Source organism: Gastrolobium bilobum, unplaced genomic scaffold (genome assembly GCF_033153095.1).
Source record: "Gastrolobium bilobum isolate Gb01-03AN ecotype WA unplaced genomic scaffold, APGP_CSIRO_Gbil_v1 utg11002, whole genome shotgun sequence".
NCBI lineage: Eukaryota > Viridiplantae > Streptophyta > Magnoliopsida > Fabales > Fabaceae > Gastrolobium > Gastrolobium bilobum.
Window position 1 is genome coordinate 81,572 of NW_026899111.1, and position 71,800 is coordinate 153,371.

At 33.5% G+C, this 71,800-nt stretch overlaps 6 protein-coding genes and 1 long non-coding RNA gene across 8 annotated transcripts; 2 read left to right on the top strand and 5 right to left on the bottom strand.

The window, feature by feature from the left end:
* Positions 1-4,860: 4,860 nt before the first annotated feature.
* Positions 4,861-14,634, top strand: LOC133287297 (1-phosphatidylinositol-3-phosphate 5-kinase FAB1B). Of its 2 annotated transcripts, none has more exons than XM_061484868.1 (11): positions 4,861-6,674; positions 7,039-7,779; positions 8,379-8,532; positions 8,639-8,983; positions 9,304-10,200; positions 10,285-10,616; positions 11,005-11,128; positions 11,200-11,370; positions 11,652-13,202; positions 13,822-14,092; positions 14,234-14,634. In XM_061484868.1, exons 1-11 carry the CDS (start codon positions 6,055-6,057, stop codon positions 14,554-14,556), a joined length of 5,529 nt encoding a protein of 1,842 aa, XP_061340852.1. In that variant the 5' UTR covers positions 4,861-6,054; the 3' UTR covers positions 14,557-14,634. The 2 variants fall into 2 exon arrangements, with proteins under 2 accessions (XP_061340852.1, XP_061340850.1); XM_061484866.1 differs by having other exon boundaries at positions 13,822-14,088; positions 14,230-14,634.
* Positions 14,635-15,573: 939 nt separating this feature from the next.
* On the bottom strand, positions 15,574-16,642 carry LOC133287353 (uncharacterized). The gene is made up of 3 exons (XM_061484944.1): positions 16,383-16,642; positions 16,093-16,214; positions 15,574-15,968 (listed from the first exon to the last, which is right to left on the bottom strand). Exons 1-3 carry the CDS (start codon positions 16,554-16,556, stop codon positions 15,821-15,823), a joined length of 444 nt encoding a protein of 147 aa, XP_061340928.1. The 5' UTR covers positions 16,557-16,642; the 3' UTR covers positions 15,574-15,820.
* Positions 16,643-23,568: 6,926 nt separating this feature from the next.
* Positions 23,569-27,041, top strand: LOC133287359 (uncharacterized). The gene is made up of 5 exons (XM_061484951.1): positions 23,569-23,625; positions 23,733-24,333; positions 24,862-25,324; positions 25,412-25,493; positions 26,817-27,041. The coding sequence occupies exons 1-5, from the start codon at positions 23,569-23,571 to the stop codon at positions 27,039-27,041; spliced, it is 1,428 nt and encodes a 475-aa protein (XP_061340935.1).
* Positions 27,042-32,362: 5,321 nt separating this feature from the next.
* Positions 32,363-33,486, bottom strand: LOC133287294 (uncharacterized). Its single transcript, XR_009748227.1, has 4 exons — positions 33,401-33,486; positions 33,027-33,103; positions 32,861-32,927; positions 32,363-32,428 (listed from the first exon to the last, which is right to left on the bottom strand). It is a non-coding gene; the product is annotated as an uncharacterized LOC133287294 (long non-coding RNA).
* Positions 33,487-35,158: 1,672 nt separating this feature from the next.
* LOC133287293 (alanine aminotransferase 2-like) lies at positions 35,159-41,135 on the bottom strand. The gene is made up of 15 exons (XM_061484863.1): positions 40,781-41,135; positions 39,821-39,871; positions 39,478-39,528; positions 38,740-38,805; positions 38,591-38,652; positions 38,145-38,223; positions 37,958-38,062; positions 37,735-37,845; positions 37,334-37,471; positions 37,153-37,227; positions 36,812-36,932; positions 36,549-36,703; positions 36,276-36,350; positions 35,857-36,060; positions 35,159-35,472 (listed from the first exon to the last, which is right to left on the bottom strand). The coding sequence occupies exons 1-15, from the start codon at positions 41,012-41,014 to the stop codon at positions 35,356-35,358; spliced, it is 1,644 nt and encodes a 547-aa protein (XP_061340847.1). The 5' UTR covers positions 41,015-41,135; the 3' UTR covers positions 35,159-35,355.
* A 2,980-nt stretch (positions 41,136-44,115) lies between these two features.
* On the bottom strand, positions 44,116-46,851 carry LOC133287327 (pectinesterase 3). The gene is made up of 2 exons (XM_061484900.1): positions 45,676-46,851; positions 44,116-44,949 (listed from the first exon to the last, which is right to left on the bottom strand). The coding sequence occupies exons 1-2, from the start codon at positions 46,760-46,762 to the stop codon at positions 44,264-44,266; spliced, it is 1,773 nt and encodes a 590-aa protein (XP_061340884.1). The 5' UTR covers positions 46,763-46,851; the 3' UTR covers positions 44,116-44,263.
* A 4,031-nt stretch (positions 46,852-50,882) lies between these two features.
* Positions 50,883-54,909, bottom strand: LOC133287310 (pectinesterase-like). Its single transcript, XM_061484883.1, has 2 exons — positions 53,850-54,909; positions 50,883-51,574 (listed from the first exon to the last, which is right to left on the bottom strand). Exons 1-2 carry the CDS (start codon positions 54,907-54,909, stop codon positions 50,883-50,885), a joined length of 1,752 nt encoding a protein of 583 aa, XP_061340867.1.
* Between the last annotated feature and the right edge of the window lie 16,891 nt (positions 54,910-71,800).

The following is a 71,800-nucleotide window of genomic DNA, read 5'->3' on the forward strand; positions in this document are numbered from 1 at the left end:
CTATTCATGACTCATAGTACAAGTAGGGTGTACAAAATAGTGGAGAAAAAAATTCAAAGTGGGACCCACTTATGTTATGAGTCACTAACTAGTATGAGAAAAAAATTCTCCTTTAAAAGAAGAAAATATTTTCCCATATATATGTGTGTGTGTGATTTTTTGTTTTCCTGTCACAGGAGATAAAGTTATCTCCTGTAATCCCAAACCTATATCATTTTGAGAGTTATAAGAATTAATGAAGATTATTTTAATAAAATTTATATAATAAATTTACGAACAAAATTATTTTTTCTCTTGTTCTAGGAGATAATGTTATCTCTTACACACATATAAAAAAGTATAAGTCTCGATTATAAAAAAAAAAAAAAAAAAAAAAGTATAAGTCTCATATCAAGTCATGTGAAAAGAAAAAAAAATATGGGCCCACACACTTTTATTTATATATAGAAGATAAAATAATCTTTTACAACATAAGAAACATTAATCCATATATATATAGTTCATGTTTTATAATAATATATTATTATCTTTATTGAAATGAATAACTGCATATAAAATGTAATTATATAAATATATATTCATAGAAAATATACTAAACAGAAAGTAAAGGTAATATATAAAAATAATTTTCGATTCTTTACTTTTATTATCAAAATAATAAAATACCCAATTACCTACAATTGAAGTCCTAAACACCTTTTTATAAGGTGTCAAATAACCATAAGTGTAATTAAAATATGCTTAAAAAAAGAAAATTTAAATATAATTGATTACAAATAAATCAGAATTAAACGCGACTAAGATAAAAAAATTAAAGTTAAATCAACTAAGTAATTAAAAGATTGAGAAAAGGAATCAAATCGTGTTTTAAATCTAACCCTTCATCTTATAAGGCAATTCTATGAGCATCCTCCCTCGCTGTGAAAAGATTTGTACTCAGATCTACTTCATCTTCATTGATGCCTTGATGGTAGCTTAAGTGCGTTGAATCCATGACACAATATTTGCTTAAATGTATCAAATGCTTCCTTATTACAAATTTTTTGCATAATACCAAATATAACAAAAGTCCACGATACCACGTTAGGCTCAACATCATCATCTGCAATCACCAACATGAAGATATCAAGGACTGCCATTGTTGGTTCATCCTTATGTGCAAACCCATTTATCAAAGTGTCAAAATTATCATATTTGAATCCACATTAACGTTCTTAAAATTATATTTGTACCAAACTAAATGATGAATTCAATACCTTATTTGCAAGCCCTGTTTAGCGTGCCCAAAAATAACAATATTCAGAGCCAACAAGTCTTTCTTTCTCTCAATCAAACACCTTGTGTGCATCTTCAACTCCAGCACAGTTGGACAACCGCAAGTTTTGAGTACATATGGAATCATGAATACATTGTTGCACTTTAACCCTTTGGTCATTCAAAGTCTCAATCTTACTTTCCATTGTAATCATTATAGATTGGATCAAGTAATCTCGTTTTTCATTGGAATCATCATAGTTTGGATCACTGTCACAATCTTGTTCTTCACTAGAATCATCTTATTTTGGATCACTGCTACAATCTTGCCCTCTATCAAAGTCATCATATATGGGGCCATCACCATGAACTGAAGTGTTAGGAATCTTGATCGTCATCTCGCTATCATGAAAAAATGGACAGATCTCTAAGTTGTACTTCCCAATTCCATTCTTAGTGTAAAATCTTCAAAGGATTGACGTCTCCCTCTTCATTATTAGATACGTTTATGACTACATTCATTTCTTCAAATAGAATGTCTAACTTTGTCTGCGCAAGTTGTCGCTCCAAATCTTGGATTTTCCTGCTCTGCATCTGCACAAGTTGTCGCTTTAAATCCAGAATCTGTCGTTCTGAGATATTCATTTTCTATGTCTTGATGGTCTATCTAATGCGGTTGTCCTCCTTCTTCAGGAATGGATCTATATCCCTTACCATCATCACGACTCTGTTATTCAAGATCTCTACGATTCTATTCAGTTATTAGTTGAAGGCAACCTATTGATATGATATCAAATAATACCAAAAACTTATAGAAAAAGTGACAAAACAGAAAATTGAGATATTATAAATAAAAACGCTCTAATTTTCAATTTCTATTATCAAAATTAACAAAATATTCAACTATATGCAAATGAAGTCTTAAACACTCTTTTATAAGGTGTCAAATAACACATAATTAAAATATGCCTAAAAATGAAATTTTAAATATAACTATTTACAAATAAATCAATATTAAACACACCTGAAATAAGTAAATAATTAAAATTAAATTAACCTAATATTTTGACAAGAATGGATCTATATCCCTTACTTTCGCCGAAATTTAGATTCTGTAAAGAATTTTGACAGAATATTTTTTCCGTCAAATTTTTTTATCAAAATATTTTTCGTCAAATTTTTTTATGAAAATATTTTCTGTCAAATTTTTTTGACAGAAATGTGTTTTGTTGAAAATTTTGATGGAAATGTGTTTTATCAAAACACTTGATGGAAATATTTTCCGTCGAAAATTCTTGATAAAAATTTTTTTTGTCAAAAAGTTTAACGAAAATGTTTCTGTCAAAAACTTTTGACAAAATTTAAATTATGTAAAGAATTTTGATGAAAATTTTTTCCGTCAAAAACTTTTGAGAAATATGTTTCGTTGAAAATTTTAATGGAAATATTTTTCGTCAAATTTTTTGATGAATATGTTTTTTTGTTAAATATTTCGAGGGAAGTATTTTGACGAAATTTAGACTCCATAAAGAATATTGACAAAACAAATTTTCCGTCAAATTTTTTTGCAGAAATTATTTTTAGTATCAAATTTTGAAGGAAATATTTTTTGTCGAAAATTTTTGCGAAATTTTTTGATATTTTCCTAAAAAAAAATTAATGTAATTTTTTTACGTCGAAACTTTTCGATGGAAATGTGTTTCGTCAAAATTTTGGACAAAAGTATTTTCGTTGAAAGTTTTGACGGAATTTAAATTCTATCAATAATTTTGATTGAATTTTTTTCCGTTAAAAATTGATGTCACTCATTATGGCAAAATCTGGTTCCGTCTCTAATTTCGTCTTTAGTTTTGACGAAAATTTATCGACGTATATGATTTTTATCAAAAATTTCATCATTATTTTTGAGGAAATATTTTTCGTCCATAAATTCTGTCAGTATTTGAGACTTTTCTAATAATGTCACATTTAAAAATGATTCATATTTATGTAGTTTTCACATTTTAATGCTAATAGTAGATAAGTAATTTTTAATATTTTCCCCTTCAAACCCTCCAAATTAGGAGAACTTTAATTTTAAGAAGAAGGAGGGTTTTGGAGGATTTAGTAAAAATCTTCAATTTTTTCCACTCATCTTTTTAAACTCACAAACAAGGTTCTAAAACTCTCTCTTTCTTTTCATTCCCCTCCTAAAACCAACTCTCAAAAAAGTCCAAGATAAATGAGAAACACGAATACCTAAGTAAAAGACAAGAGGAAGCGTTGTTCCTCTTTACGTGTCACACAAAAAAAAAAATTAATTTTTATTTGAAAAAATAAACTAACTTTATTAAATATTATTTTTTATTTCTGTTTCGCAGACTAAAAATTTAAAAATAAAAATAATTTTTTTTTTTGAAAACATTATTATGCACACTCCAATTGATTTGACAAATATTTGTAACCGAAAAAGGTCCTTGTCTGTTATTTTACATAACCACTATCTTTCTAGAAAAAAAATTCATTCACAAAGTAACGTTAGAGAGGCACATACCAAAACGTATTTTTCAGTTGAAAAGTGACTACTTAACCTGGGAGACAGATGTACTTATCTATGGTATTTAATTGGACAAATTAAATTGTCCAAATTTGTTTTTTTTTTTTTTCCCATATCTAATCCAGGAGTAAAATTCAATCTTATAGTTTTTATAGTTGTAACTTTGACCTTGGTGTTCTTAGATACTGCACTCAAGCAATTATTTATTTTGGTTGTTATGGAAAATATATAAAATAATAGGTTGCTTGTTGCCTAAAAAATAGGCTGGATGTTGAATCATTTGTATCCATTGCTTCTTTGGATTCAACCACTGAGCATACGCGGTTTTGTTTTGTGGATAACGTTGGTGATATGTTTATTGCTATGTTCCTTTCTTCGAAGCTCAACTCAACCTCAAATTTATACATGTCACTTTTTTATATATATAAAATTATTAGAAATCAAAATTAAACTTAACCAAATAATATCTTTAATTTAAAATTGATTAAAATTTATAATTATTTGAATATTAAATTTCTCTTAAATATTATATAAAATGTAAGATATAATAGCCTTTATAACCTTTCTTTTTCTTTCCCCTCATAAAAGCAATAATGAGATTTTATTTAGAACAAAAAGACATTCACTGAGTATTAATGTATTTTGTCTTAATTCTTTTGCTTTGACTTTCTTAACCTTTCTTTTATGCACTTTGACAAGTCACGCTGTGACCCGTAACTGCTATTGACTTCATTTAAAAAAAAGCACATAAAAGGAAATATAACTTTAATTTCAAAAAATTTAAGTTATGGTTTTATTATGACATTAATAAATCCATATCAAAATTTAATAATTTTAGACAAATTAATTATCATTTTCCATTTAAAATAACTGTCTTTATAATTATTTTTCAAAGAGGAAAAATAAATTTTAGATCGAATTTTTATTATTAAGTTGCTAATTTTAATTTTGAAATGCACAGGTTAGGTCTCTCTGTCTGTGGTCACAGGGGAAAAACTAATGAGAAAATGATGGAACAAAGAAGCAAAATGAAAAAGTCATCATTCAATTTCCATAACCAAAACCGAATTTTCTAATGATCCTTGCTTTCCCCAAATTCGTGTAAACGAACAGAATTGTTATCACAATTATTATTCTTCCCTTGAATTTCAGATATTACTCATTAATTCTAGATTAATTTTGGGGATGAAGATGGTGTTTTTTTTTTTTTTTTGGGATAATCAAGGTACAATTTTGAAGTCGTAGATGATTCATTCTGCAACGGATCGTTTCTGGGTCGGTGTTTGTTTCCCGGGATATATTCCTCTACCTTACCTTTTTCATCGCTCTCTCTCTCTCTCTCTGTGTGTGTGTGTGTGTGTGCGCGTGTGTGTTGAAGTTTCGGTGTAACACGGTAGTTACGTGGGGCAAATCTGGCTGACACCCCCCTTTTTTGTATTTCTCTGTGGAGGATCTAATTTTGATATTGTGTATCGCTTCAATGGGGGATTTTGATCAGCATTTGATGGAGCTCTCGGGTTGAATTTCCTGTTTGATCAACAGAGGTGCTTTGTTTTGATTGGTTCAAGAATTTTGGTCTTTTGGGGGAAAAGTTTCCATAACCCTCCTTTTTTGTGGGAGATGGGTTTGTTTTGCAATGGGGAGGGAGAAGTGGAGTGATTGAGGAGAGATGGGTTTGACCTTTTGAGTTGGAATTTTTTGCATGGAAGCGTGTTCTTTTCTTGTATGTGATGGTGCATGAAGGTTTTCATCCTGGTATGAGCTTTTTGTCTCTTTTAAATTCGGTGAATTTTGTCAACATTCATTTAATTTGACTTGGTGTTGTTTGGATTGTACTATTAGTTATCCTGTTGTCCTTGTTTAGCAGTAAGAGTGATTTGTGAGAGTTGAATTGGTTGAACGGTTGGGGAAGTAAGGTTCCTTTTTATGAATTTTAGTTCAAGGTTTAATAGAGGTGGCAACTGATCCTTTCCCAAGTGCTGATTCGTTAATGAAGTTGTTTGTTAGACTGGGATGGAGAACGACGAACTGCCTCAACAAGGTTAGGGATTGTTTGTGCATATAGAAGAATTGAATTTCTGATTCTGAGGGTTTGCACCTGAGTTGTAACTTTTAAGTATAGTAGCTTAGGAACTCCGGGATTGATCATGTTCTTGTTGGTGTTCTAATTCTTTATTTTGGATTAGTTTCCTATTCAGAACATGGTCTGTTATGAGTTGCACATGGGCATGTCATAATGAACAGGGAAGCTAGATTGTTTGTCAATGGATGCAATAGACAAGGCTTTTTCTGAGCTTGTCGGCATCATCAAATCATGGATTCCCTGGCACTCCGAGCCAGAAAATGTGTCTAGGGATTTCTGGATGCCCGACCAGAGTTGTAGAGTATGCTACGAGTGTGATTCCCAGTTCACCTTATTTAACCGTAGACACCATTGTCGTCTTTGTGGACGAATTTTCTGTGCCAAGTGTACAACAAACTCAGTTCCTGCCCCATTTAGCAGCCAAAGGAATTCCTGGGATGAGTGGGAAAAGATTCGTGTATGCAATTATTGTTACAAGCAATGGGAGCAGGGCATAGTTTCTGTCGATAACAGTATCCAGGTTTCCAATCTGGATCGTAGTACTTCAATGTCGACTTCAAGCTTGGCTAGTAGTAAAAGCAGTGGCACTGCTAACAGTAGTAATATTACTCTTTGCTCCATGCCTTATTCAGTTGGGTCTTATCAACAAATACAGCAGAGTCCCTGTCTGAACCTGCACCAATCACCTGTGAGGGGAAAAGACACTGATACCGAAGGTTTATCAGCATTAGGAGGGAGGAATGATCTTGTAGCAGACCTAGGGGATCCATTACCCAAGCAATATGGTTTCTCAATAAACAGGTATTATACTATTTCTCCAAGGTTCACCAATAAAGAGAACTGTTGTTTGATTGTTTATATTGATATTTCTTTCCTCAGATATTCTTCATGTAGTTTTGTATTTAAGGTGTTTTTAGTCAATCATAAATTATAACTGAAATTAAGTGGGGAAGTCCGATAAGCGATAACATAAACATTTTAGTTCTAATAGGCTTCAGAGTTTGAATATGTGAATGTTTTTTACTGATTGATCTGTAATTTATTTAACTAGTGCTTGCATTCTCTATCAACCAACAATTTTTGTATTTGAACTGTGTCAAGTCCATGAGTGTTGCTTCTTTTTCTAATATTTTGTCATGGATCATATGCTTTTATCTTGCTTCAGGATTGATGATGATGAGGATGAGTATGTTGCATATCGGTCAGATTCAGATATAAGGCGTTATCCTCAAGTGAATAGCTACTATGGACAAGCTGAGCTTGATGGGATAAGCAACACTGATGGCTCACAGAAGGTGCATCCTGATGGAGAGAACATTAATGCAACACTCTCTTCAAAACAAAAACACACTTTTGACACACAGGATTTGGAAGGAATCCCAGTTACTGCAAAAAATGAAGATGAACCTGATATCTGTGATGAAAATGAAGCACCTTCCTCCCTATATGTTTCAGAGGATGTTAATGCCGAACCTGTTGATTTTGAAAATAATGGACTTCTCTGGCTCCCTCCTGAACCAGAAAATGAAGAAGATGAACGGGAAGCTATTTTGTTTGATGATGATGATGATAATGATGGGAATGCTATTGGAGAATGGGGGTATCTGCAAAATTCAAGCAGTTTTGGAAGTGGGGAGTCTCGACAAAGAGATAGGTCAGGTGAGGAGCAAAAGAACGTAGTGAAGAATGTAGTTGATGGGCATTTTAGGGCATTGGTAGCTCAGCTGTTACAGGTTGAGAACCTACCTGTCGAAGACAATGACAAAAACAGTTGGTTGGAGATAATCACATCCCTGTCATGGGAAGCTGCTACTTTATTGAAACCAGATATGAGCAAAGGTGGGGGTATGGACCCAGGTGGTTATGTGAAAGTCAAATGCATAGCATGTGGGAGCCGTATGGAAAGGTAAATACTATAATTTATATGATTTCCCATATGTAATCTCTATGTTCTATTTAGTTTCGTTTGATGTTCTTCTAGATCAGATGATACAATTTATCAATCTAAATGGCATTTAGCAATGGACTATGAGGCCTTGTTATCCAATTTCTCTCGTGCATAAATTCAAGCAGGCATGAAGTATGATATCAAACTGAAACTGGCATATGATATTATTAGAGAAATATAATATAGTACCATTAATGTGGCCTTCACCTAATAGCTTAAGTTTTTGGGTTAAAATGGATCTTAATAGATATCTAGAAAACACTAAATATTCTCTTTTGATCACTCATGTATCTTTTTCTTTCTTCATCCTATAACATGGAAATGTAGAAATAATAAGAACTTCTACACTAGTAGTCAATTTTCATTGAAATCTACAGCATAGGCTAAATTTGAACTTAATCTCAATTCACATAATTTTATGTTGATCACTAGCTCTTATCTCCTTTTATACTGTGTAATATATTGTTAAACTCTATCATGGGTCAAAGAGCTTTTAATATGTTACAATCCTTGCATTCCTTTTACCTGACTTATTTCTTGGATTTATATTCTTATAGTGTGGTGGTTAAAGGAGTTGTTGGTAAGAAAAATGTGGCTCACAGGCGAATGACAACAAAAGTGGATAAACCTCGCTTGTTGATCCTTGGAGGGGCTCTTGAGTACCAGCGTGTTACAAACCTCTTGTCCAGTGTGGATACCCTATTGCAGCAGGTTGTACTTATGTACCATTTTTTAAGTTTTAGTGTGGCACTTGCTTGGTGCTGGTGCACATGCAAGTATCATGAGTTCATGCTAATGGTTTATATCCTTTATCTAGGAAATGGACCATCTGAAGATGGCAGTGGCAAAGATAGCTGCACACCAGCCAAATATCCTTTTGGTAGAGAAATCAGTTTCTCGATATGCACAGGAATATCTTCTTGCAAAAGACATATCTCTGGTTCTCAATGTCAAGAGACCACTTTTGGAGCGCATAGCACGTTGCACTGGCACTCAAATAGTGCCTTCAATAGATCATCTTTCATCCCAAAAGTTGGGTTACTGTGAAACATTTCATGTTGAAAAGTTTCTTGAAGACCTAAGTAGTGCTGATCAGGGTGGGAAAAAAACAGTGAAAACATTGATGTTTTTGGAAGGCTGCCCAAAACCGTTGGGTTGCACAGTAAGTCTTAATTTATTTTTGTTTTTTTTTTTGAAATTTTTTTAACATAATAAGATAAAAAAAATTACAGGGAAAAGTAACTTCTAAATTACAGATAATCTAGTAATAATAATAATAATAAAGATAATCTGTATGTGCTATGCAACCACATGGATAACTGTCATCTTGTCGTTCTCCTAAATCCTTGATATGTTTTATTCAAAAAAAGGAAAATTCATCTAATATGTCTAGTGATTTTTTAGATGTTTTTTTACTGTGACTTAGTTGTCATTTGGAGATTGTAAGAAGAGTTCATTTATCTTGTGTTTCTAATCGAACAGATTTTACTTAGAGGTGCTGACAAGGATGAATTGAAGAAGGTAAAGCATGTGGTTCAGTATGGAGTTTTTGCAGCTTACCATTTGGCTCTGGAGACATCTTTTCTTGCTGATGAAGGTGTCTCCCTGCCAGAACTTCCATTAAATAGTCTGGCCCTTCCAGATAGTTCATCATCCATTCAGAGGTCCATCTCATTAGTTCCTGGTTTCACTGTTCCTAGCAATGAAAAGTCACAGGGACTTGAACCTGACACTGGACCACGGAGAACCAAAAGTGTCACAGCTGCTGATCTAGCCTCATCGGCCTTCAGTAGAGGACCGTGTGTGTATAATGGTACTTCTGGATCTATGCCACTTGGATCAAGTCAAAATCATTCAACTTCCTTTTACCCCTCCATTGTTGTTTCAGAAAATGCAATTCCAGATTCATACCATAAGCCGCTTCTTTCATGCACTAGTAAAGACAGAAATGAAATAGACTCCAAAGAATCTTTCGTGGAAGAAACTTCTGAAGTGGACAACACTCTGGTAGTCATGGATGATCCTACTGTAAATGGCTGTGGAACTTCAGAGAAATTATATCAAGACATTTTAACTGACCCTCCTCAAAATGGTCATAGCAAATTCTCTACAAACCAATTAAGTGGGTCTGAGTCATTATCTCCAAAAGAGATTCAAAACCAGCTTGAGAAGCTTGAAATCACAAATGAAGACCCAGTTCCTCAAAAAGAAGAATTTCCTCCATCTCCCTCTGACCATCAAAGCATTTTGGTGTCTTTGTCCTCCCGATGCGTTTGGAAGGGAACTGTGTGTGAGAGGTCCCATCTCTTTCGAATTAAATACTATGGCAGCTTTGATAAACCATTAGGTCGCTTTCTTCGGGACCATTTATTTGATCAGGTAATTTTCTGCTCTGGGAGTAAATGTGTCTCTGTTGTTAGAACTATGGCAGTAGTTTTTACAATTAGTGTCTTTAATTTTCAGAGTTATCGATGCCATTCTTGTGAAATGCCATCGGAAGCACATGTGCATTGTTATACTCATCGACAGGGAACACTCACTATATCAGTCAAGAAACTACCAGAAATTCTCCTACCTGGTGAAAGGGAAGGAAAGATTTGGATGTGGCACAGATGCTTACGGTGTCCAAGAATCAATGGCTTTCCTCCTGCTACACAGAGAATAGTAATGTCTGATGCTGCTTGGGGTTTATCATTTGGGAAATTTTTAGAGCTCAGTTTCTCAAACCATGCTGCAGCCAGCAGGGTGGCAAGCTGTGGCCATTCTTTACACAGAGATTGTCTTCGTTTTTATGGGTGATTATAATCTTCCCTTTTTTGTGTTTGAACTAAACAAGCATCTGGTTCAAGTTTTTTAGATGTTGCCCATTTAAAATAGAACTGTGATGTATGTGGTCTCCATCTCCATATTATTTATAATGAACTTCTTAATCAAATTGTTACATTTGAAAACTAAACATTCTTTTTTAAATTTTTTATCAACCTGATTATGTAAGAGAGGGATTCTTATAACCTCCATTTGGAGGGCATATTTGTTTGGCGTCTCATTATGAAAAACCATATAAACCCACTTGTCTTATTATGCCATTTAAGAATATAGATTTATTTATTTTTGTAGCTGATATATGTACTTGTAGCTTTTTTTTGGTGGGATTAATTCACCATACACGTGTTTCTCTTGCAGATTTGGGAAAATGGTTGCTTGTTTTCGGTATGCATCAATTGATGTTCACTCAGTCTACCTTCCCCCCCACAAACTTGTTTTTGACTATGGGAGTCAGGATTGGATACAAAAAGAGTCAGATGAGGTTCAATATTTGCAGACTTGGATCTTAAAATTTGGTTGTATGATAGTGGACCTAATTTCTGGTTGTTACAGGTGGTTAACCGAGCGGAGCTTTTATTCTCAGAGGTACTCAATGGTCTTAGTCAAATTGGAGAGAAAAGATCTAGTGCAGTCCTAATCAGCGGTGGCCTTAAAACTCCTGAATTAAGACGCCAAGTAGCTGAACTAGAGGGGATGTTGCAAAAGGAGAAACTAGAATTTGAGGTGAGGTTTCAGTAAATTGCACTTGAATTTATAGCTTCATTCAGTCAAGTTCTGTGTCTTCTAGTCGCCATATATAGTAATTAATTTTGTTATTAGCAACTATTAGTGAAGTAAAATCATTAATGTATGTTAGAATATGAGAATACTAGAATACTTTGTTTTTGGAGTGTTGTTATGTTAGTAGTCTTGATGGGCTGGAAGTTTTATTAAATTCTATAAATGCAGCAGCATTTAAATAGGAAACTCTTCTGGTTTAATCATTCTCTCTTTTGTTTACGTAGGAAACTCTTCAAAAGATTTTGAAACAAGACAAGATAAAGGGCCAACCTGGGATTGACATTCTGGAAATTAATAGAATGCGGAGGCAGTTACTGTTCCAATCGTATATGTGGGATCACCGCCTTATTTATGCAGCCAACTTAGCCAATTCCAGCAAAGAAACTGATTTAAGCAGTTTAGTTTCAGAGGATAAGGAGAGACCTATTGATGAAAATCAGGTAAGTGTGGTCTCCACGGAAGGAAGGGGCTTCAGCGATGTTAACTCTATTCATAGTGATCCAAAGCTTAACAAAAGTCCTAGCCTTGGAGCAGGAGGAGGAGGTGGAGTGGTTGATGGAAAAATGTCCCAATCTGATGCCTGTCATGAAGAAATTGACATGGCCAAAAGTAAAAATGATGAGAAAGAAGGCCAACCTAATCTTTCAATCAGCAAAAGCATAAGTGATCAGTCTGACCTTTTAGAACCTGAATTGGGTATTCGCAGAGCTCTCTCTGATGGACCATTTCCTGCCATACCTAGTTTGTCTGATACACTTGATGCAAAATGGACCGGTGAAAAGCAATCAGGATTTGGAATCCAAAAGGACAACACTTCCATAAATCCTGATTTATTCACGGCAGATGCTTTGACGACCACTATACCGAAAGAAACATACAATCTAGGGGATCGGGATCGTGCAGAAGACCAGAATGGCCCCAAGAGTATCTATTCTGCTTCTAAAGGTCATGATAATATGGAAGACTCTTTGAGCTGGTTAGGAATGCCCTTCTTAAACTTCTATCGTCAATTTAACAAGAATTTTTTTGCTAGTACACAGAAGTTGGATACACTAGTTGACTACAATCCCATTTTTGTATCATCCTTCCGGAAGCTGGAACTCCAAGGTGGGGCAAGGCTGCTTCTGCCAATTGGTGTTAATGACACTGTAATTCCTGTATATGATGATGAACCCTCAAGTATTATAGCTTATGCCTTAATGTCATCCGATTATCATTCCCAATTGACTGATGAAGGAGAGAGACCAAAGGAAGGAATGGATTTAGCTTCGTCATATTTTTCTGAATCAGGCACCTTCCAGTCATTCACATCTACTGATGAATCAGCTTTTGATTCTCTGAAAAGTTTCGGGTCAACAGAGGACATGATATTGTCCTTGTCTGGGTCTCGTAATGCATCGATGCTGGACCCAATGTCATATACAAAGGCTATGCATGCCAGAGTTTCCTTTGGAGAAGATGGTCCCCTTGGCAAGGTAAAATATTCTGTTACTTGTTACTATGCCAAGCGATTTGAAGCCTTAAGAAGGGTCTGTTGTCCTTCAGAGCTTGACTATGTAAGATCTCTGAGTCGCTGTAAGAAATGGCGAGCTCAAGGTGGTAAGAGCAATGTATTCTTTGCAAAAACCTTGGATGATCGATTTATCATCAAACAAGTTACCAAAACTGAGCTTGAATCATTCATTAAATTTGGTCCTGAATACTTCAAGTACCTTTCTGAATCCATAGGCTCAGGAAGTCCAACATGCCTGGCAAAGATTCTTGGCATATATCAGGTACTTATCTTTGGGCCTTACATTTTTATTTTATTAATTTTTTTTTTTAGAGCCACTCAAGGGTTCTGCTAAATTATCATATTTTTTGATGAAGATGAAAACTTGATGAATCTAGTCGTGATATGAAAATTTTATTAGGAGTCAAGCATTCAACATGCCTAACTATATTGTCCAAGGAAGTTTAAATGGTCATTTATCTTTTGAAAGGTATCTCTGGTAATTATGAGGTAACAGAATGCTCCAACAACCATATATCTTTTGTTATAGCATCTCCTGTGGACATATTCATCTTGTACAACCTTCTAGAAATATTTTTTTTTTTTAAAAAAAAGGTGGCCTGTTCAGCCCAAAAAAAGGAAGATAGAGAAAAGAAAGAAGAATAATAGCTTTGGTGCTCATCCAATTTTCCTGGGTGCTTTATACTGGTTGCTGAAAATTGAAATGATTTTAAATGTGTTAAATGCATGATGACTAAAAGAAAAGATGGAAGGACCGTGCAATAAACCATCTCGTTAAGTGTATTGGTAATTGGATTGATAATGTGTAATTCTGTATTTTGCTTCACTTACTTACATACCATCTTAACCTCTTAATTTTTGGATGACTTTCTATTGGAAAGGTTACGTCAAAGCATCTTAAAGGAGGAAAAGAGTCAAGGATTGATGTTTTGGTTATGGAGAATCTTCTATTTAGGAGGACTGTGACACGACTGTATGATCTTAAAGGATCTTCCAGGTCTCGGTATAATCCGGATAGTAGCGGGAAAAACAAAGTACTGCTGGACCAGAATTTGATTGAAGCAATGCCAACTTCTCCTATTTTTGTGGGAAACAAAGCAAAACGATTGTTGGAGAGAGCTGTCTGGAACGATACTGGTTTTCTTGCAGTAAGTTCCAAAACTTTAACTGTCTTCTTTTCTTGTTTCTTGCTTAGAAGTTAGAAGGGGTCTGTGTGTGCAACTTTTCTTGTAAATTGTACATCATCTTTTGTCCTCCTTCTCACATGCATCTGTTTTCTTCTTGTGCAGTCAGTTGATGTAATGGACTACTCTTTACTAGTTGGGGTGGATGAAGAGAAGCATGAGTTAGTTCTTGGAATCATTGATTTCATGAGGCAATATACATGGGACAAGCATCTTGAAACATGGGTAAAAGCTTCAGGCATCCTTGGAGGGCCAAAGAACACATCTCCAACAGTTATATCACCAAAGCAATACAAGAAGAGGTTCAGGAAAGCAATGACCACTTATTTTCTCATGCTTCCAGATCAGTGGTCTCCTCCATCTATTATTCCTAGTCATTCCCAGTCTGATTTTGGTGAAGACAACACACATTCTAGGAATTCAGCTGAATGATTCTTTGGCTTTGTGTTTCTGTAAATTTTTACTTTGGGGAATTAAATCCCCCATAATTTTATATTATATTTTCTTTTTCCCTGTTTAAGTATATAGGAATTAATTTTTTGTCATTTGTAATTTCGTCAACTAGATATTCTCAATTATTTGTTAGAAGACACCAAAAGAAGGGCTGTTAGAAGCCATATGATGTTTATCTGGGGTACAAATATTTGATGACCTCTGGATGAAATCTTTGTAAAAAAAAAACCCTATAGTCACTGTTTCTAGCATCAATTTATATACATGTATACCATTTAAATTTATTAGGTGTGCTCTTGAAAATATCTCAAATACCATTGCAATCATCATATCGTGCAGTTGTTGTTGGTCATTTTTATTTTTATTGTGGATACAATAGTGGGAATTAAACACATAACTTAATACAAATTATCCAAACTCTCATCACTTGATCAATCTTAGTGGTTTATTGTTGGTCATTCATGTTAAAGCAACGTGCAGAAGAGGAATGAGATTAATTTTAGATTTAAATAAATAAGATGTTGGTTTGTGTATTATTCTTGCATTTGGATTTTGTCCATATAGTTTTGTCATTTGTAACACATCACACTAAAGTCACATCTTCGTAATTGACAGTATAACATCTTTTTTAAAATCGATAAAAATGTTATAAAATATACATAAATATAAAATGGTATACGTGTTTATCACTATTAATTTATGAGAGTTATTAATCTTACGTCATGTAAGATAAGTATCTTATGTGAGTGAAACAAAGTTGTGGACCCAAAGTTTTTAAAAAACTAAAAAAGAAAAGAAAATATGGGCACAAAATTCTATAAGTGTACAACATAAGACAATTATCTTACGTGACATAAGACAACTATTTCCCTTAATTTATCCATTAAAATTTCAGTGTCAAAAGTCTGTGTTCACATAAATGTATGATTTAACAGTGGAAGACATTCTTAAAACTTAAATGTGTCCTTCAGATCACAGTGGCATCCAGACAAATTTTTTGCTGTGTGATAAGAAGTCATCATTATTCCCTTTCTCTTCTATCAGATAATCTAAAATACTAATAAACAACTGTATGAACTGATTGCAAAGGAAAAGCAATTAAGAAAAAGCATTGACATTATTAACTTGTACAAATTGTATGAACGAACCCCCTATACATGTGCTAATTTGATTCACCATTTTGATACATACAACTACAAGCACTGCACATAACTGTTCAGAGCTTTTTCGAGTATGACAAAGGCTAGATAGATTGGCCAATTGAGTTAAAGCCATTTATTGCAGTTAAATCCTCTTGCAGATGAACACTTTCAACTGCATGATTGATTCCTTCCCCTTTAACAATCTGAAGACAACTTAGTTGTAGTAGAAGATTCATTATTTCAGCATCCCTGAACCCAACAAAATTTATGTGGTCAGATAAGTATAAAATCTACAAATTTGAAGTTGAGTACCTTTTTTTATTTTTTATTGTGGGTGAGGGAGTTAAGTACTAAGTTAGGTAAGCTTCTCTACCTTGGATGATGGGTTGGCCTTGAAATTCGTTGATAACGAGGCCCTTCATCATACCCTTCACAAATTATTTCTCCATTCTCATCTTCATAGCAAATTATGCCCTCAGATTGATCTTCATAAACCTGTTTAGAAGAAAAATATACATCAATTAACAGATAGTCCCTAAAGCATAGTCTAATTTCTGTTTATAAATTAATCATATGGGATTGTTCAGTTTGGAAAATAGTAATTACCAAAGAAAGCTTGGCATGGAGTTTTAAAAGTATAGAAGAAAGATATAGGATATTGACCTTGTTCTTGATGGATGCTGAGATCCTTAGTAGTACTGGACCAACTGGTGCCTTTTTCTGTGGGACAGAGCTGCGTTTGTACATCAACTCTTTTTTTGCATATTTTAGAAATGAACCATGTTTCTGAATTGAGATTTGAGCTGAGAAAGTATAGTTAACAGCCATCAATCTCATTCTTCAAGAACATGAAGGAGAAGAAGGAGGATAAGAAGAAGGAAAAGAATAAAATTGTTGATGGGTGGATTATGCATATATAGTAATAATATAATGATATCATGACAAGATTAATTAGTTATTAATGGTAAGCATATATCAGTTTTGTATGCTTTGCTCATCTAATAATCTCAATTATTGATGGTTCATGTCTTGTCATGATACATTGATTAATATATTAGTAGATATATTAAGTCATGTAGGGCCAAAGTTGCTTATCTCTTTGCCTTGTGTTGCCGGTGAATTCCATGGCCATAGTATTGGTTGGTCTTTATAGGAAAAATATTTTTGAATGTTCTATTGTGGGACTCATAATACTGCCAATAAAATTTAGTGGTGGATATCATCTTCCATGAAAATATAAAATAATAAAATCTTCCTCCAAAATTATACTATTATTTCTCTTCTTGATATAGTTTTCTTTCTTCTACCAATTGGTCATTGCTCTTATTCACCATGTCACTATAAGGCGGCATTAATGAATTTGATATTGTTTCGTTTATGATAATGTTTAAAAGCAGTTTACTAATTATTTCCATTTCATATATGGAGCTTTGATAGTGGGATGAATCATCATATAAGTGAGACAATCTAAGAAATAATATAATTAGACAAGGTTTACCTAACAAACATAACTAGACAAGGTATAAAAAATTTAAACATTACCTAAACAAAAAAAACCAAGTCAATTTAATACATATACTTGATAAGTTATCACTTGTCTGAATTCTACTAAAAAAAGCATGGGATGGGACTAAAAGATAATATTTGGGAGATAATTACCACATGTTTATAAATGATTATTTTGAGAAAATAATTAATTTTAAAAAAAATTATCTCAATTTTTTTAGTAAACATTTTTGTTATTCTAAACTAACATAATCTAAAGGCGTACTTAATTATAAGGGTTTCTCGGATCTCCTTTCACTGCTGATGAGAAAAGTTGCAGCAAATTTTTAACACTAGGATACGGGGTCGTATCCTGGCAAAAAAAAAAAAGCATCAGGATCCGCATGCGTATCTTGATAAAAATAAGTGTTGCTGCACTTTTTTCCATCTACAGTGACATGAGAGCTACATTTTCCTAATTATAAAGTTATTGAAATAATTGATGTGACTCTATATTTTTGTTATAAGATGTGAGGGTACAAGAATAGGAAACCCAATTCGTAAGCAAATGCCGATAAGGCATATATAATTGTCTATTGTGCACTATAGTCGTTGGAAGGGATTTTGTAAACTTAACACAATACTTAGCATTGAATCTGACTCTGTATTAAATATTGTTATTGAAGACGGTGGTGATATTAAATCACTAAGAGATTTGAACTTATATATAGAACAGAAGAGATAAATGATCATAATTATCACTATGCAATTATAAAAAATTAAAACGGACTTACTTGATATCAAATGATGAAATAGACAGATGAAGATATCATAGGAATAAAATATGCAGAATCAGATGAATAAATCCGAGCCCACATAAAGTGTCTCCTTAAGACAATTTTCCCCCTCACTGATGCCTAAGGTTGATGGACACTTGTCTCCCAGGATAGAACGGATTTCTTCTGAAGAGTGGTGGCACTATCAGTCAACAGCCCAAACGAACACAACAGAATGCCAGAGAAAACTACACCGGAGTATGAACAGGAATATGCAAATTGGAAGGAGAAAAATTCCGGCAGAGTTTCAGTGCAGAAAAAATCGATGAATTTCTGAAGGTGTCAGTGTCTATGAACCACCGTGACTGACGGCGGCGAACGGGTGCGACCGGTAACCGTTCCGACAAACAGGTACAACCGGTGACCGGTTCGGCGAGCAGACACAACCGGTGACCGGTTGGCGAAAGAGAAGAACCGGTTCGGTTCAAAATTGCTCAAAAAATCGGAGAGTAGAAACGTTTGGGTTTGAATTTTGGAGGGAAGCAACGGATACATTTTTAGACAAAATTAAAAAATTATTTAATAAAAAATTAATTTTATTACACACCTATGAACTGAGCCGAGCCGGTCGGACCAAAGCCCACCTAGCTCCTCCCCTTTCACAAACAAAATGTATAGTGACCCAAGGGTCAATCTAGGAGAGTGAGGTGAGAGCTTATAAACTCTCTCACTTCCAACTAGGTGTCCAATGTGGGACTTGTTAAAACCCACACACCCCTTCAACTTCTTTTTTCTCTTTTCTTTATCAACTCACTTCTTACTCATAATCAATGGATCATTGTTCATTAATTCCAACAAATACTACTTCTTGATGGGTGGGATGGTGATTGTATATTTTACGTGCAAGAAATAAGGAACCAAGTATTCCTAGACAAAAGAAAACAAAAGATTCTCTCTATTCCTAGAAAAAGGAAAGCAAAAGATTCCCTCTATTACTAGGGTGCAATTTTCTTTTTCTTAATCATTTCTTATGGGAATCATTGCATCTTCCATGGGCGATGACCAAAGTTTTCATGATGACCTCAATTTTCAAATTGTTAATCTCCTCTTGTTATAAGACTTCCCTAAATCTTAATGATTATCTTCTCACTTCATTTTTATCATATGTCAAGAATTTTATTTTATTTTATTTATCATATCTCCTAAGAGATTAGAGTATAAAAAAAAAGGAAAAATATCTAAAAAAACATAATTTTATTGGGACAACAATCAAAATGCCACACTATTCACAAAAAATAACTTGAATGCCACGGATCATAATTTTTTTTTCAAAATATCACGTCACCTAACTCTCTACAACACCTGGTGAGTTAGGTGTGCACATGTGGCAGCAAGTTCATGGCCACGTAAGCTGCTGCATAGTGCAGCGAGATTACGTGGCAGACAACTTCTGCCCTAGCCTGCCACGCGGTCTAAAACACTAGGCAGATTAGCGTGTTACGTGTCTGACACATGGCAAACTCGCTGGGCAGCATAGCATCTTATGTGGCCACCGTAGCACCACGCAATGCATTTGTGACACGTGTCACAACAGTCGCGTAATATGCTATGTAGCATAGCGAATTTGACAAGTGTCAAAAAAGCTGATCGCCATGCTGCCTAGCGTTTTAGGCCGCGTGGCAGGCTGGGACAGAAGTTGTCTGCCACCTAATCTTGTTGTACTGTGTAGCGACTTACATGCTCATTAACCTACTACCACGTGTCCACATCTAATTCGTCAGGTGTTGTAGCGAGTTAGGTGACGTGACATTTTGAAAAAAAAATTCCAATATGTGACTTTCAAGTAATTTTTTGTCAATAGTGTGGCATTTTAATCGTTGTATCAATTTTGTTTGTCAAGAAAGAATGATGGGACATGTCTATTGATCTTTAGATGTTATTTGTAGGTTCATTAGGTTGCCAATCATGTACGCAAGCTATCATGGATTGTAATGTTTAATGTTCTTTCTGTTTCCCAAACTAAAGTTATTCCCAAAAAAATAATGTATTAGAGAAACATAAAATTATTGATGACCTTCATTTATCATATGTGATTATGGGATCATGGGTTTGATTTTCCTCGTCCCTCGTTTCTTAGGGGTGTGTAACTTCAACTTTTAGCATGTATCATAATAATCAGAAACAATATTAAAGTTATTACTGATATTGCAACCAATATAGTCTCATAGCAAGATTCAAATCCCATTTTTCCAAGTTTCAAGTAATTCCTGGCCAATTATGTATATATAGGCCCTTTTTTCTTATTTCACATAGAGAACATCTAAATAGTGGACTCAATTAAATTCAGCATTAAACCCATTTATATAGATTAAAATTTACAGGTAGCCAACATGGAGGGCAATTGAGTATGCATACAGAGTATACCACCATTTTCTGATCTTATGAGTAATTGTATCATCATATACCATCAGAATTTAAATAGAGAATAAAAAAAGTAATTACAAAGATGGGAAGAAGAATATTAAAATCCAGAACATACTCTTAAGATCATATTATCAGACATCAGTAATGAAAGCAGTTTTTACTCTTAGTTTCGCAGGATAAACTGCAGCAATAAAAAAACGTTTACAAAACTGATATTCATTGACAAATTCAAATTCAAATCTTGCATCTTTTCATTTAAATAATTTCCTGTTAATTATGTGACCATAGGATTTGAAAATAACATTCTAGTGCTTTACTAGTTACAGCCAGGTAACCGTTAATTAATGTGCTAATGATTCAAGTTTTAATATATTTGTTCAATCAGGATAAAGAGTATCAGCAAAAAATTTAGGCTATATCTAGATGCGTGAAAGTGAAATGAAAAATTGAACAAAATAAGGAAAGGGTCATAACATTGAAATAAAGACAATTTTCTGGTTCACTATAATTTTACCTGAACAAAGTCTGAGTTTCACTTCTGTCCAAAATAGCCGGATGGTTACAAAAAAGCAAGAACCTAAGCCAGAGATGAGAGAATCATAATAACCATTGCTTATTTTGTATCAAGGTTATTGCATTCAACCACAAAAAACTACAAGAAAAAAATTGTTAGATAAGTATAAAGATCATTAATGTAGCATCACCCAAAAGTTTAAAGTTTTTGGATTGAATTGATTCTTTACATAGTATGAAAGCCTTAGTGTCACGGTTTCGATCCTCACCGTCTTCCATTTATTTAATAAGGGGGCGTGTTAAAGAAGTATAAAAACCATTAATCTAACTTCATCCAACAGTTTAAGCTTTTGAGTTAAATTAGTTCTTTACACAAACCTCTAGGACTAACAAGTATGTAGTTGTTCAAACTTGGAGGCGAGAGATTATCTACAGATAGACTATAACTTCATCAAATGAATGAGGATCTTGATTGGCCTGTAAATCTTGTTGCAATTTCTGCAACATTAAGGCATTCTAAGTTGAAAGTACTAGTATAATACTTGCCTATACAAAATTATGAAGAGATCCATTTCAAAGTTTAAACCGCAAAGGCCTCTTATTTTTTTCAAGCTATACTGCAGTAAACAGCTATTTTAATAATGTAAGGTATAAAATGCTTCTATGTTGGAATGTACCGAGAAAAAAACAGCTTTCTAATGAATTATATGCACATCCAAATCACATTACCATGGCAAGTGCTGCAATCTCTCCTTGTACAGCACACTCACATTTCAGAACCTATAAAATAATTGGAATGAATGATTCAAATTGGAGCCTTAACAAATACTGGAGCAAAAGCAAAAAGATACTTGCTCAAATTATATAAAATATGCGTATAGTTTGGATCCTTCCAAAAAGTTAAAGTGAGATTAAGGTATGATCTAACTGCTTGCATAGAAATTAAATATGTAAATTTATACAAGTATGCAAATGACACTTTTTTGAGTTTGAACTTCGAAGGCTTTCATTGAAGAGCAAATGCCTTAATTAAGATTCGTGGGATTCAATTTTTTTTGCTATCCATATGAGGAATTTCGTTATCAGTTTTTAATGACCACCCATCTGAGGCAAAAAATCTGCCATATCCCAGGCTAACCCTCACTGACTTTTTATAGTCTGAACATAAAATTGATAACTCCTCATCAAACCATAAAAGTAAATTGTTTTGATGGCTATTTACGTTTGCAAAACTCACAGAAATACATCTTTCAAAAGAGCTAAAGTTATAGTGTATCCAAAAACAAAACAAAAAAAGGTAAAGTTAAGGGGTACATTTACATTTTTTCCTTAGTATAATTTACCCTTCATATTTTTATTGTCAGTGAAAGAAACAGTCTTTTGTTCAAACTTCAAACTAAATAAGTTATTTCTTTTCCTAGGCAACCTGACTTTATAACTGCGGGAGAAGGTACCAAAATAAGTAAGGGCATTGAATTAAGTCTAAAGTAGAATGATTTGATTTGATTCAGCCGCAGCAGACTTCTTTGCTTCAAAACAGATTTTCCACCTTGTTCATAAGATCAAAGTGTAAAGACAAATGAATGTTTTATATGGAATACAAAAATAATCACATTTAATAAATATGTTAATGTAGATTGATATTTTAAGTGTAAGTCCACCTTCTATATTAAACAATGGCCATTTTCTTGTGGGGCGAAGCAGAAATGACAGCTAGAAGTGAAATAACATATTACATAAATTATTAGGCATGCCAGCTAGGCCTAGGAGATAGTCCGAGAGGTTAGAAGCTAGAAAGTAGGAATCCAAATTTACAACCAATTCCAACACTAGAAGAACTTCAAAAAAATAAAATAACAACTAGTAATATAATCTAAAGACATAAGAATTATACAATATTATTCACTTGATGTAACGAAGCTGAGTGAGTGAAAAAAGATATCAATTTAATCTCCACCAATGTCATTTTGAAAAAAGGGACATAAAATTTTAATTCTCGACTCGTCTCAAATTCCGAATTAATCTATAGACGACTCAAAGAATTGAATCTATGAGATAATCAGTGGTGAAAAAAAAAAAATATCTATATATATATATATAATACTTGCTTCATTTAGAAATTAGAATATTTAATTCAGAAAATATAGAATTTATAATTCATTGTTTCTATTGGCATATTTCCTGCTGTTTTAATTTTGATGTGTCCTCAGTGTGAGCTATTAGTCTCTGACAGCCACACATTTTGATGTTCTTTCTTAAATTATTTCCAATATACATGTCCTCCCAAAGCTCCCTCTTTTTTTATAATGTATTCTTTTGTCTTCTTCCCCATCCAATCCACATTCTCCTAGAGATGGAAAAGACTAAGGAGGGTTTGTGACACAGTAGCTTGAAGAGAGGGCTGTGTTTTTTTGCCCCTTACATGTGAGTCATTTTGTTAATGTGCCTACTTAAGAGTTAAGACCCTTATTCCAACTAAGTCTAATGCTTTTTTTTTTACACTGTCACTTTCTCTTGACCAAGTGTTTAAACATCGTATGACTAAAGCAGATAACTGAACCAGAGGGCCAGGGTTATTAACACTAGCCAGGCTTCACTAGAGAGAGAGTCCATTTCTCTCACATCACATCAATAAGCTCAAACTCACTGCAATGGACCTCCCCAGCCACAAATTCTTCCAAGCTTCATCTGTGTTGGTGCCACATGGGGTAAAGATCCTACATATCATGTCTTTTATCTTCAATTCACTTGTTCACCATTACAAGTTTTTTCTTTGCTCACTTCTCATCTTTTGGGATCCTTTTTTGTGGTTCAGGAATCACCCTTTGAAGGCAACATGAGCTTGTATGGGAAAAACAAAGACAACCCATTTGTAGATGCCTTCCCTGACCCACTTTGCAAACTCAATCTCAGGGAAACCTCTGAGTTTGTCAAGTCATTTCCAATGCCAAATGGTTATGCAGAAAGCAGAAGCTTTCTTGAGGTTTCAGCACAGAGGAGAGAAGGATTCAACAACAACAACAACAACAACTCTGTCACACAACAAAGGAGACTAGAGGCTCCACCCACACCTGGTAGACCCGTTTTCAGCTTCAGTTCTAGCGTTGGAAGAAACCTTTCAAGAAAGAGCTTCCCTTCTAAATGGGATGATGCAGAGAAATGGCTCATGAGCACCTCATGCCATGACTCACCTGCTCATAACAACATGAAGGTATCATCAGAGTCCTCAAAGATCAGCACCAAACAATGTGATAACTTTAAGCACCAAATGTTGGATTTGTCGGAGAAATCAAGGGTCACACAGGGAAGGGTATCCAAAGCTGTCCCAAACTTCCAAAGGTCTTCATCTTTGGACCACCATAACTCATTCGGCGCATTCAATGTGGTCTCATGCCCAACAGACATAGTACTAAAAGGTGGGGATAACAATCTTAACTTCAAAATTTGACCTTTGCCCTGTTTGCATTGCCTTTTTCATTATTTTCAATCCTACCCTTTTTGCCATCATTATCATCCTGCATCTTTTCTCTTTTGTCTTTATTAATTTCCAAACCTTTTTCTTACACTAAAACTTTTTCATCTTTTATAGTTTAATCAGCTTTAAGACTCATTTGGGTTTTGAAGCTGCAAATTTATGAACTAGTTTGGGAGGTAGTCTCAATTTAGCATAATTTGGTTGTGGGTAGGGTGAAGATTCAAAAATTTTACAGGTTCTTATTTCCTTGTTTACTTAGTTGTTGAGCATGATGATAACTTGCTCTGGTACTGTTGCAACTTACTAACAATAAGATGATGATATATCTCATGTATAAAAATGGGAAGAGAACCCAAACTTCTCATCCTATTGGTATTGGGGGTGTATTTGAAATTGAATGGTATAAATAATGGGGTTCAATTTTTACTAAGATAACAACTCATTTGACATATAGTTAATTGCAATGCAGATAAGTTCACAGACAGCATAGAACCCATTTTGCCTAATTTTGGAAACCAAGCTGGTGAGGCAATGCAAAATGCTTGTACAGAAGTGATTCATGACATTCAACATAGAGATGTTGGGACGGAGATGACTCCTCTGGGAAGTTCCACAACTTCAAGATGCCACACCCCAGTTAAGAGTTCATCCCCAGCTCGCCATAACACTCCTGCAAGTAGGTCAGGACCATTGGCCTTGGCTAACCCCAATAGCACTGCCTGCACTGTTGATGTTATTCAACTGGAGGAGTGCCATTTTTCTAAGCTGAAACTAGGATCACAATATGATTTAGTCACTTCAAATTGGAGCTCAAGTGAAGAGGAAGAAAAGGAAATATCAAAAAGCTTGAGACACAATGCTAGCCAGAAAGCTGATTCAGACTGCATGGCTTCTACATGGGAAGAAGAGGAGAAGACCAAGTGCTGTCTTAGGTAACTAAACCTTAAAAAAGTTTCAGCATATTGTAGTTTCATTTGATATGTATGGCTAGAACTAAATTGTCATTTGAGTTGTTTCAGGTATCAGAGAGAAGAAGCAAGAATCCAAGCCTGGGTAAACCTTCAAAATGCTAAAGCAGAAGCCAGGTCAAGAAAGCTTGAGGTATTTCATTGCCATTCATTTTTCTTATGAAGTATGCTTACTTTGCAATGATTTGTATTCAGCCTATCATTAAAAATTCCAGTTGAAGATATCAATAGTGTGATATAAAATGCCATTCTAAGCCATTGCAGTAATTGTTGACCAAATGACCAGAGCTCAACCCCATCTCTTACTCTCTAAATTAAATTAAATATTAGTACAAGTTGCTCTCTAATCAGGAGATGAAATCCGCTTAGAATTGTTAAATTTTTTAGTTGGTCTTCCTACCCTCCATTTTCTTGGCACATGCTATTGGCATTTAAATCTGAAAATGTGACAATTTGTAAGTACAAGTTATCATTTTGCAAGCAGTTTGAACTGTTTGTAAGAGCAGATCACTGTGTAATGCACATGGTGTAGCCTTGTTGTCCTGAACATATACATACATACCCAAGACAATTTTCACTATGCATACAAGTTTTGTACATTAGCTCCTAGTGTGAACTTTTGACAACAATCGAATGCTTCGCAGGACATGTTTTAGGCCACTTGGCCTATTTCCTCGAGCCCCACCCCCCAACTCATGGACACCATTATTATTATTTTCTTGACCAGTCTTTGTCTTCCTCAATCTAATACATCTATATCTTCATGCTTCTCTCCCTTCATAAAAAAATAAAAAATAAACCAAAAGTAATAATGTTCCTAATATTATATTAGGGAGCACATGTGAACATTACATTTCGAAATTCGCGGGAAACTTGGAGTATCTGAGTTAGCTAGAGTTATAAGTTATAACAACTTAAACATAAAATCACAATGATTATTGCACAGTATAAGATATGTCATATGTATAATATTTTGGAATGATTAAAACAATAAAAGAATTGCAATTGAGTTCAGAATGCTTATGATATATTTTATGTGAGAAATATGTGAAAGAAGACAAGAAGCATTGTTTTTTATTTTCCATGGTTCAAAAATTGGACAGCTGCACAATGGTTTCTAGATGAGGAATCGATCCACTATTCTATGCAGACCATAATAATAATATAATAAAAACAAAATCCAAGTTGAAAACTACTTGACATGTTGTCTTTTCAATTCTTATTATAAACTGATTAAAAAGTGCTCAAAACCATTCAAAAGCACGATAAAAGTTATATTTATTAATTTTGTATTTATAAACTACATGATGTATTTCGTGAAGTATACTCATTTAAGAATGTAAGAATGTAATTTTCATAATATATAATATAATTTGTAAGAATTTATAAATAAAAAATTTATAAATATATTCTATATAATTGAAACTAAGCTTGTTTTATTGAAAATATTGCTTAGGTGAAAATACAAAAGATGAGGTCAAACCTGGAAGAGAAGTTGATGAAGAAGATGTCAGTTGTTCACAGGAAAGCTGAGGAATGGAGAACAGCAGCTAGACAACAACACTTGGAGCAAATCCAAAAAGCCACTGAACAAGCTCAAAAGATGATTCACAGGCATAACTCACAATTTTCGAGGCACAGTGCTTGTGGTTGCTTTCCTTGTAATAATAACTACAATTAAATATAACAATGATATATTGATCACTTGACACTTGTGACTTGTGAGAATAATTTTTTTTTTCTTTTTCCATTCTAATATTTTTTTTTAAATGAAAATATTTCCACAATTCTAAGAAATGACAGAATTTCAGATCCACTTACGGTACATTACATTTAGGGAAATAATTGTTTTACGTCGTATAAGATAGTTGCTTATATTGCACATTTATAAAATCTTATATATATTTTTTCTTTTTTCTTTTTCTTAAATTATGAGTCTCACAATTTTGTTTCATTATACAATTTTATGTGACATAAGATTAATAACTATCATTCATCTAACTCATGGACAGCACAAAAGTTCTGAAACCTGAAATGGGAAAGTGATACGGTTTTTGTTTTTTGTGTTTTTTTTTTTCTCTTGTTCTCACTCTTGTGTCGTTTTGTATTTGGATTAGGAACTCGAAAAATGCAAAATTGCCAAGTAAACAACAAAGGGTATATCTCACTTTTCAGATTCTCAGTTAACGAGGTTACGTGAACTTAGTTCGCGGATTACACGAGTCGAGCTAAAAATGAATTAGTTTAAATCAGTTGATATTTTTAAACCCAACTTACCTAATTTTAACAAATAAAGGAGTTACCCTGCCTAATACTTGCTATAGTGACCTTCCAGTGAGGCCTTAAAATTTGATCTTAAGATTAGGGCTATTTAATCTGCAAAAAGAGTAATTAATTTGATTCCTAAGAATAAATTAATTGGTAAAGAGGCTCATATCCAAAACCTGGTCCATGTGTACTTCGGATACTATTTGATGTCTAAAACATCACCCTAGTAAATTTGGCTTGTTTTAATCGCCTTCCCGTTTTGACTTTTTGGTATAATATTTTTGAGATTACTTTTCTCATGATGTAGTAAAGAAATTTTATCTCCTACTAATACAATTGAGGTGGGATCCACTAATTTTTTAAAAAAAATTTAAAGAAATAACATGTTATTCAATGTAAGTATAGCATGAAAAAGCAATATATGTAAAATAAGAATATGATTTCCCAATACTTTTACACCATTATTATTAGCACTAACACAACATTTATACCTTAATGTACCAAAAAAATATTAATGACTTACTGAATAATTCACACTCTAAAATATCCACGCACTAACACACCGAATGGTTTTTCCCAGGCCTTGTACTTTTTCTTTTCTTTTTTTAAAGGGGTGTATTGGATTAGGATTTTGAAAGATTTTTTTGAGATAAAAAATCTTATGTATTTTAAAAGACTACTTATAATTGGACGGACTTTAAAGACTTTTTTAAAAGATATTTTTTACAATCAATATTTCATAAGATTGGATTTTAAAGGATTTGAATAGAATTGATAAGATTTGAAAAGACAATATGAATTTACAAGATTTTAAAAAATCATATGAATTTTTAACAAATATTCAAAATTACAAGAATCAATAAAAAAATAAAAAAATGCAATGATATTAATAAAAAAATGTAAAATCTAATATAATTTTCTCAATCAGTGAAGCATAATATAATTTTTAACAAATATTTAAAATTACTTAGCAACAACTCTTTATATATCTAAAGTTATACGAATCCTCCATGCATTAACATTTTCTTGTTCATGTTTTTGGGTTTGACCAATGAATTAAAAATTATCTTCTTCATTTGGTATCAAAGCTATGCTTATATGATTATAAGACCCAATTTTTATTTATTTATTAAAATAATTCTAAATTTGCATATAGAACTCAAAGTTCATGATAAAATTTCGTTTGGAATATTTTGCAATTGATCTTGGAAACCTTGGGGTTTTTGTTCTACGTGATGAGAGTTTTTGTTCTAACCATATATCATATGCATATTTTCATTGAGTATTCTAAGAAAATTTTAAATCTAATTTCTGGGTTTTATTACATGAAAGTTTAGAAAAAATTTCAAATTATTTTCAATCGATACATTAAAACCTTAAATTGCTTTGAGGCTTTTGAAAAATAAATTTTTAGTTTTCTATTGATACAAAAATTGTTTGAAATCGTTTCCTATAGTAAAGAAATTTCGTTCATGAATGTATTGTTACGAAATATACGGTTAATATTATGAAAGTTTCGATTTTTTTTTTAAATTGATCTTGTTTCATTGATGTAAAAGGAAAATTTGGTTGAGGGTTTTATGTGATTTTTAATACAAAAATCATACATTTTTGTACCAAAACAAATCGTGACCTATAGCTTGAAAAATCATTTTTTAAACTTCTAAAAGCTCTCAAAAATATGCTATTTTTTAGATGGATTTTATTAGAATCTTGTTGGTTTTTCTGGGTTGTTTTGTGATAAAAATCGCTTAAAAATTTACTATTTTTGAACTTTGACGAAACTCCCATGACGGAACCCGGTTTTGAATGGGTCAACCCGCCAAAGGAAGAAGAAAACACTGCAACAGAGAAATCTCAAGAAATTCTAGCGGTTGGGGTAAGATTATGAGAGAGGCGTCTTATTTATATTTCTCACTAAAAAGTCTCACGAAATTCACACCAATAGAAAATCCATTAAAATCGTCAGATTTTTGAATTCCACAAGATTGTTTTTCCTTTGTTTAGAATCTGATTGAATACCAACAGATTTGGATGAACTCTAAAATAATATTTTAAAATTCTAATAGAATATCACATGACTTTTTTTTAGTCCTTTAAAATTCTAATTGAATACCAATGAATTTTTTTGTTCAAAAATAATTCATTAAAATCCTTTAAAATCTCAATCCAATGCATCCCCTCTAAATCTTTCTCAATTTTTAATGTAGAGTGTAGGATGATAGAAAATGGATCATCTCATGTGTTATTTAACATGACTATGTCATGTGAGAGAATTCTAACCATACAATGATGAATCAACGTTGATGATTTTGTAACTACATATCCTCATATTTTCTCTCTACCTTCCCTTATCATTATTATTGATTCATCTTTATATGACTATGCTTCTCCCATATGACATAGATAACTCATAAAAGGATCCACTCCCAAACAATGAGGAGTTTATTGCAACATTATAACACCCCTAATAACTACGGAAAATATTTTTCTTATGTTGTAGGAAAAAAAGTTATCTTATATAGAAATAAAATTATAAGTGGGACCCACAGGTAAGAGGAGAGAGAAAAGAGAATGATAGGACTCAATCTATTTTTTTATAATATAACTTTTTAATAAAATAATATTTGTACACAAATATACAAGTGGAAATGTAAATACAATTTTAATATAAATGAAAATTTAGTTATTACTTTTACTAAATTCATTATTAAATAAGGTTATCAAATAAAGATTTTCTCACTAAAAGTCATCACAAAATACTGTATTGGAAAACTAAAAGTAATAATGAAAAAATGATCTTAATACTAGCATTGAATAATTGCTCGCAGTATGCTATATATTTGAAAGTAAAACTATTAATTTTCTTCAACTACTACCCTTACAAAAAACATTTTAGTTATTATTATCCACAAAATTACTAAAATGCATTGTATACAATATGTTTCAATACAAATTTGGATATATAACATGCTTAAATATTAATAGAAAATTTCATTTTTATTGATGCGCGGATTAATTCTCTGTTGAAACATATCACTGCTGAAAATTCATTTTTAGTGTAAAATATTATGGATAAGCTTTCACAAAGTTCATAATATGTGACTTTTTATTTTTCATGATCTTTGATACATTCTATAACTATCACACTAACGGTATGTTGAATTGTAAAATACATTCAAGGGGGAGTGTTGTAAAATTTTATGGCTAACCTTTCACATGAATTATGGATGACCTTTCGTATAGTTCATAACATGTGACTCTTTGTTTTTCATGACATTTGATGTATTTTATAACCATAACACCGTGTTGAATTGTAGAATACATCCAAGGAAGAGTTTTGAAATATTTTGGATGACCTTTTACATGGTTCATAATACGTGACTCATTATTTTTCATGACTTCTATAACCATTGTAACACCCCGTTCTAGAACCGGTTTGTTAACATCGCATTATGATATTAAGCGCAGTTACAATCACATGGGTTCAATTAAAATCCGGATAAATTTTTCATTTTAAAACGTACCGAACTTATAATACCCAATTTCGTGATCATAACCATATTACCTTGCGGAAACAGATAAATTATGCTTAACATCATGTTCATTTCCCATTTTTAAACCATTAATTTACTTCTTGTTTAATTCAATACTTCTACCATATTGTAGGTTTCTTCATTAGCTACCCGTGGCTTCAAACCGTGCTCAAATCGGAGCACTGTAGTCCAAGTTAGGACAATTTGAAGCAACACAAGAGAGTGTTGGTCACAGGCCCCGCGCGCTTCAGCGCGCTACCGGGCGCTCAAGCGCGCGCTATCGGGCGCTAAAGCCTCCATCTGGGCGCTTAAGCGCACGGAGGCAGTAAGCATCAGCGTTTCCAGTGTGGATGGGCGCTTAAGCGCGCAACAGGGCGCGCTAGCCTGGGCGCTCAAGCTCCCACTGGGACGTTTTAGCGCGCAGAGACAGAAGCATTTCCTCCTACAGTGGCTAAGGGCGCTTAAGCGCGGACCAGGGCGCTCAAGCGCGCAACCCTGGGCGCTTAAGCCCCACCCTGGGCGCTAAAACACGAGGGGACAGTAAGCATCCCAACTTTCTGCAGCAAAGGGCGCTTAAGCGCGAGCCAGGGCGCTCCAGCGCGCAATCCTGGGCGCTTAAGCCCCCACTTGGGCGCTCCAGCGCGAGGAGGCAGAATGCATTGGCACTCGCAGGGGCAGCAGGGCGCTTGGGCGCGCTCCTGGGCGCTTAAGCGCGCTGCCAGGGAATTCCAATTCCCACATTTCTCAAGTCCAAGCCTAGGGGAAAATGCATCCCCATTACAAACCCCAATTGTCCATGCCCCAAAACTAAATCCTAGCACTCATCCAACCTCTCCTCATGAGATTTAGCTAGAATTTGGGCAGCATGACCTTTGTTTTCTCATCGTTTACCAGTTTAAACAAAGGGGTACCTAATTGATTTTCAGCCCAACCAATTCAACAACTCAATACATAACAAGCATGCATATATTGAATTTCAAGTAGGCATCATTTACATTACATATCCTTTACAAATCATAGAACTTAGCTTACAAAACACTATGATCATTCCCTTGGCTCCCATCAACAAAAGGTGCAACCAAAGGCATGAGCATAGGCTAAGTTCATCCAATGAATCAAGATATACAAATGACCATGGGCTTTCAAAATAAAATCCTATACATGTCAACTACAAAAGGCATGCATAAACTCAAAAGAAGTGCCACATTTCATGCATAATCCAGATATGGCCACTTGCCACCAGAGGCTCCTGCAGCATCCTTACCTGAAAGGGGGTCCCCACAACACGGGGTGAGATATACGAATATATCCAGTAAACCAGGGGTCCTTGGAGCATCTCTCCACCCCCACAGTTCCATATCAGTATAATAGCAATAACAATAATAATGCAGTAAATACATATCTATGCAAAGTGCAATACATCTCCAGGAGAAATCCCTCGAGCTCTCAAGCTGTCCTAAGGAAACTCAGATGCAAATAGTCCTACTGGCCAGCTAACTACCAAGTATGATTTACGCATCGTCATGCCACATACCAACATAGGGAAACACCATCCTATGCCACACCAAATGCATACACATACGTATAACAAAGCATTACACTATTTTATTGCATTTATATACACTATAATCACCACTACCCTTTCAGGGCTTGGTGGAACAATCAAGGGAATTACACCCAAGGTCCGAAGGCTTACCTCAATGCTTCAGTCAACCTATGTTCTTCACCAACAGTTTCAGCAATCAACTTTTACAAACATACACCTACACATGGTGTAATGCAATCAACACATTGCATCCAAAAGTATTTCACAATCAACCATCAATTACTCAATTCAAAGCACAACACAAGTATGAGCTTACCAATTCCAATGAGCTATTCAAGCTCCATAGCTTGCTCCAATGGTTGATCACTCACGGTTGGTCCAAATGTCTCAATCCTAGACATCACAAGGATCCAATCAATCATTCAACTCACTAATTGTTCAACATGCTAGAATACTAACCAATCCAAGCATGAATTTTCCAATATTATGAACAATTATCAAATGACTATCTAGGCTCATTTCCACCGATTAAATGACATTCCTAGCATTTTCCATAACATGCTCTAAGCTCCATTCTTCCTAGAACATAGCTAATTCAACTACATTTCATAAAAATCCCAATTTACTATTCACAAACCCTAACTCATGCAAATTTCAAGGAATCATGAGGTTCAAGGGTTAGAATCTTACCACCAATGGTCGCACAACCAAGGATTGATGGCTCCTCAAGCTTCAATGGAGGTAGAAACTCTCAAAACCCCAATTTTCACCAAAGGGCCGAATTTTTGAGAGGTAATATCTCTCTCCACAATGCTCCCCACTCAAAACAAAGCTAGGATTATGAAAGAGAGCGAGATTCTAAGCGATTTAGGCTTTTGAATCATCCAAAACCATCAAGGTTTGATCTCTCTCTCTCTCTCTTCCTCCCTTCTTTCCTCTTCTTTCTCCTTCTTCTTCTCCTTCTCTTTGTTTTCTGGCGACGGGACTTGGGGGAAATGGGGGTCATTTGGTAGCTTAAGTCACTTAACATAGGTTAAGTGGCTTTAAGCGGGTATTGGTTCGTCTATCTATTCAACTCCAATAATTACCAAACTTTCCAAAAGTCTGGAATATTATTCTAGGGATGTTACTATTTTTATTTTTATATTTTGGGTACTTTTGCCAGTACCCATTTATACCCCTTAATTTTCACTGAGTACACTTTTTAACTCCAAAGTGATTCAGATTTATTTAATTTAGCATTATACTTAATTTTACTCACTAAAACATGTTTAATTAATTAATTACACTTGATTTCCTAATTAATTAATATGGGCTATTATAACCATTACACAAATAATGTGTTGAATTGTAATTATTCCCCTGATTATGTTTAGAATCCTATATAAGGATATATCTTAGATGGAAAAAATAATACTACGTGAATTCAAAATATAATAATACTTCCTTGTCACTCATACTTAATCTTATCTTATTCTTTTTTTTTTTTTTACACTTCATTTTTCTGTCTTTCATATTTCACTTTATCTTATATTCTTCATCACATTCAGAGTAATTTTTACTTATATTATATTTGTAACTTATTTTATGATTCATTTTTTCTAAATCGTAGATAACTTATCTACATTGAGCCCAAAACAACGTCGTTTAAAAGTAAAAATCAAGATATTTTTGTAATTATAATTTATTTCAGGGTTATAATAATCTTTTTCATTATAATTTTTTAATTTTTCGACTCAAAACAATATCATTTTGAAAGGAAATGTAAATAAGTTATCTACATTCACTGTAGAAACATTAAAATCTTTATTTTATATTTATAAATATTTAAATTTATATTATTTTTAATTTTTTAAATAATAAAAATTTGATTGAAAGGAAAATTTTGATTCGCGAATTAACCCTAACTTAAGCTGCTAAATTATAGAGCTTTGAAAGTTAAGATAAAAAAAAAAAAAAAAAAACCTACCATCAAAAGACTCTTAACAGTTTAAAGCCTAATATAACACTTTCCAGGCTAATATAACACTTTCCAGGCTGAGCCACAAACGTCAACCTATTTTGACACCTCTGGTCAAAATCAATATCAGGGTCACCTACATTTGTATAAGCCGAACCATAAAATAGTAAAACATAATATAAAGCATGTAATAATCTTTGTAGGAGTCGTTACGTCTGTAAACTGATTGATAGTTAAATATATATTTTAATATTTTTACCAAAAAATAAATAAATATATATTTTAATATTATATAATAAATTAAATATAAAATTTTAAATTAGTACAAAAATTTATATATCTTTCAAGAAAAAACTTAATAACAAGAAAACAAATAATAATAATTTGTATGTGAATTATTTATATCTTGATAGTGAATCTTTATTTAGTCAAAAAAAATGTTTTGCTTGAATTAAAAAACAACAATAAAAAAAAATATACATGGCATATCACAATGAAGGAAAAGAATGGAGAAAACCATATCTCCATTCACGTCTTGGATATTCAAAATGCAATTATAAGTTGAACTAACACATTTATTCAGTCAGTAAATAATGAGGGACTAGTTTCTTCAAGCACAAAATCCATCAATGTAAAATATCAGTTGGGTTTTGAAAAAAAAAAAAAAAAATTCAAGCAAGAGTCCTCAACCACGAAACTCATCCATGAATTTTTTATGGAAATCTGTCAAGCGGGTGACAATGGCCGGAATCTTATCTTCTTGAGGCAATATGGTGCACCTAAAATGCCAAGTTCCAGGAACCTGCAAGACACAACAATTTAATAATACAATCAGTTTATATTACTAAATACTTAGTTTATATTACTGAACACTTTTATTTAGTTAAAATGCAACTTAGTTAGAACCAATCATCAATTTTGTTGGCCAATAAAAAGAGACAAATCCCGATACACAAGGCTCCCCAACTTGTGAAAGTAAAGGTGAGGGTCGATTGTACATAGCCTAACTCTTGTATTTTTTACAAAAAAACTATTTTCTAGACTCACTCGTGACCTTCCGGTCACAAGAAGAATGTTATCGCTACTCTAAACTCATCCTCTTTTGTTGGCCAATCAGTAAATAAATTATATCAGATGTAAAATTAAGGAGATAAGGCATTTGCAATATATCAGAATATAAGCTAACCTGTCCAAAACCAGAACCAGGAACAACAACTACCCCAGTGGCATTAAGCAGGCGTTTACAATAGAAGGCATCAGGTGCTGAATTTGCAGCCTCTGCAGCTTTGATAGCCTTTTCAGACAAGCGAATACGGGGAAACAGATACATTGCCCCTTCTGCTTTGTTACATGTTACACCCTCTAAATTGTTAAGTGCTTCTTCCAGTGTCTGTCCGCAACAAATCAAGAAAAAAAAGTTATGCAACAAAACTGGTAAAATATTTTAGTCATAGTGGGAATGCGTCAATGGGATAATAAAAATTGTAAATATTTTAGTAGATACAGGTGATCTTATAGTGTAGGAGAATAAATTACTGCTCCTGAAACAGAAAAATTGTTCTTGGTTGTCTTTACTATCTCAATTTTCTTTTACAGGTAACTAACCTTTGCACGCCTAGCAAGGGAGGATAAAATACTGTCCCTCTCAGCCATGTATGACTCATATGACTCATCTCCAACCTGCAGATATCCATTGAATTCACTGAACGTTAAGTGTGAAGGGAAATTAATATTAAACTAGTAACGGAATGATTGAAATGGTGATTTTTCATACCAACCCCGTATCCTTCACAGTATAATGTTTAATGTTCTTTCTATACTAAAAACTGATGCATTAAACCCGAAATAATATTTGACTTTAAGAGGCAATGAGTTAACCTTAGGCGGACTCATGACCAAGCTTGCAAGAATTTGACCGGAGATATTAGAACAAAGATTGACAGATGACACTTTATATATCTGTTCCCTCACTTCTGCAGAAAACCCAGTCACCTCCATATAACCTCCTCGTTTCCCACACTCCCCATGATAGCCTGAAGCCAAAGACAAAGACAAAGACATCTTCCATCAGCATGCATCAAATACTGGCATAAAAGTCGATTCTCTCTTGCTATTATAAATCTATTGTTATACCAACTTACCTTTGGAGACTGATTGAAAAGATACTAGGGAGATATCATTCTCGCCATATCCCATGGACCGGGATACCTTCTTAAAAGAGTGAAATTTCTTTTCAGGAACATAAACATTTTCTTGATATACCTACAAAATGAATTTCATGCATTTGAATAGTATTATGCCATATAAGCATCAATAAAACAGCGCTTCCAGACATGTATATAGTAAGACTGAAGCATATGCTTTGACATCAGAAAAAGTTCAGATACAATTCAATAACTGTCATTTCCAAGTTTTATGAACTTCAACTGGTTTAAAATCAATTTGAATGAATATCCAGGATTTTCAAAATCAGTCCAGTTACCTCATCAGCCAAAAGAACCAGACCTTCTTGCTTGCAAAATTCTACTATATCCCGCTGATTTTCCTCTGAAAGAACCTGGAAGCATGACAGAAAATCCATGTTATTAAAATTAATCAACCTAACTTCACATTCTAAGCAGTAAGCATCCTCCATATTAACACCACAGTTCTTTGCAGCTCACCTGCCCTGTTGGATTGCCAGGGTTTATAACAACTAAAGCCCTAACACTGATGCCCTTGGACTTGGCATCCTCCAACTGCTTCTTGACTTCAGATATTTCCAATCCCCAACCACTTGCTTCATCTAGATAGTAAGGTACCTTTAGAAACAAAATCAAAGTTAAACTGATATTCCAACCAATATCAAACTATTATAACAAGATAGTACAAATTCAATATTTCAAAGTTTCAAGTGATTGCTATCCAATCATGCACATGAATATGTCAAGATATGTAGACCATTTTTTCTGATTTGTCTAGTCATAGTCATAGATGGACCATAGCCTGCTAAATCTTTACAATGCATCTAAATAGTGATCCAAATTAAACTATGCATCATGCGATTGTATAGAGAAAACATTACTAGGCTGCCACCATGGAGGGTAATCGAAGCTGAGTACAGAGGATACTGAGGGATGGGACACAGAATACCATCATTCTCTGATCTTATGAGTAATTGCATCATCATATGGACCTGAAAATAGAGAAATGATAGTCTTCAAAACTTATTCAGATTTTAAACGAAACAAACTCCATGACAGCTTTAAAACCAAAAAAGAAAATATCAAAAGCAACTAGAAACATACTGCTGGGCTTGCCCCATCTGTCAAGAAAATGTCATTGGGATTGGCAGGAAAACCATCGCGCTCTTCAATTCCAGCGGCTATTGTATCACGAAGGCCCTTAACACCCTGATATGGAAATAAGAACAATTTCACGGCCCACCCCATGTATAGTAAAGATATAAACCAAATTAGATAACCCAATCAATACCTGACTATGACTATAGGCACCAGTTGCTCTCCCAGGAATCTGACCCACAATCTGCCAAGCTCGCTCTATTGCATCAGCACTGCAATAGGTCAAAGGGAAACCATACAGGAAAAAAGATAATTATAAAGAAGAGGAATATTAAAATCTACAACTTAGATATAAGTAACAAAAGCAAATTTTACTCTGTTTCAGATGATAGGTTGCACTATTGCAAAAAGGGATCATAAATCTTAAATTCATCGATACAGTCAACTTCAATTTTTGTCTTAATTCTATACTCACAGGTTTTGTAGAAAGTCAACTATACATTATAATCAAATTGAAGATAATGCTCCTAGACCTTTATTTGTTAGTGTTAGCTACAATGGGTAGATGATTCATGCTTTAATATATTTGTTATGATTCGCTATCTAGATGCTGCAACTTAGTTTTATTTTATCTTTTACCTGAACAAACCCTGTGTCTCGCTTTTGTCCAACATAGCAGGATAGTCACATAATGCAAGAACCTGACAAATATCAGATGATCATACTAAGCATTGCTTAATTTGTGTCAAGTTTGATTCATTCACCACAGAGAATTAGGAGAAACTAACCTCTCGGAAAAAAGTTATTGGCTGCTGACCAAGAGACTGAGGATTTCCAATGTTGCAGTAAATGATCTATTTTCAGATAAAAGAGAAGTGAGGCAAAAAAAAAAAAAAAATAACAAACAAAACAAAAGTAGAAAAACATCTTCACGAAACAGAAGTGCAGTATGTCACATACGAACACATTTATCCAATCTTGGAGGTGCAGGAGAAATCACAGATAGACTTTACCCCTCAACCTTTAGGGGAAAAGATTTTAAAATAAATTTTAAAAAAAAAGTGCCTCTAGTATTTCTCTCGTCATCCTAAAAGTGACTTCCTAAGCCAAAATGATAAAAATATATCCTGCAGAATTAGCTCATTTCATTGGTCAGCTTTCCAAACAAATCCCCTGCGAAGGTTCCCCGTTTACAATGACAAACTATATTATAACTAAAGAGATGTGGAATAGCAGCATGCCAAAGCCAAATTGAAATTGTAATACTAATACCCAACTTATGCAACTGCTGTTATTCCATTTACTTTCCATCATAATATAATATTGCACTAGATCCAAAGAATTAAGGGTAAAAATAAATAATTAATCATAGAAGTGGAGCCCTGGTGCAACAGTCGGAAAGGCCACCATGGACCCCATAATATCAGGAGTTTTATAGCACCAAGTTGCCCTTGAGAAGTAATCCTGAGAATCAAAAACCAAGAGAGTTCTACTCCAGAAGAGATGAAGTTGAAAAAGAAAAGTACCTCATCAAATGGATGAGAGCCTGGATTTGCCTGTAAATCTTGTTGCAAATTCTGCAGCATTAAAGAATTGTAAGGAGAGATATTGTAATAATTTCCTATAGAAAATTATGAAGAGATCCATTTCAAACTTTAAAGTTTAAACAACAAAGACAACTTCATTTTTCAAGCTATATTACAGCAAAAGCAGTGCCCTTAGTTCAGTGTCAGAAGAGCACTTAGCAGTCGTTTAACGGTTAATTTGTCAATGTAAAGGATAAAATGTTTTTATCATGGAATGTGTCAAGACAAGAATAACTTTTCAATGAGTGACCTAATTCTAACATGTACAACCAATTCACAGTACCTGGGCAAGTGTGACAACCTCTCCTCGAACAGCATACTCACACTTCAGAACCTATACAGGAAAAAGACAGTTTCAAATAAGCAACTGAAGAATAAAAATTGGTGACAGCGAAACCAACTTGGCTAAAAAAAAAAAAAGTGGGGCAAATATTCTGGCCTTCAATCATAATTTATGAATAAAATAAATAAACACTTGTTTTTTTAATAAGAAGAATCTACTTGAATAGACAAAACCATCCAACTATTTGTTAAACTTGCCTCAATTGGAACTATAATCCTAATAAGACTCATCAAGTCATCCCTTTTGCTGCAATTTATTTTAGTGATCCCAGTGTTGAACACAATAACAAAGCAAAAAACTACTGAATGGAGTATAATACTAGAGATAAATGAGCTATTTGTTGAAAAAGAAGAATCTACTTCAATAGACAAAAATCATCCAACTATTTGTTAAAACTGCCTCTATTGGAAGTATAATCTTAATAAGACTCATCTCTTTTGCTAATTTATTGTAGTCATCCTAGTGTTGAACACAATAACAAAGCAAAAAATACTGAGTGGAGTATAATACTAGAGAGATTTGAGCTATTAGTCCAACATCAGTCCCGCTACTAGACAGAGATCAACGGAGATAAAAAAGATCAGAGTAAACCCACAGTCACAGATCAATAAAAATAATGAACAATCCTTGTGAACCAAAAAAACAAAGATAATTTAATCAAAGGTTGACCCTTTGACCAATAAACTCATCACACATTCAATCTCAAGGAAATACATGTAGAAATTAAGAAAGCAGACTCTAAAGCAAACCCCATATGTAGGCAGGAACATCAAGTCAATGCCCAGAAAAATAAAACAATCAGAAAGTTCAAAGCTTGCAACTTTAGCACACCTAGAAACTAAAAAACAAATAATAAGAATCCGGGTAGCACTGGAAAGAGAAAATAAAGGCAAGACAAACCTTGGGGTTGATGTTATGGGTGGTTACAGGGAAGGGTGAATCAGAAGGAGAGGAAGCCATTGAAGAAGAAGGAGTAATAGAAGAGAAGAGACGAAAGGGGGATAATTGGGAGAAGGCAGAGAGAAAAGAAGAAGAAGAAGGGGTGTGATGTTGATGTTGATTGTCAAGAAGATGACGAAGAACAAGTGAACGGTTGAAAAGATGGCTGAATCTGTGAGCAGCGGATTTCCGCATTGGATGGGTTATATATGTTTGAGATGTGATGATAGAGAATAGAATAGATGAGGTTGTGATTTTGATGGCACAAAGTTGAAAGACACAAGCGCGTGCGTGTATCTAGAAACAACACCACCTTGTCCACGACATCAATTTGCAGGCGGCGCCAACCGTTAGTGAAATTTCATCGGTCTATGTGCAAGACTATATATAATACCTGTGTTGTGTTTACTCATCCAACCAATAAAGCACTTTCCTTTCTATCCTTTTTCTTTTCTTTATTTCTCGATTATTTTTATTTTTTTTAAGATTGTTAAGATTTAGGTTTAGATTTGTGCAGCGGCCGACCCACATAGGGGCACATGTCCGGACATGAAATTTAGATTTTAGGTTTTTATTTTTTTGTTATATGTCCTTACGTGTCTCTTGTTCAATATCTATATTAGTCAATGATAATTTTGCAATACAGATGTTAAATACTTTTTGTGTTGAGATTAAATGTCACTAACTTTAATAGCATAATACTATTTTTCATGTAGTAACTGAAGAGATAGGATGACTTGATTTTCTGAGTTTGCACACTTCAATTGCTCAACTCAACAATCATTGGACATAGCTTCACTGTCATACTTGCTTCACTAGTAACATTTAATTTATGGAAAAAGTGTTTGTCCATTTAAATGACACAATTTGTGAATTTGTGTCATTTCACTCTCACAAAAAGGTGGAACTCACATTTTTTTTGTCCACTTTCTCCTCCTTGATCTATCTCTTTCTCTCACTTAAAATGATACAATTTTATATCCTTTAAAATGACACATACTTTTCCCTTAATTTATACATCATTTTTTACTAATTTATATTTCTATTTGTCTAGAATTGCTATTTATCCTATATGTTTTTCCTACATTGAATAAGTCAATTCCTCCACGTGAAAATTATATCAAAAAAAATCTCAGGAGCGCTGCCCCCGAACCCCGGCCACTTAATGTGCGAACATAAACTTTTTTTCCTGGGTCCGCCACTGGATTTGTGGGTAAATAATTTATTTCCCTGAGAAAGAAATTTCGAGTTTGATGACTTTGATCTCGAATAAAAATAATATATTCATTCCTAAAATATTATATATAGCATAATTTAAGGAAGGAGAATATAATTGAGGTAGAATAATGTTAGATATTTATTTAGATTGATATCAATTAGTCATTTTTTGTATCAATTAGAATTAGGGTTAATTATGTGTATAGATACCCAAATTTGTATAATGATTTATTTTCATACTTAATGATTTCCTATTTATACTGAATAGGAATTATTGCTTTATCTTTTTATGCATCTCATTATATCAGTTTATAATATTTTTATTTCTATTATCCATCTCCTTCCTCCGTCAATAACCTAACCTTTTATAACTTTAACATGAGCCTCTGACTAAATAGTTCAGAATTTGATCATTGTCTCTCCATTCTCCTAATAAATATTGTTAAATTTCTTAACACGAATATTCGATTTTATGCATTGTCTACCCTTCTAACTAATGAGTTCTTATGTGGGAAACATATTAGAAATATAATATAAAAATATAAAATCATTCAATTGTCTTCACTAAATAATTTAAAGTTTTGAGAGAATTGGTTGCTTAACATGTTATCAGAGCATAATCATATCTCATGACTTGTTTATCATTATTTTGCTATCATGTTTTCTTTTATTGTAATGATAGCATCTCCATTGTGCTTTATTACTTATTGTGTTCACTACCCAACTGCAAACATTTTCGTATATGTCATACCTCAATATTGGTAAGTTCCATAAAATATAGACCTACATCAATAAAAATTTTGTCAACTTTCTCTAAAGTATTTCCTTGTATGGTTAACATTGCATTATTTTTCTCCCTTTCTCTTCATAATTAATTATTTGCCCATTTTTCTGATATTGTGTGTCAATTCCCTTTATTAATCAAGTCAATCAACATCCATTGCTCACATACTGTAATCCATCGATGGTAGAGGAAGTGTGGAACCAATGCGCTCTAATGAAGAATATAAAGATATAAGAATTTTGATGATAACAAACAAGCATGAAAAGAAGACTTCAAATATTACAACTTGCAACAATCAAAAAGAAATCTAAAGAATCAACCAACCAATCTGAAGTACATCAACATAATGCGCAAGACTATATATAATACAAGGTTTTATACTTGATATAAGCTTCCTTATCCTGTAAAGATAAAATTTATATATGACCCAAATGTTAAAAAAAAAAAAATTATGTATGAGATTCATATCAATACGGAAATCGAATGGTGTGTAACAAAAATTCTCTTCTTGTGTTACATGAGAAGCATAAAACCCTATAATATATGTGTAATATGTTTACTCATTGAACCAATAAACCCCTTTCCTTTCTATCCTTTTTCTTTTCTTTATTTCTCGAGTATTTTTTTTAATTAGTGTTAAGATTTAGGTTTGTGGGTAAATAATTTATTTCCCTTTAAGATTTAGGTTTGTGGGTAAATAATTTATTTCCCTTTGTCAAAAATTTCGAGCTTGAGCTTTAATAGTAAATGAATTGATGGATATATCAAAAAATATATATTCATTCCTAAAATATTATATTTAGCATAATTTAAAGAAGGAAGATATAATTGAGGTAGAGATAATGTTAGGTATTTATTAGTATTTAAAATTGGGTTTTATAAGAGTTATGTTGTTGGAGAAGTGATTGTGTAATGTTATAGAGATTTGTTTTGCATGTCTTAGTTTTGTTTTTTTTTGCTTCAAAAAGTGCAGACCCCACAAAATATTGTGTGTGTAGAAAAAAAAATTTTGTCATGTTAAATGATGAATGCAAACCCCTTTAAAATTAACTCCCTAATTTGTCCATGCGTCTTTGAGTCATGTTAAAAATTCATTTATTTTACCCAAGTTGATTGTTTTGAGTCATGTTAAAAATTCATTTATTTTACCCAAGTTGATTGTTGAATAAAATATTTAACATAAGATTATTTGTGTATATGGCAGCAAATTCAGACAGTAGCTTTCCCTTGGTAGTCAATAACTCAATATGTTTAGCTTGCATTTGAAAATTTGAAATATCTTTTCAAACTGACATTAACCGGAAGAATTTTACAAACCATTCAAAATGAGGTCAAAAAAAATACGTGTTATACAATACAAGTTACAAGAGTGTGCTAATACAAGAAAAATATGATTAGCAGTTGATGCTAATCTAGTAATCTCTATGAGGCCCATATTAAAATCACAAGGAAGATTCAAACTTCACAGCAGCATCTGGCAACCATTCAGGGCCCTGGATAAAGGACTCCACAGTAAACTTCCCTGCCTCAGAGTCCGTGAGAGTGGGCTTATAACCAGCCCATTTGACCCTCTGGGTCACGTCTGCTCCTGACCCAGAGTTCTGGTATTCAGCATACAAGATGGTATTTGCAGGTTCCACATTGGTAACCCAACTCACCCACCCAACAGGTTTCAAGAATGACCCAATATCAGATTGCATGATAACAGTAGTGGAGTAATCTTTCCAAGGCCTACCAAGGTATGTGTCAGCTGTGAGATTGTCATTCTCTAAGGTAGTGATGCTAGATTTCTGGATTATAATTCCAGTGTTTTGGTTAGGATCCTTCTTGCCCTGAGCTGTGATTGTGTTGAACTGGTTTAATAGAGGCTGCCTAGGCATGATTTTGCAACTTTGGAACACAACAGCAGCATTTCCAAATATGAAGTCAATGGTACCTGTAATGTCACACTCACGGTAGAATTGGCGGTTAGAATGTGCATAGAGAGTATCCTGAAACCCATCAAATGAGCACCTGTAGAACACAGAACGATCCGAGCCAGATCTTAAAGCCACAGCTTGGTGTTTAGCTGCACCTGCAGTGTTAACGAATCCGATGTCTTTGGCAATGAATCCCTTTCCTTTAACAGCTGCAAAAAATAACATGCTTCCCCTTAATATCAATATCTTAAGAATTCAATATTGAACTGTTGTATCATATGTCATAGTCTGCAATAAAGGGAACATGTCCTATCAATATCCTCCTACTCATAAAACAACATGATTTTTGGTGGGTCAGAAAATATGAAAGAGGGCGTAGGCAACCAATTTTGTGAGACCTAAAGAGCAGATCAGGTTCACATGATGAAAAATTGAAACCATGTGTCTCGCCAGACACACAAGATATTTCCCACTAAAGCACATGCCACATGCTTTTTCATCAAACTTGTATTTTCCATGACAATATAACAAGCAATTTGAATCCTAAATTGTAGAACCCCAAAACTTAGCTTCTATGAACCTATCATGCACTTTAAACAACTAATGACACAAAAAAAAAATAAAAAAAAAATTGAAGAGCTATATATCCTCTTGTTCAATTTATTATTATTTAAATGACTTGTATATAAATCAATTTTTAAATTTTAATTTAAAAAAATTCAAACTCTTTATAATTAAATGCAATCAAATAAATGAAATTTTGACAAATCCATTAATTAAATCATCCAATAGATTTTAAACTATTTAAAAAAATATCTTCGATAAATGACATCATGCACATGGAAGTAAATTCATTGCAGAGTATTAAACGGATAATAACCAATTTTCAAATACCATTATAACATTATTAACATTAGTTTAGGGTTTTGGATTACCGAAAGTGGCAGTTTCAAAAGTGGGAGTGCCGTCGATGAAGTTCCGGCCACCCTGGACGACGGTTTTGGTCTTGCCGTCACCGTAGATCATCACATTCCACGTATCCTTATCCAAATCGATGTTTTCCACGTAAACCCCTTCCTTCACGTACACCACGAATCTCTTATCGCTCTTCTTCTTCACCGCCTTCACCGCCTCCGCAATCGTCTTGTACTGTCCGCTGCCGTCCTTCGCCACCACCGCGTCCGGCGTCGTAGTATCGTTTCCCTCCTCCGCCAACAGCCTCCTATCCGCCGCGCTCACCCACTCCGGGAACGCTCCTAGCAGCCTCCGGTTGTGGATCGGCGCGTTCAACTTCGAGAGAAGCCCTAGGATCCTCGTGACGATGGCCAAGCTGTTACTCGAGAACTCGGTGGAGTTCTTCATGGCGGTTCCCATTTCCCGTAGAACGCCGCGCGCGGCGGTGGAGTTCACCTCGCCGAGAGCGTCCAGGCACGTGTCCTGGTCCGTGATCGCGGCGCTGAGCCAGGTCTCGTAGTCGCTGATCTTCGCCGTCGAGAGAATTTTCCCGGCGCCGCCGCCTCCGGCGACGTCTAGCGAGGAGATCGAATCGTTGAGCCGGTCCAGCGCGTCGCCGATGACGGTGGAGCAAACGTCGATGGCCTTCTGGAGGCGCGTGTCGTTGTTCGCAATGGCGCGGAGCTTCGAAGGGAAGCTCGAGAGCTTGGAAAGTTCGTCAATGGCGACGCGTAGGGAGAGCTTGAAGAGTAGCTCGGGATCGGTGGTGTTGGAGTTCGCGACGGCGGAGATTGCGGCGAAGCACGAGTTAGGGTACTGAGTCACCTCGCAAACAGCTTTGAGTGACGCGGCCGGGTTCAAATCGGGTTGGGGAACCGAGTCGGCTGAGGATGATGAGGTGTTGCGCTTGTATATGACGACCCCTGCAACCGCGGCGATAATCAACGCTATGAGAACGATGGACGAGACGATCACGATTATCACACGCTTACGTGTCTTCTTCTGAAAGGCTTTCTGCTCGAGCTCATCTACTTTGCCGTACCCCTTGAAGGACTTGATAGAATCCATATTTTTGCTCTTTGTAATATGCCTCTGTTTCCAACTTCAAAGTGTGCACTGTTTTAAGGTTTGGTTTTGTTTGTTGATCTTTTACAACTTTGGGTGCTTTTATAAGAGAATGGAAAGATAAATTCTTGCGAGGGAAAAAGTGTATATCTAGTATTGTTCAATGTGCAACACTTAAAGTTACGTGGGATATAACTATTTTTTTACTTTAATAAAATATAATTAAAGTAGGTAAGCATTTTTCATTTCTCATGGAGAAGTAAAAAAAAAAAAATTCCTTTTTTTTTATTAAAGTTTTGGGATAAGAATATGGAGTGTTGTCCTTTCTGCTATGCTTCTTTGTTAAGATTCAGTAGTAGTAATGGGTATCTAAGAACAAATTCATTTTTATGCATAATAATCACTCGAGAAGTTACCATCATGGTGTTTCGCGAATTGATTGCATAAAATCCATCTTCCTTTAAAAAGTTTTACAGACTGATACACGTTTTATTATCTTAACAAACAAAAACCAAACACGTATTGGACAAAGTTGATTTTGATTTTTAAAATTAAACCAAGTATTTGATTACATATTTACATAGAGGGGTTGTTGTTTATCTCTTCGTTTTAGTTCACGTATTTTTTTTTTATGAGTTATAGATATTTTTTTCGGAAGAGAATCGTATTCGAGGTCGGTTTCATATTTACTTTGATAAATATGATTTAGCCAAACTAAGTGTGTTAAGTGATTTATTTTTTAGATTTTATACACGGTTTGGGAATGGCTGACAGAATACGGGGCCGCGGTTTAGTTAATGTAATGATTCATTTAACAGTGAAGCTGAGCTGTTTTATGATCCGTGAATTATGTGGAGAAAAAGACTTCTTATTTCAAGAATGCTGCATGCTTTTGTCAAACTATCAAGCTATTAAAAACAGTTGATTGTTAAACTATATAAATACTTATTTTTATTTTTAAAAAAATCTTTGTTTTTGTTTATTGTTTTTTAGAGAGGTGGTGGATATGACAATGTCAGCATAGCACGATAAATGATTAAAAGAAAATAAACAAAAAAAATTAATCAGAAGGAGAGATAGAGAATAAAAAAGAAGAAGCTTTCTTAACTCTCATTGAAAAAGAAAAAGGCTGAAAATTTTGCCGATTTTTAAATCTCACGTACGAAAAGTTTGGCTTCTTCCCCTTTTTTCTCCTGTATGAAAACATAGATAAAGCTTATAACACTCACGTTTAATATTAAATATTGAGACTGCGCTATTATAGTATATATTTTTACGAAAAAATATTTATCAACATAATTTTGTATTATTTTAATTAAAATAATCATATTTTGATGTATATTTAGTAATTTTTACATTCTCTGTTTCTCTCTCTCCTAATTTTGGGTAGAAAATATAATATAACAAATACTTTTCCTAAATTTTTAAAGGAAAACTGGAAGGAGTTTCCACAATTTGGCTTTCAAATATACGAGGTGTCAATTTCTCCACTTTTTTAAATTCTTTTTTATCTCCTTTTTATATTCAGATTGTTTATTTTTAATCATTTATTTTAATTATTAATTTTTTTCTTCCTTATCTTCTTTTATTTATGGTTTGATATGCTAATTAGTGGAATTGGGTGTTCATAAAAATATTTTTTTTTAATTAATTATTATGAAATTCTTAATCTAAGTGGTTAAAAAAGTTATCTCTTTACCAGTAATTTATTTTCATAAATATTATTTGGGAAATCATTTTTTCTGCGCAGGGAGAAAGCAATCTTATGTTACAGATACATGAAAAAATGTGTCAATTTTTTTTTTTTTAAACGGTGGGTCTCATTCTTTTCGGATCAGCTGCAAATAAGATTTATGTTATGTTACACAAGAGAAGTAATACCCATAATATTTAGTCACCCTAAGTGTGTTGAAGTTGTTAGAATTATGGAAAAGAGAAATAAAGACAAACATTAGTTTCATTGATTGGTTAATTTGTATAAGTGGTAAGGAGTTTGTGTCACTTAATTAAATATATCAAGTTTGAGTCTTGATAATGGAAAAAAAATAGTCCTGGAAGAGTCGACTCCTATATAAAGTTTGATAGTGCTCGAATCGTGTTAATTCGAAAAATAAATTGTCTGAGTAGATTAAAAAAAAATTATACAATAAAAGAGATTCTTATGTATAAGACTAAAAATATTTTAAAATATCACTAAAATACTAAACTATCCTGGCACCTTAATAGAAGTTATGAATTTTTAGATTTTATACACGGTTTGGTAATGGCTGACAGCAGAAGGAGCCGCGGTTTCGTAACGTGATGCTTCATTTCATAATTCATAGTGAATGTTAAAAGTGCCGCATGTTTTAGTAAAAGTGTAAAACTATCAAACCACTATAAAAAAGTTGAATGTTAAACTGCATAGATACATATTTTATTCATTTGTTTACGTATTTTTGTATAAATGATTTTGGTTTTTCTTATACGAGATAGATATAATTTATCGACCGGAACATAAATAATCTAAATTAATTTATAAAGTTAATTTGAAACCATCATTAAAAAAATTTAAACGAATTTATCGGATAGGTCAACGTCAGAATTGCATGCTGCGTGGAAATTAATCATTAATCACCTATCCGGAAATCGCGCGAATGCACATGCTATTCTTTCTTGGTGTCCCAAATCCACTTGTCAACCCTTGGTTATTGTAGTTTCTTTCTCTCTCTCTTTTCTTAAAGTAATTTCTTTCTTTCAGATGTTGACAACAAATTGCAATTTTTTACCTATTAAAGTCATCAACATGGACCAGCTTATCCATTCAATCCTAACTCACTGGGTCAGGGCCAAAATACTATTTTTGTTATATAATTTTTAAAGAATAGATTATTCTGTTTATTCTTAATTTTATTCTATAAATCTTCATCGTTGGATGAGATTATAATCTACCAGTATAAAGATGGGTAAACAAAGATAAGCAAATTAAAAATAGACAGAATAATTCATCCTAATTTTTAAAATGTCTTTATGAAGTTAATTTTTAAATAGTAAAATACTCTTGCAAGTCACACAAAGAGATGGCCGTTACTCAAGGCCCAGTTGGAGGTGAATGAGTGAGCTGTCAATTAAGGCTGCAACTATTAAATGTATCGTTTGAGCGTTAATTATGTGGTCCTTGAGCATTTACTTCTTTAGTTAAATAGGGGTAAAACGAAAAAATAGATACAAAAATAGAGTTAAAATGAGAAAGTAATGTGAGAGAGAACACAAAATTTTTAATATGGTCCAGATCATATTAAAATTTTCCGTATCATTTCTTTCAATTTTTTTTCAATCGAATTTAATATATATAGATATGCATATACTGATTAAATATAAAGGCTGATTCAATAATACGCTTCAAAAATATTTTGATAAATTCCAACTTCTTCGTTCCCTGTTATGATCTCATATGGTAATCTCAGATCATTCCTCCTTCATGTTTTCTTTTTGAGAAAAAAAAAAAATAAAAGAGAGAAATTGACTGTGAAATAGAAGAACATTTGTAATTCGTGTACATTTGTGACTTAGTGTAAAATAAAAGGACTTTATGCACTTGCAAAAGTAAAAAATAAAATAGATAAAAAAATATTTATGCATTATTTGTTTCTTATGGGAAACCATAGCAAAAGTGTAACTTTAATTGCATGTGTTATTGAGAAACCATATTACATTACATTGGATTAACAGATGAGCATCTTTTAAGCAGTATAAAAAAAAAAACACTTTAACTTCCAAACTGCTTTGTTCCCTCAAAAAAAAAAAAGAGCGGGTCGACCCATGGGGTACCCAGATCTGACTTCTGCCAGCAGGTTAGGACCTAAGAGGCTGAGTAAACGGCCCAATCCTTCTTTTTCTTACAATCAAAAAATATACAAGCGGTTTCGGGTGTGGGTCAACAAACCCAAGGTCTGGGTAGCTCAAACAAGCATTTTTTTTCTTCTAATCCAATTGGAGTTTACTCAGATGGCATTAAGGTTCTTGCTAGACTTAATGTTTAAGGCTCATTATCAATAATATTTCTTATTTCTCTCTAGCACTTAATAGATGATATTTAAATATTTTTTTTAAAAAAAAACATGATTCAAATTCTAACACAATTTTACAACCCAAGAGAGAAAGGAAACCCAGTAGAGCCCAACCAGGTAGAGCCCGCAATGAAACTTCCAGGAGTAAAAGCGTGGGCCTCAGCAGCATTAGTAATAACCTTAAACCCTTTCCATGCAACCCTCTTAGAAGTTCCAGATCCTGGCCCATTGTTTTGATATTCCCTATAAACCAAAGTGTTCAAAGCAAAGTCACCATTCCACTCATGCCACCCAATTGGGTCAATCACATCACTAATTGTTGTTTGCATAATCACAGTCCTAGAGTACTCTTTCCATGGCCTACCAAGATATGTAGGGAAACTCTTCTTCACAGGTTCCAAATCCTTAGTGGCACCAATTCTACACTTGTGGATAACAATGCCAGTGTTTTGGTTAGGATCAACCCTCCCTTGTGCAGTGACCATGTTCTTTTGGCCTGAATTAGGAAGCCTAGCGTGAATGTCACAGTTTTGTAACACAACAGCTGAGTTACCAAAGATAAAATCCACTGTCCCTGATATGAGACAGTTCACAAAGAATTGGCGATTGTTGTGTACATAAAGGGTATCTTGGTATGCTAAGATGTCACAGTTGTAGAAGGCTGAAAGGTCACCACCAACTCTTAGAGCCACTGCTTGGTGCTTTGAGGGCCCTGCTGTGTTTTGAAAGGCTATGTCTCGGGCCAAAAATTGTCCACCCACAACGGCTGCAACCACATTATGAAAAAAAAAAAAAAATTGAAAAAATGCTTTAGTTTGGTTTCACATGTATATTTAGAAAGTAGATGAAAACGCTTTAGTTTGGTTCACATTTATATTTGGAATGTAGAAAATTGACTACACAAACAAAAGGCATCAAACAAGGGACAAAAATAAAAAAAGCAATCATGAATATTGTAGTCATTCGTTAGTGCCTTTGAGTTGTGTATGAGGTAAAGTTGCTCATACTCATTCTAACAAAAGTCATTTTGAAGGGTGACACTTTTGATCTATTAGAAAAAGTAAAACACAATAATAGTCTATTTTCCTCTTATAAATTTATTTCATTTTCTTTTTATTGATACTTTTTTAGTGTAAAATCTCTAGATCAAGAGTATCATTTTTCTTTACTAGAAACATTTCATATAAGAATGAGTGTACGTACCATAAAAAGAACTAGTATGGTTGATTGGATATAAAGCAATTAAGTGGTCCAAGTGTTTAGATATTAAAATGAAAGACAAATTCGGTGGCAACTTGTGCAAGTACAAGCATGAAACTGAAATGACTCATCAATAGACTCATGTTGGGGTAAATTGAGAGGATAGTGTCATATGGGTTTATGCACAATTACAGCTCACAAGGTAGAAGCATGTCCTGAATGGTCATCAAATACACTTTCCCTAGGGGAAGTGTTTTATTATTAGGTCAAGATTTGACATAATAGAACAAAGCCATACAAGAGGACAAGTGAGATATGCTGTATGCACAAGTTAAAGTACGAGATAAGATTAGTTGTGTTTTGGTTATGTTGAAAGAACGAGAGATTAACATATAATCTAAGACGTTTATATAGACAGAAGATATAATGACAGGTTTGCTAAAGATACAATAATGTATGGCTATACTAGTAGTAGTATAGAGAACCGTGCCTGATTTTGAAGGAAGCATCATGGAATGTTCGTGGCTTCAGAATTCAACATTCAAATTCCAAAGTAGAGCCAAAATGCCGAAAAAGACAAGAGAACCAGAATGGAATATATATATAAAGTAAAATTAAATGAAGATTGTCTAGCTGTATTCCACCTCCCTTCTTCATTCTTAGATGAAGAAAAAGAATCTCCATAAAATTCTGTATTCTTTTACGCAAAATAAATAATTTATTGAGAAAACAGTTATATATGAAAGCTAAATTTGTGTAAAAATTTATTATTTTTAAATATATTAAATATTACAAAAGATAATAACAATTTTCGTAAAAAAATAATAATAAAATCGACACTTCTAAATCTTCTACTTATACAATCCAATTAAAAATATATTTGAAAAAAAAAATTATTACATAAGGAATCTACTTTTTTTTTTTTTATCTTTTGATAAAAACACTAAACTTTTTTTTCTCTTAATTTTTTTTAAAAAATTATTTAAATAACATACAAAAATTTAAACATTTTTTAATTAAAAGGTCAATTTTTTTCTTAAAAAACACCAACAAATTTTATCCGTTTTCTAAATTATTTATATTATATAAAAATGTATTTCAGTTTTATTTTATTTTCTCAAACATTCACGAGCTGGACATGGAAATTATTTTAACATTTTAAACGTACTACCACAGCAGAAAAGCAGGACTACAAAAAAGACCAAACAGTTGACCAAAACAATACTTATATACTCAGAAGTCAGAACAACCCATGTGCATGCTGATAATCATTTTGTTGAAAATGGTATTTCGATTTGAAGAAATATATTTCTAAATTATTTTGATGAAAAATTAGGAATACAATATGATCTAGCCCAGAATTATTGTTTCCGTTGTCTTGCAACCGGGACCTCAATATCCCGAAATTATAGGCATCATCAAAGTGTTTATACAATGGCAAGCACATGCCATTGCCTTTGCCCGTTGGTCTAACCATAATTAGAATAGGACCAACCCTGTTTAAGTTAGTAGTTACCTCAAAGCCATTCATTACTCTAAAACCTTTTTGGGTTTGGTTTAAAGCTTCACAACTTTTCAATTCTTCCTAAACTCAAACCTTTGCTGTGACTAAGTGTTGCAATTCTTCTAAACAAAAAAAATAAACAACCATTTTCTAAGGACACATTGATTACTTCACTAGTACTACTTGGACAACAAAGTTCTAACTATCAAGTTTTAATCCAACGACATTTTCATGACTTGAACTAGAGACCACCGGTTAAGTTATTACTTATTTTTTTCTTAATTTGAACAAAAAAACAGTGATTAACAACATTATTAAGGAAAATTAAGGAACTTACCGACAGTGGCAGAGTGGAAGGTTGTGCTGCCATCAACAACATTTCTGCTACCAGTGATGATAGTGTTAGTTCTACCATCACCCAAGAACATTATATTAATCTTCTTCTTTGGCACATCAACATTCTCTCTATAAACCCCAGCTTTAATCCTTATAACAAATCTCTTGCTACTCTTCAAAGGAGCTGCATCCACCGCAGCTGACACCGTCTTAAAGTCACCGCTGCCGTCAGCCGCCACCACCACATCCGGTGTCACCGCCGGCGCCTGCAAAAGCCTCCTATCCGCCGCAGAAATCCACTCCGGCCACTGAATTGCACCCTCATTAAAATCCATCATCAGCTTCCTATTATTGTTGTTTCCATCCATAATCATGTTCTGTTCATAGTTGGCTATGTCAGTATCAGTCATGTTCTTGGTCATAGCCAAAGCATTGCTACACATGTGTTCAACATGTATCTGTCCTTGTTCAAGAGCTTTTCTCACAGTCTTATCAGCACCCTCGTGAGAGAAACCATCCAAGCAAGTAACTTGGTTTGTTATGGCGGCACTGATGAGTGTTTTGAGGTCATCAGCATGTTGGTAAAGTGATTTCTTTTGAGGGTAAAGTTTGAGATCCTCAAAGGCTTCCTTGAGCTCTTCGAGGGTTTCATCAATGGTTTCTAAGCAATCATGGAGTGCGATTTTCTCCCTTTTTGTTAGACCCTTTTTGTTTTGAAGCTTCTCCACTGTGAAGTAGTTGTGTTCAACGGCTCTGGTTGTGATGTTCAAGGATAACTCTATAACATCCTTGTGGTTTGTTACTTTGTTTGTGATGCCAGGTTCAGAGGATATGGCTGAGAAACAGAGTTCAGGGTAGAATGTGCTGCTGCAAGCGTTTTTGATTATGGTGTGAGAATGGTGAGAGAGGGAGGAGGCATTGTTTTCTCCGGTGGAGTTCTTCTTGTGTGAGTTTACTCCGACGACAATGGCGGCGACGGTTGCCACTAGAAGAAGGGTGGAGAAGAGAGACAAGAAGAGCTTCTTCTTCTTGGACAGGGAATTGTGGTTGCTGCTGGTCATGGTTGGTTTGAGAACAAAGATAGAGAAAGAAGGGAAAGGTGAGGTGCAGAAAGAAATGAGAAGTACAATGTGCTTATATAGTTGGATTTAGCTAATTAATTACTTGTTAATTGATATTAATTTGTTTTTTTTTAATTAAAGTATTAAGGTAGAATATTAAGAACTGGACCCATGTGAATAATTTGGGTGTAGAAATGTACAAGGTACTCAGTGTACTTGACTTACTAGGATTAGTATCTTGCTAATTCAGCTGTGGGGTTATGAAATTTATTTCCTATTCACATATTGTAAATGATTGAACAAATTAAAAGGTTGCCATTTTGCAAATAGGAGCTTCTTGGATCCTGGAATTGGAATTCGTATTTCATGTCAAGTTATCAATTCCCTCCTGCTTTAGAACTGTTTCCTGATGTGAGTTTCCTATTTGTATATAATAATGGACTTGCACCTTTTGCCCTGTGGGCCTTGGATTTTTTGTGTATCGAAGTATAACAATAATGGTAGTGCCTTTAAGTCTTTCAACTTTTAAGTATCCTTTTACGTATTAAAAAAAAATTTTGTTTTTCTCGTGTTGCATGAAAAAACAAACTCTTACACACCATAAAAAGATGTGCTACTCATTTTTTTTGTTTTTTATTTTTTTAAATAAGTGGATCTAACACATGATGTATCTATGACATGAGATTAGAATCTCCTACAGCATAAGATTTATTTTTCCCTAAAAAAAATGTGACAAATGGTAATTGTAGAGAAATTAGAGTGTTATTGAGAATACATACTTTAATAATATGTAGTAATTCAATCCAACGTTATCATATCATATAATAAAACAATAAAATGATAACAGAAAATAATAATTAATTAAGTTGTTTTTTCTTACGTATCATTTGGGTTTATGTGCTCTCAGTCTTCATTTTGGGATAAATGTGTTATTGATATTGTGGTAAGTTAGTTTTTCTTATAAATGAATTCATTTTTATAAATAATATTTGTGTTTTTATATTTTGATGAAAATATTATGTTTATTTATGATATGAATTTTTGGACCCCTCGAAAGAATAATACCTTAGTAAAATCCCTGATTAAAATTATTAATTAAAGTTACATAGAATCATTGTCCGAAAGGAAGAGGCTTTATCATTATTTCCTATTAGAGAGATTGTTATTAATTCTTATCTTATTGAATTTTTATATATAATATAATTATTCTGTTTTATATGATCTGATTATCTGTAAAGCTTTAAAGTAACTCAAGTTGCAATATTTTTTCGTCTTCGTCCCGGAAACGAATAAAATTTGTCTTTACTAATATTACTGTTTTTTCATATATATATATAATAACAGTCAACCGCGCGTGCGTATTAAATTCCTCTATAAACATGTTCTAATGATATTGTTTTCTTCATTGTAATTCGAAACAATTTAAAATCTTTTTTTGCATTTGGCTTAGGATAAAAATCTCACATTTTATTAATATCAAATTGGACAGAACTTAGCAACTGCTTTGTTGCTAGTATAAAATAATATTTTGTAGACTAATAATATGGCATCTACATTATTTTTTGTTAGTAATTGTTTACTAATATTTCAGGCAATCTTATCCAAAATTGATCAAAACAAAGTTTAAGTAAGATATATAAACTCATATAATTATTGAAGGCATATATTAGCAAATTTTAACTACATAAATCCATGAGGGGAAAAAAAAAACCTATAGTAAACACAAGCTCGAGCCAAACTAGTTTTTCAGGATGCATTGTTTTACAGTACAGCGCATCACGGGCAAAAAAATTAAAATATTATTATTTTAATAAATAATTATAAATACATAGCTGTTTTGAAATTATCTAGGATCTATTGCACTTATTCACGTCCAAATTAGGTGTGACTATTCACGCCTAAGTTAGGTGTGACTCCCAAGACATTCACGCCTAAATTAGGCGTGACTCGTCTGGTGTCGACACGTGACACAAAAAATTTGCTTTTCTAATAAAAAATTATTGCATATTTGAATTGTGTTTGTGAGAGATAAAATATATCAAATGAGATGTCATTGCGTAGATCTCGAAAAGTCATGTGGAATCAAAAAAAGAATTACCTCATTCGGATACCCAAATCAAAAGTTATGGCTTTCCAAAGTTTTACGGTTCGGAAGTTGACTTTTTTACCACGTGTCAACACCAGATGATTCACGTCTAAATTAGGCATGAATGCCTTGGGAGTCACGTCTAATTTGGGCGTGAATAGTCACGTCTAATTTAGGCGTGAATGAATGCAATAGATGCGTAGATAGTTTCAAAACAGTTATGTATTTGTAATTATTTATTAAAATAGTAATATTTTAATTTTTTTACCGCGCATCACGAGTAGTGACCTCAAGAAGGGTGACCAATTTGTTATTTACTTTTATATTGATGGGAATTAATAAGACGATATACATAGAAGTAGAGTGCAGTATACATTAAGGGGGCGTTTGGTTGAGGAAATTTTTTTGGAATAGTAGGGAAATGTAATAAATAGAGAAATGATTGGAAAGATAGATAAAGTGAGATAGGTAGAAAATGTAAAAAAAGATACATTAAGGGGGCGTTTGGTTGAGGAAATTTTTTTGGAATAGTAGGGAAATGTAATAAATAGAGAAATGATTGGAAAGATAGATAAAGTGAGATAGGTAGAAAATGTAAAAAAAAGTTGTTTGGTGGGGGAAAACTTTACTGGGAAAATTAGGTAACTTTATGAAATCAACAGTGCATTAAAAGCCAGATAACCGGTTTTTCTAAAAATCCCACCTTCAAATTGGGTTTCTAAACAGTGCGAGATATCTATGTTTCTTATATATCCATACAAATTAGATAGATGGATTTTTGGTGAAAATACGTTGAAACAAATATGGTATTTCTAAAAGCCATACTTGAGAAACATAGATATCTGCTGAAAAGCTCCCAACCAAACACCACCTAAGGGAAGCTCGCTGAATTAGTGATTTTGACGTGTTTGTTTGTGCCAAGAAGCGCAAACACTACACTAGAAATGTTTGTAGGAGTGCCATACCCACGAGGAAAGCACAACATGGCAACTAGAGGTGCTAAACGAGCCAAGAACTTTACAGGTGTCTTTGGCTCGGCTCGTGAAGGCCTGATCTTACATGTCTAAAATTGATTGTTGGACCCAGGCTTGGACTTGTATAAAAGCTCGTTTAATAAAAAGGTCTCAGACTCCAATTCAAAAGTTCGGCCTTAGAGCCTCTCAGGCTTGCCTAATATGTTATTTATTTTTTTATTTTTATACTACTTGTGATAGTCTTCTCTCTCTTCTCAATTCATTTCATCCTATTTTATTAATTAAACAGACTTTTTAAATGATTTTGTTTTATATTATGCTATTTGGATATACATTAAATTTATGAATATTTATGGAATTACTAGTGTTGTTGATTGTATATTTTGTTTGGATAAATTTTTGTTGTCTTATTTTTTTTTAAACAGGCTAACAAGCTAAACAAGGCTTTTATTTTTTGTAAATGAGTCAGGCCACATGCTGATATTATATTCGTAACAGATAACAAGTTAAGGCTAGTCTGACACATTTGAACACAGGCTCGGCCCGTTAAGACCAAAGCTCAGCTCGGCTCGGCTCGTTAACACCCCTAATGACAACACATGTGTAGTCCTGCAAAGTGCAAACAGCTCCAATCCAAAATACCCATTAAATACCAACAAAGCCAGTCACATTCGTAAATTGTTGGGTTCCTTAAATATGCTGATAGGAGTTCGATCTCTGACTTTGTGTATTGAAAAATATTTTGTTGGTAGAGACAAAATTCACTTCGATAATTTTTACGTCTTGAAAAGATTAGTTTCCGATTGTCGGTTACAGAATACCTTGTGGAAACTCAAAAATTACCCATTCAATATCTCAATCAGCAGCATTGCTACCTTGTACAACGTTAATATGTACGTTTGAAAACCTACATTTAGGTTACACCTTATTATTAATGAGTTAATTATTGATTTATATTTGTTATATGATTGTACTGCTTAATAAAATCTTTAAATGAAAATAATAAACATTAATATTAGTGAACTTATCTATATTATGTAAGTTTTCAAGTATAAATATAGCAGCACGAATTAACCTTCCTGTGTACTGTTTTGGACATTTCTAAAAGTAGTAGCGCAGAGTTGACGGTTCTTATCTTTTAAAACGAAAATTTTGAATGTTTATAATATGTTAGATGTTAATAATAGAGGAAGGTTATACTTACAACCTCTTACAACCATATCTTAACACCGTTAATTTCCGTCAATCAACTGTTATCATTTATTGAGAATTAATAATAATGTGAGATTCCATTTTTCGTACTAACCAATGTGTGAAATTCTAAGAAATCCAACTAATTTATTTTTGAATTTGAATTTCTTTATAAGTTCCGACTTTCAAGAATCGAATCCATCACTCTTAAGCAGATTGAATCATTTAATTGAACGTTACTAAATTAACAATCATTGAGTTATTATATATATATATATTGGATTTGTTTTTTCTACTGTCAACGTAGATAATTTATTGATATTGAGTTCAAAATAATATCGTTTTGAGACAGAAATCAAGATATTTTTATAATTATAATTTATTTTAAGATTATAATAGTATTTTTTATTATAATTTTTTAACCCAAAATAACGTCGTTTTGCGAGTAAATATATATAACTTATCTACTGTATAAACATTAAAACTATATATTTTCTTAAAAAAATATACTTTACATCTCAAAGTATACAATTTATCGGGACTTATTTATTTGAATTTTTTTAAAAAGAATTACATCATATGTTTAACCATAATCGCTCTTGCAGTACAATTGTCATGCGTAGAAGTTGACACCGCTACTGAGTACACTCATTTTAAAAAAAGTCAATTTATTTATATTTGTTATATTTTGATAATTTTAAACCTTTTTTACTTTTAGAAGACAACTTCATCCATTTGTAAATAAAGTGTTCCTAAACAGATGGAGAAAATGAAATCTGATTGATGACAACTCAACCTCTCATTCTTTGATCATAACGAAAAGTATCATTATGCTTTCCAGGAGTAAAAGAATAAAATAAAAGAGACTTGGGAAAAAAGATTATATCTATATACAATATATAGACCCGCTTAAGGTAACTTCAGATATCTATATATCTTATCAGAGAAGGTTTTAGTGAAATGCATATTATTGAATCTTAATGAACCAGGAACTCATGAGTTCATTTATATAGTACACGGTGAAGGGAGAGAAGAATAGAAAACTATATGGAAGATATACAACTAACTATAACAGCATCTATAACTAATTGAAACTATACTGTAAACAGAAGCTAACTGACTCCATGAAACCAGGGACCACTAGCGTTGATACACGTGGATATGAAGAAGTTGCAGTATATCAGAATGCCATTGCAACTAATAGGATCACATGCTATCAGAAGAAGCTGTATTATTTGACACCCCCCCACAAGCAGGACGATGGATATCACAGAGACCGAGCTTGCTAATCATAGCAACAAAGGGTGCTAGGTGGAGAGCTTTAGTGAACAGATCAGCCAACTGAGCAGCAGAAGGAACAGGAAACAAACGCAAGAGACCAGAATGAAGCTTCTCCCTAGTGACGTGAATGTCAATCTCAATGTGCTTGGATCTCTCATGAAGAGTGGGGTTCTTGGCTAGATAAATAGCAGACACATTGTCACAATAAACAGGAGCAGGAGAAGAGCAGGCTATGCCAAAATCACGAAGCAAATAAGTAAGCCACTGAAGCTCACAAGTCATGGATGCAAGAGCACGGTACTCAGCTTCACTAGAGGAACGTGATACTGTGGATTGTTTCTTGGAACGCCAAGTGATCAAGGAGGAGCCAAGAAAAGCACATAAACCAGTGATAGAGCGCCTGGTATCTGGGCAACAAGCCCAATCAGAATCAGTGAAACCACTGAGCTTGAGAGAGTTTGTGGAAGAGAAGAACAAACCGGTAGCTGGAGAGCCTTTGATGTAACGCAAAACTCGGGTTGCCGCTGTAGAATGATCTGAAGTGGGAGCACTGACAAATTGGCTTAGTTGCTGAACTGGGAAAGAGATGTCAGGACGAGTGGTTGTTAAATACAGTAAGCGTCCAACCAATCGTCTATAAGAAGAAGCATCTGATTCAGACAGTGGAGTACCAGCAGTGCGGGAGAGACGGGTAGAAGGGATCATTGGAGTGGAGGAAGGCTTAGCAGCAAGAAGACCAGAGTCAGACAAAATCTCCAACGCATACTTTCGCTGATTCACAGCAATCCCAGACTTGTTGCGTGCAATTTCCAGTCCTAAGAAGAATCGCAGAGAACCCAAGTTTTTGATGCGAAATTGAGTGTCTAAAGCAGACTTGACCCGTTGAATTTCAGTAGCACTATCACCTCCCAGAACAATGTCATCTACATAAATTAGAAGAGCAGTGAAGCTATCAACCTGACGACGAATAAACAAGGAAGGATCAGCAGCAGATTGGGAGTAGCCAAGAGAGAGCAAGGAAGTAGTCAATTTGGAATGCCATTGCCTACTAGCTTGCTTGAGGCCATAGAGCGACTTATGAAGGTGGCAAACAGTTCCTGAAGGTGCCTTAATGCCAGGAGGTAAAGCCATGAACACCTCCTCATTTAAGTCACCATGCAAGAATGCATTGTTGACATCTAATTGTTCAAGGATCCAATTCTTAGCAGCTGCAATAGAGATGAGAGTGCGGATAGTAGTCATCTTGGCAACAGGACTAAAAGTGTCAAAGTAATCTACCCCTTCCAATTGGGTGTAGCCTTTGGCAACTAATCTTGCCTTACATCTCTCAATTGTGCCATCAGCCTTATGTTTTACCTTGTATACCCATTTACAACCAACTGTATGTTTACCAGGGGGTAGTGGTACTAGCTTCCAAGTGTGATTCATGTCTAATGCAGATAATTCTGCATCCATAGCATCTTGCCAACATTTAAATTTGGAGGCCTCAGTATAAGATTTGGGTTCAGTGATGGTAGTGATGTTAGAACAGAAACGTTTATAAGAAGGAGAGCATTTATCATATGACAGAACATTGGACAAGGGATAGGGAATACCTAAAGGAGATTGTATAGCTGAGACAACATGATTGCAGTGATAGTCCAAAAGATAATTTGGATGCTTCTTTGTCCTGGAAAATCGACGAAGGTGAGTAGCAGCATCATTGTTAGAGACTAAAGGTAATGGTTGTGTAGTAGCAGAAGATGATGGTTGTGTAGTTGGAATGGGAAGGATATGAGGGACATGATTGAATGGAAGGAAATCATCAAAAATGGGAGAATAAGCACATGGCAGTATAGGAGAATTATGGTTATGGACAGAGGAGGACTGTGTATAAGGAAAAACCAGTTCATAGAATTGGACATTTCGTGATAAAAATAATTTTTGGGAAGTCAGCTCAAGGAGAAGATATCCTTTGGTTCCTTCCTGATATCCAAGGAAAATGCATTTTTGGGCTCGGGCTTCAAATTTTGTGCGATGAGAATGTAATGTAGATGCATAGCATAGACAACCAAATGTTTTTAATTCAATGAGGGTAGGTGATTTACAGTGTAGAATCTCATATGGGGTGTTGGATGCAAGGAGTGGGGTACAAAGTCTATTGATAAGATGAACAGAATGAGCAATAATATAACACCAGTATGGTTTTGGAACATTAGATTGAAAAGACAATGCTCTAGCTATGTTCATGATATGTTGATGTTTTCTTTCCACTATGCCATTTTGTTCAGGAGTCTCAACACAAGTAGTGTGATGAAAAATCCCTTTGGTTTTAAAGAATTCGTGCATAAGAAACTCAGCACCATTATCACTTCGAATGCATTTGATATGAGTATCAAATTGTTTTTCATGAAAGACAATAAAATTTTGTATGGCAGATCTGGCTTCTGATTTAGATTTAAGAAAAATTACCCATGTATATCTAGAATGATCATCAACAATAGAAAGAAAATATCTATGGCCATGTACAGAAACTTGTTGTGTAGGGCCCCAAATATCCATATGCAAAAGATCAAAACATTTATTCGATTTAGAGATGCTTACAGGAAATGGCAATTTGCGTTGCCTAGCAAAATGGCATACATCACATGGGGATACAACTGTAGAAGGAATAAAGGGAAATTTTATAGACATTTGTTTTAAGGCAGTGGAGGAAATGTGACCTAGTCTAAGATGCCAAAGTAGATGGTTATCGGTTTTGCAACTAATGGAATGGCATGCTGGTTTATGAGGAGTAGAACTCCTTTCTGTATTATTTGATGCTGTGGTATGAGGAGGATCGACCAAGACAAACAAGTTTCCATGTTGTTCAGCTATACCAATCTCCTTCTTGGTATGGATCTGTTTAATAATACAAGAAAAATTAGAAAAAATGATATAACAATGTAAAGTGGAAATCAATTTCGTAACTGAAATCAAATTGAAAAAAAATTCAGGCACATATAACACATCATGTAATATAAAATCAGCAGAAAAATGAATATTTCCTGCAAAACAAGAAACAACTTTGGAGCCATTTGGCAAATTGATAGACACAGGATGAATTTTATGAAAGGAAACAAGGTTTGAAATAGAGGATGTTATGTGATCAGTTGCACCAGTATCGATGATCCAGTGCAACTGATTACCTGAGTCAGAATTATTGGTGGTAGCATTTAGTGCTGAAGTGGACACAAGATTGAGATGGCTAGGTTCTGTGTGTGGTGTAAGGTTTGGTGGAGAGTTCAAATGAGTAGAAATGTTGGTCGAATCCTTGAAGCATTGAATTGTCTGCATTAGATCATGAAATTGCTTGGAAGACATAGTGACATTCTGCATATCAGTGACTTGATCCTCATTCTCTGTTATCATAGCACAGTTTGCCATTCTCTTTTTGTACCCTGGGGGAAATCCATGCTTGAAGTAGCATGTCTCTATAGTGTGATTGCTCATCTTGCAATGAGTGCAATACTTTGATTCACGCATTTGTCCTCTACCTCCATTGTAGTTAGATCGATCTCTGCCTCTGCCTTGGAAGAAACCTCTTCTGTTTTCATCCGATTGGCTCAAGAAAATTTTTGAAGCATCATCAGTTAAGATATTGAGATGAAATTCTCTTTCTTGTTGAGCCAGCATGGAGAAGACTTTATTTACATCAGGCATAGGATTTATCAACATGATCTGAGATCTGACATGAGCATATTGCTCATTCAAACCTTTCAAGAACCTTATAGTGTGATCTTGATCCCTACGAACTCGGATCTCGGTGAGTGCAGGGCAATTGCAAGACATAGAACATTGACATGCAGGCAGTGGCCTCAAATTCTCCAGTTCATCACATAAACCTTTCAACTGTGTGAAATAATCAGCTATATTTCGATCTCCTTGTCTCAGCTTATATATATCTTCTTGCAAGTCTGAGATCTTGAAGATATCTGCTTGTGAGAAACGCTGCTTCAGGTCTTTCCAAGCATCTTCTGCTTTGTCTATCCATAAGATCGATTGAAGAATCGATGGAGAAATGGAGTGATGAATCCAGGCCAACACTGTGGTATTGCATCGTTGCCATCCAGCATATGTTGGATCCATTGTTGGAGGTGATTGTAGGCTTCCATCAACAAAGCCAATTTTGTTCTTTGACAGTAGAGCCATTGACATGGCCCGTGACCACACATGGTAGTTTCTTCCATCAAGTAAGGTTGATACTAACACTTGAGATGGATTTTCACTTGGATGGAGGTAGTATGGGTGAGAAGGATTTGAAACAAAATCAAAGGCTAGGCTCTGATTCGCCATTGATGAAGTAACAAGAAATCAAAAAGAAAACGGAAGAAAAGCTTGATCTAGACAATGGAGAATCAGAGCTTCTCGAGAAGCTCTGATACCATCTTATCAGAGAAGGTTTTAGTGAAATGCATATTATTGAATCTTAATGAACCAGGAACTCATGAGTTCATTTATATAGTACACGGTGAAGGGAGAGAAGAATAGAAAACTATATGGAAGATATACAACTAACTATAACAGCATCTATAACTAATTGAAACTATACTGTAAACAGAAGCTAACTGACTCCATGAAACCAGGGACCACTAGCGTTGATACACGTGGATATGAAGAAGTTGCAGTATATCAGAATGCCATTGCAACTAATAGGATCACATGCTATCAGAAGAAGCTGTATTATTTGACAATATACACTATAAGAAAGGTATCCAATATTCAACAAAAGTTCCCCTCTCATATCTCTTCTCAACAACCATGTAAGTGTAATTTATTTTAGTTGAAAGCTGGCGCAAAAGGAAACTGCTTTGAATACGTATATTAATGTTTGGAATAGCTTAGAATCATGTAGTACTGATGCATGTCTATAGTTTTACCAAAATGCAAAAGCAAGTCTCAATATGATTAATTGTTATTATCATCAAAAAAATCAAACTAGATCTTAAGGGTTCATGTGGAAGCATTTGTTTTTTAAATTCATGGAGAAGAAATTATACAATTAAGATGTTGATCTTGAGAGTATTCATAAAGACTCGGAGAATAAAAGATATAAAGGACCACTCTTTGTTTTTTCTTTTTTTCTTTTTCTTTTTTGGGGATAAGAAGGACCACACTTTGTTTAAAGCGGGCCAAATTTAGGATTAATAGCTTAACAACCACGTTCCCGTGAAGTAGTAAAGTGAGTAGCTAAATTAATTAATAATTGCTTGTGGAATGAGGCTCTCTCCAATTTATGCTTTGGATGCCAAAGGAAAGAGAATGATATAAGATGATAAAGAGGAATGGAGTATAGAAATACTCTTCCTTAATATAATTATTGAGTAATATTTATATGAATTAAGGATAATGACAAGAACGACAGATGCATGTATCAAAATTTTCCTTTTTTAGTTATATAAATATTTTTAAAGAATATATGCTCCATCAGTTCTTTGACTCCAAAGAAAATTTCTTTTTCAAATAGATATTGTTCTCTTCATCTATCCTTTTTGAAAGACATGCATTCTGTAATTAATCCCCGATGGAAAAACATGGATCAGCCCCCTTGATTAGCTGGTATCATTTTTTCGTAAAGTTCAGTTTTAATTTTTTTTTGCCGGCACATTAGACGAATTAGGAAGAGTAAGGTTTAGATTATTTCTCAAAACAACCTAATAATTCATATTTAGCTTCAGTATAACATGTCACATCTCTGTGTCGAATTTTAGTAACACTCTTCTTAATTAGTAATTTCGAGTTCAAGTTTTTGGATACGTGGCTATGTTAAAATTTTGATAAAAAGAGTTTTTTCATGCTTGTGGTCTTATTCAACTTGAACCAATTAGTTGATTAATTAATAAATCGATAAAGAAATCTTAAAAATAAAAATAAAAAATTCTCTTATATACATACACTTGAATTTTGATATTTCTATCAGTTCATCAATTACCTGACTAGTCCCATATGAGAACTTACTAAAATTGATCAATCAATTTCTCCTTAGGATTTAGTACAGTTAATTAATTGGCAATTAGTTAAATAGTTATAATTGATTAGGTGATTAGTTGCTTTTCAACTAGCATATAAATTCTTTTGTGACTGCACAGTGATTACCTTTAAGTTAACTTCAATTTCTTCTCCCATCACTTTCCTTTCATTTTTCTTTAATTCTTACTATTATAGTTAGTTAACTTGGTCAGTTAGTTAACTTGGTTAGTTTTAGTTTAGTTAGATTATAACTAAAAAGTAATTTTATTTCTCCTCTGACGTCAGCTAATGTTGTACATATATATACCTTTCACTGTTTCAGTTAATGGTAGATTTTACATTTTTCCAGAATTCCCTTTCTCTCTCGTGAGCACTTTCCCTTTTCTTCTCTGGTTCATATGTGTAATACTTACTATGATTGTCAACACATATATACTCTTTATTTAAGTAATGAATTTGCTTTCTAACCTGAAACAATAAATCAAACGAATTTTTTTGTACATCTTCCTTCTTTTAATTTTCCCTTGTTTCACCGATGAAGTTGTACTCAATTGTATGAATCGAACTCCCTTTTTTCAAAACACACTGTGCAGTGTCACCATTCTTAGCTAATAAATATAAGGAATGTTATATTTATAATTTTATTTTTACAAATTATACTATGTACTATAGATAATATATTATGTACTAGGATATACTACATCTAGTATATAATATAGTTTGTAAATAAAAAATTTATAAATATAACTTTTTCTAAAAATATATATATACAAATCCATATATAAAAGTGAATGAACTTTATAGAGTTTGCCCCTGTTTGATAAATTTGTAACAGTACAGTACATTCTTACGTTAGTATAAATTTTTTTATAAATTTTATAATCAATTTTAATTATCAATTTTCATGAATGTAAAGATTATAATTTATTTGAGATTAATTATTAATTAATGAAAATAACCTAATCAATTTTAGCAATTTTTCGGTTGAAATTAAATGTTAAAATTGAGTATAAAATATATTAGTTAATTATGTCTCATTTGTAATATTCTTATAAACATTGTATCATTCTTCACCCGATCCAGTTTAAATTGAAAAATATTAAAATCCCGGTTAGCTATTAAAACATGTTAAATTATGTCTTATCAACAGACTTAGAGGTGAAATTTTATTTCGTGCACAGCTAATATAATATGATATAATATATCAGTATGGGTTCGTTTGATTTATCACATGCATCGTTAGGTGCTGTTTGAATATTGATTATTAAACGTGTCAGCTCATGGATTTTTCAATCAAATTATAATTATTTTAATTTCTGTCCATCTGCAAATCGCTAAAGTAGTGCAAGTTGCAATTGTTGGCCCCAATGCATTCTATCGGCCTTTTACCATAGGACACTACCTCAGAGTATATATATATTTTTAAGGTTATATTACTTTCATGTTATATGAGATATATTATCTCATGTTGTAGATACAATCATGTAGTGAGTTTCATTATTTATTAAAAAAAATATAAAAATTAATGAGTGTGTAGGAAATTATATTGTTTCATGCAACATGAGAGTAATATAATCCATATTTTCATGAGATCTTTAAACAAAAAGATTATGCAAAAAAATTGTATTTATTCTCTCTTTATAAACATCAAACAAGTGAAATTCTATAATTTTTAAATAACTTTAAATCTAATTTGAAAAGACCTATGACTTTTGAAATGAGATTTTTGTCTGCCATTTTCAAATCTTCTATTTAATTTCCTTCAAGATGGAAACCATGTGCATTCATTTGCAGCACATGTTTAAATGTTTTTTTTTTAATAATTGCATGTTTAATTGTACTAATTCCTCTGACTAGCAAAGCTTAAAAAAGTGGACCTCACTGACAAAACAACAGTGGCCGTTTCAATAGAACAAAAGCCTTACATATCTTTAATCTGACATAACTTACCAATTGCTTTACTGCTAACATGGTTTTTGGACTTTTGTAATTTATAACTTCCCTCGGTACCACTGTCAAATAGTAGATTATCCCAATAAAAAAAATCCACTCAGTACAGTAAGGGAAAATAGGATGAAATTACATATGTATGTGTAAACGTATACATAGAATATAAATATATATAATCCATAATGCGATTAAATATTTGACATTATACATATATTACTTGGGCTTATTGAGATCAAGAGAGACTTGGCATTGAGGGGGAGCATCAGGTCAACTGGATTTTAAGAAATGATTTGTATAATAATCAAGAGTTTGAGTCTAAGTATAATGTGAAGATGGCGGCGATAAAGCAATATTGTATGAAAATATATCAGACAACTGTTGTGAAAAAAAAGTGACACTACTAGATTGATCATGATATGTCAAAATTATAAAGATAACTATGGATGGTGAGGGCACACACACAAAAGAAAGACACTAAATAGGTCATCGACAAATGAGATGGAAATCACACGTGTTAACCACACTTGTGTCATCTGGTATGTCACGATGATCATGGGATGCAACTTGTCTATTATTGATCATATGAAACCAAGCTTATTTTTGGCTTTGAGGGTAGTTTTGAGCAATTTAGCCCAATTGTCATAGTTTGATTGACCACGGAGCAAGACAGTGGTAAGGAGAATACCAGGGCTATCAAATGAATGAGTGTAGAAGGGAGACCAATGGTCAGTTATTTTGAACGTTCTATCAGCCATGGTTCTTGGCTGAAAAAAAATTGAAGAAAGAAGGAAAATAAGGAAGCTAGATCGATAGGCTCGTGATACCATAACAGAAACTGTTTGAATTGAAGTGCTTGCCTTTTCATTTACGGATAGCAGCCTTAAATAAAGGTCTGATTACAGATGCAACTAATTGACTAGCAACTACAAACTGATCAGAATCTCCTAATAATCCTAACAGATTAACAATACTAATAAATAGCAACTACATATCAGAAACTAATAATCCTAACAAACTAACCATACAAATAAATAGCAACTACATATCAGAAATTAACTATACGAAATTTGAATTGTAGTTACAGATTGTTACAGCTTTCCTAATAAATATCCCATAATTTTACGTAAATTTCGTAAAATTATGTGAAATAATTTCTTTTTTACCTAATTTGAATACTCGAGTAAAAAGTTATTACCTTCTGAAATTTTACGGTCAAACTGTTGATTTTTTTATGCCACGTGTTAGCACTGGAAGTGAGGTTGGTCACGTCTAAATGAGACGTGAGTGGTCACACCTCAAAATGGGTGTGACTATCTATAATATATCCGTAAATAGTTTCAAAACAGTTATAAATTCGTAATTATTTATTCAAATTGCAATATTTTAATTTTGTTTTTGCGAAATTCGACATGCGCAATTCGTATTTCAACGGTTACCTCCAATAATTAATTTTAGTTTACTTTTCCCGCAATTTATGCAATTTTATATACAGGAATTTTTTATTTTTTATTTAAATACTTGTGAATCTCATATCAAATGCTTTTTTGTCAATAATCTCATTGAAAGCGACACAATAATGATGAAGAATGCTTATAACTTATAATTTAAACTTTTACCAAATGCATATACATATACCTTAGGCCTTTAAAAGGAAAAAGTAAACACAGATAGAGAAGTATAGGACTTTACAGAAAATGAAGCAACTTCTATAACCTATATTACATCTGGAAAGTGAGAAATCAAGTGTGCTCTTCTTTCCCTTTCTTGTTAAAGCTACCCTTTTGCTCTGGTCTCCAATAAGAAAAAAATGATGCATAAAGTCTTTTATATATATATATATTTTTTAATATTTTACTTTTACAAGTGCATAAAGTCCTTTAATTTACACTTGAGGATGGGGACAAGTCAATACCGCATGAAATTAAAGTTACACTTGATTTCACTTTTTGTATGTAGTTTGCATTAGTATTCTGCCTGTAATATATGTGCTTAAGAAAATGACATCATATAAAAAAGATGGTATAAAATAAAAAAGTGTTAAAATTTACAACTCCAGTAAAATGACATATTATAAAAAAGTTTAAAAATATATGCATCATATACCTAAAAAAGTAAGAAATACATTTTAGAAAGCACCAAATACATATACAATGTACAATCGGTCTCTGTATGAAAGGTGACGGATTTTCTGTATGTACAGAAATTAGACCAATATATTATCTATACTCAAATTAAGATTAGTGGAGCCATAAAAATAATGTACAAATTAAATATCACAATAGCTAGATGTGCAGATATCCTCACTCAACCAACTAAAAAGGACATTAAATTCCACTACCAATCATCGCAACTAATTAATAATCAAATAAAGAATCAAATACTTACTAGCAACGTTTCCTTTTGTTTCATTGACATAATAGCAATCACACTAATTTCGGCAATCTAAAGTTCAATTTTGATTAGCTCAATACCGCGATGTGCGCTTTGACTTGGTTCCCATCCTCAAGTGTCTCTCCTTTTGGTTCCACAATTAGAACAAAATTTGTGACTTTGTGTAAATTAAAGGACTTTCTGCCAAAAGTAAAATATATATATATATATATAAAAAGATTTAATGCATTATTTGTTTCTTATTGGAAAAGAGAGCAAACGTGTGAGGTGTGACTTTAATTTCATGCGGTCTCGAGAAAGGCATATTACATGACATTGGATTAACATAGGAGCATCTTTAAGCAGTAAAAGGAAAAAAGAAACAATTTCACCCTTTCATATTGCTTTTGTTCCATTATCCCATCGATATGTATTATGTCTTTCTCTGGTTTTGTTTTCTTCACCAAATGAAGCACTTAATCATGAGGTTCTGTTATACGTAACATAAACAATGTTGTCGAAATTATAGAGTCAACCATAACTTTCTTGTTTTCAAGGCCTGCAAAAATTTCTTAAAAATTAGTATATGGAAAAAGTGTGTATCCTTTTAAAGAACACAAATTTAGATTCTTTTAAGATAGAGATGAACACAAAGCGGTGGGACTCACATTTTTATCTTTTTAGTAGGACCTACGCATCTTTGTGTATATCTCTCTCTCTTAAAAGGACTTAAGTTTATATCATTTAAAAGAATACAAATTTTTTCCTTAATATAATTTAGTAAACTTTTAACTGTAGGTCAAATTATTGCAAAAGGTACCGTTCTCTAAATCGCTTCTAACTTTTCTTTTTTCTTCTACTTCGTTGATCCACTTTCAATTTAATAAATTTTTCCTAAATGACCACTGAGCACGTAGATCAACTAGTAGAGATTGTTTTAACTTAATTAATAGTCTCGAATGCAAGTCTCTGAGAATGTAGTATTAAAAATTAATAGGGAGAACTTTGTCGCATGTGATCTTACCCGACTCAAATCGAACTAGTCAATTAT

Coding starts and splice junctions, on each gene's coding strand:
- LOC133287359 (XM_061484951.1), top strand. CDS start 23,569: ATGGACCTCCCCAGCCACAAATTCTTCCAAGCTTCATCTGTGTTGGTG. Junction 24,334..24,861: donor AACAGACATAGTACTAAAAG/GTGGGGATAACA, acceptor ATTGCAATGCAG/ATAAGTTCACAGACAGCATA. Junction 25,325..25,411: donor AAGACCAAGTGCTGTCTTAG/GTAACTAAACCT, acceptor GAGTTGTTTCAG/GTATCAGAGAGAAGAAGCAA.
- LOC133287310 (XM_061484883.1), bottom strand. CDS start 54,909: ATGACCAGCAGCAACCACAATTCCCTGTCCAAGAAGAAGAAGCTCTTC. Junction 51,575..53,849: donor CTTCCACTCTGCCACTGTCG/GTAAGTTCCTTA, acceptor ATGTGGTTGCAG/CCGTTGTGGGTGGACAATTT.
- LOC133287353 (XM_061484944.1), bottom strand. CDS start 16,556: ATGAGATTGATGGCTGTTAACTATACTTTCTCAGCTCAAATCTCAATT. Junction 16,215..16,382: donor CAGCATCCATCAAGAACAAG/GTCAATATCCTA, acceptor TCTTCTAAACAG/GTTTATGAAGATCAATCTGA. Junction 15,969..16,092: donor AGGCCAACCCATCATCCAAG/GTAGAGAAGCTT, acceptor TGTTGGGTTCAG/GGATGCTGAAATAATGAATC.
- LOC133287327 (XM_061484900.1), bottom strand. CDS start 46,762: ATGGATTCTATCAAGTCCTTCAAGGGGTACGGCAAAGTAGATGAGCTC. Junction 44,950..45,675: donor TTTTGAAACTGCCACTTTCG/GTAATCCAAAAC, acceptor TATTTTTTGCAG/CTGTTAAAGGAAAGGGATTC.
- LOC133287293 (XM_061484863.1), bottom strand. CDS start 41,014: ATGCGGAAATCCGCTGCTCACAGATTCAGCCATCTTTTCAACCGTTCA. Junction 37,472..37,734: donor CCCTCCATGGTGGCAGCCTA/GTAATGTTTTCT, acceptor TTGTTTCTAAAG/GTACCTTACTATCTAGATGA. Junction 36,933..37,152: donor TGGTTCTTTTGGCTGATGAG/GTAACTGGACTG, acceptor TTCATTTTGTAG/GTATATCAAGAAAATGTTTA.
- LOC133287297 (XM_061484868.1), top strand. CDS start 6,055: ATGGATGCAATAGACAAGGCTTTTTCTGAGCTTGTCGGCATCATCAAA. Junction 6,675..7,038: donor TATGGTTTCTCAATAAACAG/GTATTATACTAT, acceptor ATCTTGCTTCAG/GATTGATGATGATGAGGATG. Junction 11,371..11,651: donor AGGAGAAACTAGAATTTGAG/GTGAGGTTTCAG, acceptor TTGTTTACGTAG/GAAACTCTTCAAAAGATTTT.